The sequence below is a fragment of the Ylistrum balloti genome, unplaced genomic scaffold (genome assembly GCF_031769215.1).
Source record: "Ylistrum balloti isolate Yb309-2 unplaced genomic scaffold, AGI_CSIRO_Ybal_v1 Utg370766, whole genome shotgun sequence".
In the NCBI taxonomy this organism is placed as follows: domain Eukaryota; kingdom Metazoa; phylum Mollusca; class Bivalvia; order Pectinida; family Pectinidae; genus Ylistrum; species Ylistrum balloti.
Genome location: NW_026782449.1, coordinates 552,126 through 624,214, shown reverse-complemented (window position 1 = coordinate 624,214; position 72,089 = coordinate 552,126). Strand labels below are relative to the sequence as shown.

The 72,089-nt window shown below is 37.2% G+C and overlaps 3 protein-coding genes across 3 annotated transcripts; 2 read left to right on the top strand and 1 right to left on the bottom strand.

The window, feature by feature from the left end:
* Window positions 1-9,496: 9,496 nt before the first annotated feature.
* On the top strand, window positions 9,497-20,609 carry LOC132558182 (DNA ligase 1-like). Its single transcript, XM_060222714.1, has 3 exons — window positions 9,497-9,662; window positions 19,718-19,825; window positions 20,098-20,609. Exons 1-3 carry the CDS (start codon window positions 9,497-9,499, stop codon window positions 20,607-20,609), a joined length of 786 nt encoding a protein of 261 aa, XP_060078697.1.
* A 19,913-nt stretch (window positions 20,610-40,522) lies between these two features.
* LOC132558181 (aspartate and glycine-rich protein-like) lies at window positions 40,523-41,594 on the top strand. The gene is made up of 2 exons (XM_060222713.1): window positions 40,523-40,655; window positions 40,801-41,594. The coding sequence occupies exons 1-2, from the start codon at window positions 40,523-40,525 to the stop codon at window positions 41,592-41,594; spliced, it is 927 nt and encodes a 308-aa protein (XP_060078696.1).
* An 11,411-nt stretch (window positions 41,595-53,005) lies between these two features.
* On the bottom strand, window positions 53,006-53,617 carry LOC132558180 (uncharacterized). The gene has a single exon (XM_060222712.1). The coding sequence runs from the start codon at window positions 53,615-53,617 to the stop codon at window positions 53,006-53,008; it is 612 nt and encodes a 203-aa protein (XP_060078695.1).
* Between the last annotated feature and the right edge of the window lie 18,472 nt (window positions 53,618-72,089).

The following is a 72,089-nucleotide window of genomic DNA, read 5'->3' as shown; positions in this document are numbered from 1 at the left end:
ATACCTAGTAAGTAATGTCACATTCACAAATGAGAATAAGGTATACAACGACGGAACCAACAGGCAAAGTAACGAACATCAAACACGTCCAGCTTTATATCAACGAGCATCAAACACGTCCAGCTTTATATCGTACAACGGAACCAACAGGCAAACTAACGAGTATCAAACACATCCAGCTTCATATCACAACGGAACACAATATCAACGAGCAAAACACGTAACGAGCATCAAACACGTCCAGCTTTATATCGTATAACGGAACCAACAGGCAAACTAACGAGTATCAACCACGTCCAGCTTCATATCGGAACCAACAGGCAAACTAACGAGCATCAAACACGTCCAGCTTTATATCGTACAACGGAACCAACAGGCAAACTAACGAGCATCAAACACGTCCAGCTTTATATCGTACAACGGAACCAACAGGCAAACTAACGAGCATCAAACACGTCCAGCTTTATATCGTACAACGGAACCAACAGGCAAACTAACGAACATCAAACACGTCCAGCTTTATATCGTACAACGGAACCAACAGGCAAACTAACGAGCATCAAACACGTCCAGCTTTATATCGTACAACGGAACAAAAACTACCTGCAAACTAACGAGCATCAAACACGTCCAGCTTGATATCGTACAACGGAACCAACAGGCAAACTAACGAGCATCAAACACGTCCAGCTTTATATCGTACAACGGAACCAACAGGCACACTCACCAGCATCAAACACGTCCAGCTTCATATCGTACAACGGAACCAACAGGTAAACTAACGAGCATCAAACACGTCCAGCTTTATATCGTACAACGAACCAACAGGTAAACTAACGAGCATCAAACACGTCCAGCTTTATATCGTACAACGGAACCAACAGGCAAACTAACGAGCATCAAACACGTCCAGCTTTATATCGTACAACGGAACCAACAGGCAAACTAACGAGCATCAAACACGTCCAGCTTTATATCGTACAACGGAACCAACAGGCACACTAACGAGCATCAAACACGTCCAGCTTTATATCGTACAACGGAACCAACAGGCACACTAACGAGCATCAAACACGTCCAGCTTTATATCGTACAACGGAACCAACAGGCACACTAACGAGCATCAAACACGTCCAGCTTTATATCGTACAACGGAACCAACAGGCAAACTAACGAGCATCAAACACGTCCAGCTTTATATCGTACAACGGAACCAACAGGCACACTAACGAGCATCAAACACGTCCAGCTTTATATCGTACAACGGAACCAACAGGTAAACTAACGAGCATCAAACACGTCCAGCTTTATATCGTACAACGGAACCAACATGTAAACTAACGAGCATCAAACACGTCCAGCTTTATATCGTACAACGGAACCAACAGGCAAACTAACGAGCATCAAACACGTCCAGCTTCATATCGTACAACGGAACCAACAGGCAAACTAACGAGCATCAAACACGTCCAGCTTTATATCGTACAACGGAACCAACAGGCAAACTAACGAGCATCAAACACGTCCAGCTTTATATCGTACAACGGAACCAACAGGCACACTAACGAGCATCAAACACGTCCAGCTTTATATATTACAACGGAACCAACAGGCAAACTAACGAGCATCAAACACGTCCAGCTTTATATCGTACAACGGAACCAACAGGCAAACTAACTCAAACACGTCCAGCTTCATATCAAACACGTCCAAACACGCTTTATATCAAACACGTACATATCGGAACCAACAGGCAAACTAACGAGCATCAAACACGTCCAGCTTCATATCGTACAACGGAACCAACAGGCAAACTAACGAGCATCAAACACGTCCAGCTTTATATCGTACAACGGAACCAACAGGCAAACTAACGAGCATCAAACACGTCCAGCTTCATATCGTACAACGGAACCAACAGGCAAACTAACGAGCATCAAACACGTCCAGCTTCATATCGTACAACGGAACCAACAGGCAAACTAACGAGCATCAAACACGTCCAGCTTTATATCGTACAACGGAACCAACAGGCAAACTAACGAGCATCAAACACGTCCAGCTTTATATCGTACAACGGAACCAACAGGCAAACTAACGAGCATCAAACACGTCCAGCTTTATATCGTACAACGGAACCAACAGGCAAACTAACGAGCATCAAACACGTCCAGCTTTATATCGTACAACGGAACCAACAGGCAGCTTTATACAACGGAACGAGCATCAAACACGTCCAGCTTATATATCGGAACAACAGGAACTAACAATCAAACACGTCCAGCTTCATATCAAACTAACGAGCATCAAACACGTCCAGCTTTATATCGTACAACGGAACCAACAGGCACACTAACGAGCATCAAACACGTCCAGCTTTATATCGTACAACGGAACCAACAGGCAAACTAACGAGCTTCAAACACGTCCAGCTTTATATCGTACATCGGAACCAACAGGCAAACTAACCAGCATCAAACACGTCCAGCTTTATATCGTACAACGGAACCAACAGGCAAACTAACGAGCATCAAACACGTCCAGCTTTATATCGTACAACGGAACCAACAGGCAAACTAACGAGCATCAAACACGTCCAGCTTTATATCGTACAACGGAACCAACAGGCAAACTAACGAGCATCAAACACGTCCAGCTTTATATCGTACAACGGAACCAACAGGCAAACTAACGAGCATCAAACACGTCCAGCTTTATATCGTACAACGGAACCAACAGGCACACTAACGAGCAGGGGCACAGTATAGTGTGCCAAAAACCTGTTGGACCTCCAAATTCAACGAAGATGTTGTCAATCAGAAACTAGATAATACAAAGTAATGCCATGTCCTGAATATAAGGGCTGGATTGACCAAAATTTACATGTCTGGTGTTGTTGGTACGGAGGAAGAGACTTAGGGAACAATTGATGTCAGTCTGGTCATACGATCGCAAAAGTCTTCGTGAGAAAACGTTTTTAATGACACGTCTTGTCTAGAAATATTACACAAGAAAAGTACTCTGGAAAGGATGTCACCTGTGGTCTGTTGTATACTCTCTATAAAGTACTCTGGAAAGGATGTCACCTGTGGTCTGTTGTATACTCTCTATAAAGTACCCTGGAAACGATGTCACCTGTTGTCTGTTGTATACTCTCTATAAAGTACTCTGGAAAGGATGTCACCTGTTGTCTGTTGTATACTCTCTATAAAGTACCCTGGAAAGGATGTCACCTGTGGTCTGTTGTATACTCTCTATAAAGTATTCTGGAAAGGATGTCACCTGTGGTCTGTTGTATACTCTCTATAAAGTACTCTGGAAAGGATGTCACCTGTTGTCTGTTGTATACTCTCTATAAAGTACTCTGGAAAGGATGTCACCTGTTGTCTGTTGTATACTCTCTATAAAGTACTCTGGAAAGGATGTCACCTGTGGTCTGTTGTATACTCTCTATAAAGTACCCTGGAAAGAATGTCACCTGTGGTCTGTTGTATACTCTCTATAAAGTACCCTGGAAAGGATGTCACCTGTTGTCTGTTGTATACTCTCTATAAAGTACCCTGGAAAGGATGTCACCTGTGGTCTGTTGTATACTCTCTATAAAGTACTCTGAAAGGATGTCACCTGTGGTCTGTTGTATACTCTCTATAAAGTACCCTGGAAACGATGTTACCTGTCGTCTGTTGTATACTCTCTATAAAGTACCCTGGAAAGAATGTCACCTGTGGTCTGTTGTATACTCTCTATAAAGTACTCTGGAAAGGATGTCACCTGTGGTCTGTTGTATACTCTCTATAAAGTACTCTGGAAAGGATGTCACCTGTGGTCTGTTGTATACTCTCTATAAAGTACTCTGGAAAGGATGTCACCTGTGGTCTGTTGAATACTCTCTATAAAGTATTCTGGAAAGGATGTCACCTGTGGTCTGTTGTATACTCTCTATAAAGTACTCTGGAAAGGATGTCACCTGTTGTCTGTTGTATACTCTCTATAAAGTACTCTGGAAAGGATGTCACCTGTTGTCTGTTGTATACTCTCTATAAAGTACTCTGGAAAGGATGTCACCTGTGGTCTGTTGTATACTCTCTATAAAGTACCCTGGAAAGAATGTCACCTGTGGTCTGTTGTATACTCTCTATAAAGTACCCTGGAAAGGATGTCACCTGTGGTCTGTTGTATACTCTCTATAAAGTACCCTGGAAAGGATGTCACCTGTGGTCTGTTGTATACTCTCTATAAAGTACCCTGGAAAGAATGTCACCTGTGGTCTGTTGTATACTCTCTATAAAGTACCCTGGAAAAGATGTCACCTGTGGTCTGTTGTATACTCTCTATAAAGTACCCTGGAAAGGATGTCACCTGTGGTCTGTTGTATACTCTCTATAAAGTACTCTGGAAAGGATGTCACCTGTGGTCTGTTGTATACTCTCTATAAAGTACCCTGGAAAGGATGTCACCTGTGGTCTGTTGTATACTCTCTATAAAGTACTCTGGAAAGGATGTCACCTGTGGTCTGTTGTATACTCTCTATAAAGTACTCTGGAAAGAATGCCACCTGTGGTCTGTTGTATACTCTCTATAAAGTACTCTGGAAAGGATGTCACCTGTGGTCTGTTGTATACTCTCTATAAAGTACCCTGGAAAGGATGTCACCTGTGGTCTGTTGTATACTCTCTATAAAGTACCCTGGAAAGGATGTCACCTGTGGTCTGTTGTATACTCTCTATAAAGTACTCTGGAAAGGATGTCACCTGTGGTCTGTTGTATACTCTCTATAAAGTACCCTGGAAAGGATGTCACCTGTGGTCTGTTGTATACTCTCTATAAAGTACTCTGGAAAGGATGTCACCTGTGGTCTGTTGTATACTCTCTATAAAGTACTCTGGAAAGGATGTCACCTGTGGTCTGTTGTATACTCTCTATAAAGTACTCTGGAAAGGATGTCACCTGTGGTCTGTTGTATACTCTCTATAAAGTACTCTGGAAAGGATGTCACCTGTGGTCTGTTGTATACTCTCTATAAAGTACCCTGGAAAGGATGTCACCTGTTGTCTGTTGTATACTCTCTATAAAGTACTCTGGAAAGGATGTCACCTGTGGTCTGTTGTATACTCTCTATAAAGTACCCTGGAAACGATGTTACCTGTGGTCTGTTGTATACTCTCTATAAAGTACTCTGGAAAGGATGTCACCTGTGGTCTGTTGTATACTCTCTATAAAGTACTCTGGAAAGGATGTCACCTGTGGTCTGTTGTATACTCTCTATAAAGTACTCTGGAAAGGATGTCACCTGTGGTCTGTTGTATACTCTCTATAAAGTACCCTGGAAAGGATGTCACCTGTGGTCTGTTGTATACTCTCTATAAAGTACTCTGGAAAGGATGTCACCTGTGGTCTGTTGTATACTCTCTATAAAGTACTCTGGAAAGGATGTCACCTGTGGTCTGTTGTATACTCTCTATAAAGTACTCTGGAAAGGATGTCACCTGTGGTCTGTTGTATACTCTCTATAAAGTACTCTGGAAAGGATGTCACCTGTGGTCTGTTGTATACTCTCTATAAAGTACCCTGGAAAGGATGTCACCTGTGGTCTGTTGTATACTCTCTATAAAGTACTCTGGAAAGGATGTCACCTGTGGTCTGTTGTATACTCTCTATAAAGTACCCTGGAAAGGATGTCACCTGTGGTCTGTTGTATACTCTCTATAAAGTACTCTGGAAAGGATGTCACCTGTGGTCTGTTGTATACTCTCTATAAAGTACTCTGGAAAGGATGTCACCTGTGGTCTGTTGTATACTCTCTATAAAGTACTCTGGAAAGGATGTCACCTGTGGTCTGTTGTATACTCTCTATAAAGTACCCTGGAAACGATGTCACCTGTGGTCTGTTGTATACTCTCTATAAAGTACTCTGGAAAGGATGTCACCTGTGGTCTGTTGTATACTCTCTATAAAGTACTCTGGAAAGGATGTCACCTGTGGTCTGTTGTATACTCTCTATAAAGTACTCTGGAAAGGATGTCACCTGTGGTCTGTTGTATACTCTCTATAAAGTACCCTGGAAAGGATGTCACCTGTGGTCTGTTGTATACTCTCTATAAAGTACCCTGGAAAGGATGTCACCTGTGGTCTGTTGTATACTCTCTATAAAGTACCCTGAAAAGGATGTCACCTGTGGTCTGTTGTATACTCTCTATAAAGTACCCTGGAAAGGATGTCACCTGTGGTCTGTTGTATACTCTCTATAAAGTACCCTGAAAAGGATGTCACCTGTGGTCTGTTGTATACTCTCTATAAAGTACCCTGGAAAGGATGTCACCTGTGGTCTGTTGTATACTCTCTATAAAGTACTCTGGAAAGGATGTCACCTGTGGTCTGTTGTATACTCTCTATAAAGTACTCTGGTATTAAATTCCAGTTCTGTACTTATTATTGCTGTTTTTTGTCGACGATCTTGTAAATGTTATTCACCTCACCAACGCGAAATGTCTTTTAGTACATTCAGGAGTCATTTGATAGTCTTTTTACAAGTAAAATATGTAAATTGTATTGCGTGGTTTGTTAACTTTTTATTTCTTACATTCTACGTGTACGCGGTAAGATGGAGTTTGACGACATAAGGTGCTGTCAGTGATTAATCCCTTGTTTCCAATACCATACAATGGATTGTTCACCTCGACGCCTTTTTAGTGCGTTTTTCCTGGCATGTCCCCAAGAGGACGATGCGTCCTGGGTTTTAGCCCACGTTAACTTATCGTGTTTACAAACCTAAGCGATAAAGTGAGTTGTCAACGACCTTGGAATCCCAGATCTGAATCTGTCACCTTGATCTGACATGAAATTGACACCTCGTTATATAAAACCTTTTCTTCACGTTAGTTTTCGATATTCTAATTAAAAAAAACCCAACAACAACAGAATTAGACACGAGGGATAGTGAGACTATAATAAGTCTCTATTAACACTATAATTGTGTATTTTTTACGCACTTTCCAGACAGGCCCAGAGGTCGGCTAAACAACAAATGATTTACTGTTTCTCTTCCATTTTTTTTTCCGTTTCGTTTGTTTACAGTGTGTAACGCAGGCGCAAACCTGTTGTGACGTCCCAAGGGTAGCGTGAATTTCCTCAAATAAATAGCGACAGTTGAATGTTTTGGGGAAATCGAGTCCATAAAGATATAAGTAAATGCTTTTGTACAATTTGCTTAAAAAGCATCTAATGAAATCATGAGTTGGACGGAAAATCCAATTAATTTCATGATATAAATGCTACACAAATAAAAAGACTTTAAACTTCAAAATAAAACGAAAGAAAATGTATGATTTACAGAGGTGATTGTGTCCGAGATGAAAGCTCAAGTATTTCCTATGAGGTATGATAATCTTACATCTCTCACTACATAACAAATTAAACACAAGATGTTGATATAGTGACACTTGCTTAGAATCTAACGATGTGGTAAAGTAGAGATAAAATATAAGGGCCACCTGATTTGATCCAAGAACACTGAGTACAGCTTTTATGAAGTGTATGGACCACAATTTATAAAGTAGTGTCAAATGTCCATAACATGGAGAAAAGATCAGGATCACAGAATAATGTTGTCACCGTATCGTCTTCATCATTTCATTCTAGATACTATTTCAGAGCACCCTAAAACACAACTAGGGAGGAAAGGTACGCGAACTACATGTAACATCTAGGAGGATCTCAATAGAACTGTTCTTTGGATTGTGGGCAGGGATACATTTAAATCTACATTTTTTTCTGTAAAAATAAATTGAAATCTTTATGGGAGATGAAGATTTAGCATTAAAAGAAAATGAAATCTTTATGGGGGGTGAAAATCTCGTCTTAAAAGAAATTGAAAAAAACTTTTAGGAGGATGAAAATTTAATGCTAAAAGAAAAGTGGTTTTATACAATATAACATCCATTTCACGAGACCAACAATGTGTAAATACACTCAACTAGATACGTGTTATTCAAAAATAAAACAAGTGATTACGGTTTGAGGGGTCCCGTGAGTGTACTTTGTGTATTACTAATACAGGAAAATAGATTAAGGAATCTGCAGAGCTTTCAGAAATAATAATAAAAAAAACTTTTGATCCATTTAGCTGTCATTAAAAATGGCCTTTTTAAATCACATGAATTTAGTGTCTGTACACTGCTGTGAGACGGCTATAACTCAAATTTGAATTAAGTTTGTGTCATCTACAGGTCAACTGAATTCCTTAATTCATAGTGGAATCACGTAATATGGATGACTATAATCGGGAAATATCAATGTTAGCGCAGAGACATTTTAATCAATAAAACCATGCTACATGTTGGAACACTGTACACCATTTAAACAGATCGGCTACATGTTGGAACACTGTACATCATTTAAACAGATCGGCTACATGTTGGGACACTGTACACCTTTTAAACAGATCGGCTACATGTTGGAACACTGTACATCATTTAAACAGATCGGCTACATGTTGGAACAATGTACACCATTTAAACAGATCGGCTACATGTTGGAACACTGTGCACCATTTAAACAGATCGGCTATATGTTGGGACACTGTACACCATTTAAACAGATCGACTACATGTTGAAACATTGTGCACCTTTTAAACAGATCGGCTACATGTTGGAACATTGTGCACCTTTTAAACAGATCGGCTACATGTTGGAACACTGTGCACCATTTAAACAGATCGGCTACATGTTGGAACACTGTACATCATTTAAACAGATCGGCTACATGTTGGAACATTGTACACCATTTAAACAGATCGGCTACATGTTGGAACAATGCACACCATTTAAACAGATCGGCTACATGTTGGAACACTGTGAACCATTTAAACAGATCGGCTACATGTTGGGACACTGTACACCTTTTAAACAGATCGGCTACATGTTGGAACACTGTACACCATTTAAACAGATCGGCTACATGTTGGAACACTGTACACCATTTAAACAGATCGGCTACATGTTGGGACACTGTACACCTTTTAAACAGATCGGCTACATGTTGGAACACTGTACACCATTTAAACAGATCGGCTACATGTGGAACACTGTACACCATTTAAACAGATCGACTACATGTTGAAAAATTGTGCACCTTTTAAACAGATCGGCTACATGTTGGAACACTGTACACCATTTAAACAGATCGGCTACATGTTGGAACATTGACACCATTAAACAGATCGGCTACATGTTGGAACACTGTACATCATTTAAACAGATCGGCTGCATGGTGGAACATTGTACACCATTTAAACAGATCGGCTGCATGTTGGATCACTGTACACCTTTTAAACAGACCTAGAATATCGAGGATGGTCCCGGGGGGTGAGGACAGTGATTGTAATCCCTGGAGTATCGAGGATGGTCTCGGGGATGCAGATAGTGTTTGTAACCCCTGGAGTATCGAGGATGGTTCAAGGGGACGCAGAGTGTGACCGTAACCCCTGGAGTATCGAGGATGGTTCCAGGGGACGCAGAGTGTGACCGTAACCCCTGGAGTATCGAGGATGGTTCTGGGGGTGCAGATAGTGAACGTAACCCCTGGAGAATCGAGGATTCTTCTGGGGTTGCAGAGAGAGAGATCGTAATCCCTGGAGTATCGAAGATGGTCCCGGGGATGCAGAGTGTGACCGAGGATGGTTCCGGGGGACTCAGATAGTGACCGTAACCCCTGGAGTATCGAGGATGGTTCCATGGGTACAGAGTGTGATCGTAACCCCTAGAGTATCGAGGATGGTTCCAGGGGACGCAGATAGTGACCGTAAGCCCTGGAGTATCGAGGATGGTTCCACAGGATGTAGATTGTGAACGTAACCCCTGGAGTATCGAGGATGGTTCCAGTGGATGCAGAGTGTGACCATAAACCCTGGAGTATCGAGGTTGGTTACGGGGATGCAGATAGTGACCGTAACCCCTGGAGTATCGAGGATGGTTCCAAAGGACGCAGATTGTGAATGTAACCCCTTGAGTATCGAGGATGTTTCTTGGGATGCAGATAGTGTTTGTAACCCCTGGAGTGTCGAGGATGGTTCTGGGGTTGCAAAGAAGCAGATAGTGTTTGTAACCCCTGGAGTGTCGAGGATGGTTCTGGGGTTGCAAAGAGAGAGAGATCGTAACCCCTGGAGTATCGAGGATGGTTCTGGGGGTGCAGAGAGTGATTGTAACCCCTGGAGTATCGAGGATGGTTCTGGGGGTGCAGAGAGTGATTGTAACCCCTGGAGCATCGAGGATGGTTCTGGGGGTGCAGAGAGTGATTGTAACCCCTGGAGTATCGAGGATAGCTTGGAATCACCTGTTGGTCATACTCCATTAACAGCCTTCTGGAGACATCGATTACTGTATAGGTGAACTCTCTGTCACACTGAGAATGAATCGGATAATTCCGACAGTCTCAGGACAAATAAAATAACTTTAGAATGTAATTTGATAATATACATATTTGCTCTTCTTTTCATGAAAACTTTCGAATTTTGCTCTCCGACATCCAACAGTGCAAACATGATTGCTTGTTGGAACATATTGACCCCGTTGTGGCGCCGTGAAGTGATCTAATTCCAAACACATAACGAGAATGAAGTATTGAGACTTACAGTTGTCACTGATAGTATCATTTGCTGTTATAGAAATGTACTGCAAAGCATACCGATTTCTAGGGAATCGGATAAAACAGTCTGGTCAGAGCATCACACTCCATTTCTATCTTTTCTGCTAAAGAAACACACAGAGATTACAAATGGTGTCTTATTGGACGTCTGTCTGTAAATCTGGTTTATATATAACGTTTCTTTTATTGTGTTAAACATTATTATCGGCAGTTCAGTCTCCTGTAGCATGCCTGCTGTGCCAACAAGAATAAAACCGTCTAACAAGCCAAGAAAATAGAGTTGTCGTCATGTGTCCCCGGTGACACGGTCAGAGTACGTAGATTGCAGGCCTTGTCAGTTGTGGCATTCCAGAGACAAATAACTTTTTGTTATTTCGGAGTATTAGAGAATATATAGCACCAACAACTAGTAAAATAGACAAAGCACCTGCGATCACGTGAGTACATGTTAAAGTCATGTCATTGGTATTCTGTTTCAATGTTCTATAAAAAGTATACACACCCCATCTGCTGTAAAGTTGCCGTCGCACAAACAGGTAAAAACAAGTAAAAACAGGTAGAGATATGCCAGTGGTGCTTTGTCTTATAAAATATACTGACACCCCACCTACTGTAAGGTTAGCTGCAAATAATGTACTTTATAAAACAAATTATGTTTGTATCAGAGTCAGTTGATATACAACAATCGACAAACTATAAAAAATCTTCATGGAATAGTTATTGGTCTTTGTTACACAATAGTGATATGTTAATTCTGAATATCAAACATACTCAACGACCCTTTTCGGCCAAAATAGTTTAACCATACACCTAAGGTTTTGTAATAACGACTGAATCAGAGAAAGGTCCTTGGTGCTAAAATCTATAGGTGGGTGTAACCTGTAATTACACGTCTCTCGGTCAAACCAGTGCATCCAACAAGGGATACAGAACAGATTTATATATATATAATATAGTAAGTAATATCGACGGTATGGTCCAATATTGGTACTGGATCTTCTATATATAGAATCTAGTAAGTAATATCGACGGTATGGTCCAATATTGGTACTGGATCTTCTATATAGAGAATCTAGTAAGTAATATCGACGGTATGGTCCAATATTGGTACTGGATCTTCTATATATAGAATCTAGTAAGTAATATCGGCGGTATGGTCCAATATTGGTACTGGATCTTCTATATATAGAATCTAGTAAGTAATATCGGCGGTATGGTCCAATATTGGTACTGGATCTTCTATATATAGAATCTAGTATCGACGGTATGGTAGGTACTGGATATATATAGTAATATATCGGCGGTATGGTCCAGTATTGGTACTGGATCTTCTATATATAGAATCTAGTAAGTAATATCGACGGTATGGTCCAATATTGGTACTGGATCTTCTATATATAGAATCTAGTACGTAATATTGACGGTATGGTCCAATATTGCTACTGGATCTTCTATATATAGAATATAGTAAGTAATATCGACGGTATGGTCCAATATTGGTACTGGATCTTCTATATATAGAATATAGTAAGTAATATCGACGGTATGGTCCAATATTGGTACTGGATCTTCTATATATAGAATCTAGTAAGTAATATCGGCGGTATGGTCCAATATTGGTACTGGATCTTCTATATATAGAATCTAGTAAGTAATATCGACGGTATGGTCCAGTATTGGTACTGGATCTTCTATATATAGAATCTAGTAAGTAATGTCGACGGTATGGTCCAATATTGGTACTGGATCTTCTATATATAGAATCTAGTAAGTAATGTCGACGGTATGGTCCAATATTGGTACTGGATCTTCTATATATAGAATCTAGTAAGTAATGTCGACGGTATGGTCCAATATTGGTACTGGATCTTCTATATATAGAATCTAGTAAGTAATATCGACGGTATGGTCCAGTATTGGTACTGGACCTTCTATATATAGAATATAGTAAGTAATACCGACGGTATGGTCCAGTATTGGTACTGGATCTTCTATATATAGAATATAGTAAGTAATACCGACGGTATGGTCCAGTATTGGTACTGGACCTTCTATATATAGAATATAGTAAGTAATACCGACGGTATGGTCCAGTATTGGTACTGGACCTTCTATATATAGAATATAGTAAGTAATACCGACGGTATGGTCCAGTATTGGTACTTGATCTTCTATATATAGAATATAGTAAGTAATACCGACGGTATGGTCCAGTATTGGTACTGGATCTTCTATATATAGAATATAGTAAGTAATACCGACGGTATGGTCCAGTATTGGTACTGGACCTTCTATATATAGAATCTAGTAAGTAATATCGACGGTATGGTCCAATATTGGTACTGGATCCCAACAAACAAATGTTCGTTGGAGACAAATTACTGGACTAGATAATAAATGGAGTAATAGCGTCAGTACGGACAGGCGCATCATCAAATATTCGAGGCAATCTGTCCCTTTAACAAGACACAAAAAATACATAAATTACATCACATACATAGATCATAAAACATCTAAATCGAGAGTGGTGGTGTAAATTAAGGTGTCTCGATAATCCCTCCGGCCGATGGACGCCAGAGGCCCTTCATAACGAAAAAAAAAAAACATCTCAAGTTGTGGAAGTTATGGAAGATGGTGATTAAAATATCAAAAATGTTTTACATCAATCTCGGTATGTTTTGCACTCTAGACACCGAGCGTATATGTGATCGCAACGAAAAACAATTGCACGTCACACTCCGAGGAAAGTAGTCTACCGGTACATATCGGCCACACTCTAAATGAGAAATTGTTTGGTTAAAAACAAGAAATTTATTGTAAAAAAAAGACATACGTGTAGCCATAATAAAAGTAATTTGATAAAAAAACACCATAAAAATATTCTTTATATATATATATATGTAAATATAAATCTGTTTTGTATCAATATTGTGTATGTATACTTTCTGATGCCCAATACACAAAATAATAAGATCACGAGTTCTGGAAATAAATCATAAAGTTATTTTCTCAAAATCCAAAATCTATTTGCGTTGAGTATTGTTATTATTATTATTCTCTTTATTTCCTCCTTTAAGAAGATTTCACAAAAAGAACAACATTAATTTAGTGAAAGAGAACGCTGAATTGGCATGCAAATCAAAATTATTACCAAGATATTATAACATTAGGATAATTATAGTAATTAAGTCGTTCCAAAATCACATCGGAACATTGAGGTACATCATTTTTGCAATAGTGATTATTATAACATAAGCATAATAATGATTAAATAGTTACAAAATACCAAAGTAACATATAAGATGTATCATAATTACATTACTCATATATATATATATTGCACTTAATGATAATTCTTTAGATGTAATTTGTATCATATACATTTTAGCCATAATATGCTTTAAGCATTTTTGAAATATAATGGACTGAATTAAGGTAAAACTGTGATATTTCTTTTAAATTCAATTCATACATTACTTGTCCACCAATCAAGATATGGAATAGGTCAAAATCTGAGTGATTATGTAAATATACGCTAAACTCATGATCACTGATATTGATCATTTGACACCATAATTGATCTCGAATTTCTTCAGTAAAATTGCACTGTAAGACTATATGAGTATACACATCTTCATACGTTTGGCCACATCTGTGACATAATTCAACTGTGTTTACATTTCTGATGGACACAATAAGTTTCATAATACTACCTATGGATTCCTTATTCTGAGGAAACTTAATTAATAGCTTCCACAATATGTGTGGAGCTAGTTTATTATGAATTAATTTAAATCTATAGAACTCGCGGTCATCATCCATTCTTTCTTTCCACGAGTTTTCTTCGTATGAATGAACTGTACATTTTACTTTGTTCTTCCATTTACTCTTTGAAGGGAAAGATCCGCGTGCTAAACATTCTTTTACCATTTCATACAGATCATATTTTCTCAAAACTCGAACAACATCATTCATGAATACTTTGCCTTGTTTGTATATATTAACTGTATATAAAATAAATGTTACACTTTTAAGGCTAAAACAATAAGAGTTAGTGCATTGTCGTCATCCTGTTGATCGTTACACTGATATCCCGGAGATAAACTATTATTTTGTATCCGGCTTTAAAACACTATTACAAATGTGACTGTTACAAGTTTGTAAATAAGGTTTATCGGATTACCTTGCCCGAAAACGAGTCAGTATGTCGTACATTTTACCAGATCGTTCGATCTTGAAATGTGGCGGTGCTTTGGAGATCGATATAGATGGAAAAGGGAGATTCAAAAAGCGACATCTGCAGTATAATATGCAATTTTGTTTGTCCCATCCTCTCTTATTAACTCTGTGTTACTAGTTACTTCCCTATAAAACGGAACAACTCTCTTGGATCAAAAACAAATCGGAAGGGCTATTGAAACAAACTATTTAACATGCAGTGAATGTTTGTCGCCCTCCAGTGCATGGTCGCCATTATTGTGTCGTTATCGTTTTGTGTGATCATGTATATGTTGTGATGTCACGATATTGGTAGGTGTAAAAGAACTCGGAAAAATGAAGGACATTTTTATTCCTCTAAACAAAGAGAAAAGTATTACCTCAAGTCAAGTAGTTAGATAAAACAGAGAGGTAGATATAAATATTTTACGGCATTCTGGAGAGAATTTCAATTTTATAAAATGCCTCTCTGAACAGAATATTGTTTTTTTTTTACTGAAATTTGACAATCGCTGAAAAAAATCCGAATTGTTACCTGCTTAGTTTTACATCGTCTGCTTCGAGCAGTGGAGAGAAATTCTGATTTAATTTGTGTGAAATCACCTTTATGGTAAGAAAAATGAGAAGTAAGTCAAACGAATCCAAGACATCGAAATTGTTATCATATTGTCGGAATGATCAGGCAACTGGCAACAAAACTTCCATCCAAATAAACTCAATGTTTTCCATGTAAAGTCATCATCTCGTGGACCAGAAGGTGGAGAAAGCATAGGTTTAGGTATAACGGCGGATAACTAGCTGAGAAAGCATAGGTTTAGGTATAACGGCGGATAACTAGCTGAGAAAGCATAGGTTTAGGTATAACTGCGGATAACAGGCTGAGAAAGCATAGGTTTAGGTATAACTGCGGATAACAGGCTGAGAAAGCATAGGTTTAGGTATAACTGCGGATAACAAGCTGAGAAAGCATAGGTTTAGGTATAACTGCGGATAACAGGCTGAGAAAGCATAGGTTTAGGTATAACGGCGGATAACAAGCTGAGAAAGCACAGGTTTAGGTATAACGGCGGATAACAGGCTGAGAAAGCATAGGTTTAGGTATAACGGCGGATAACAAGCTAAGAAAGCATAGGTTTAGATATAACGACGGATAACAAGCTGAGAAAGCATAGGTTTAGGTATAACGGCGGATAACAGGCTGAGAAAGCATAGGCTTAGGTATAACGGCGGATAACAAGCTTAGAAAACATAGGTTTAGGTATAACGGCGGATAACAGGCTGAGAAAGCATAGGCTTAGGTATACCGGCGGATAACAAGCTGAGAAAGCACAGGTTTAGGTATAACGGCGGATAACAAGCTGAGAAAGCATAGGTTTAGGTATAACGGCGGATAACAGGCTGAGAAAGCATAGGCTTAGGTATAACGGCGGATAACAAGCTAAGAAAGCATAGGTTTAGGTATAACGGCGGATAACAGGCTGAGAAAGCATAGGTTTAGGTATAACGGCGGATAACAAGCTGAGAAAGCACAGGTTTAGGTATAACGGCGGATAACAAGCTGATAATGCATAGGTTTAGATATAACGGCGGATAACAAGGTAAGAAAGCATAGGTTTGGGTATTACGGCGGATAACGAACTGAGAAAGCATACGTTTATGTATAACGGCGGATAAGCTGACAAAGGAAAGGTTTAGATATACCGGCGGATAACAAGCTGAGAAAGCATAGGTTTAGGTATAACGGCAGATAACAAGCTGAGAAAGCATAGGTTTAGGTATAACGGCGGATAACAAGGTAAGAAAGCATAGGTTTGGGTATTACGGCGGATAACGAACTGAGAAAGCATACGTTTATGTATAACGGCGGATAAGCTGACAAAGGAAAGGTTTAGATATACCGGCGGATAACAAGCTGAGAAAGCATAGGTTTAGGTATAACGGCAGATAACAAGCTGAGAAAGCATAGGTTTAGGTATAACGGCGGATAACAAGCTTAGAAAGCATAAGTTTAGGTATAACAGGGGATAGCGACCTGAGAAAGCATATGTTTATGTATAACGGCAGATAAGGAGCTAGGCTTAATGACTCTTGTACAAACTTGTGAAGATAAAACCAGTTTAGTACTGGACATTGTAAAGTCCTTCAGATATATATACATGAATCCATATCTAAACATTTGAACAAGACATGAGTTAGACAACACTAAAATCATACAGCAAGCACGTGGAACCTGTACACTGCTAAATGAGAGTATTTAGTGGATGGTGATTAACTTGTACCAGGATTAAAAAAAAACAATAAAAAATCCAATATTAAAGTACCGTAGCATGGGATGGGACATAACAGTTTTGTAAAATAATTATTAATTAAAGAATCTATGTCCAATCTATTTACCATTGATAAAGACCTACATAACACGAGTACACGATTTAAAATAATGTACAAACATCGATAAAACACAGAGTTACGGAGAACCTCATTCTTATACAGAGTGATGTGTGGAATAACCTACCTATCTGTGTTGTTAATGCTAAAACAATGAGGGAGTTTGAAGATACAATGCATGATACGTAAAGGTTATCAAGTCTACGTTACATCTTATTTGTTCATGTGGAGCTAAGAGATTTTCAGCCTTAGTTCATTATCATTCAATTAAAATTTTTCATTTATATTAGCTTAGAATTATGTGCGGAGCACCTGTGCTCCACTTCCTTAAGAATTTTTCTCGGGACGTGCACGTGTTGTGTAGGCGAAATGTCATACACATATGAACGGTGTAGAGTTGGGCGCCTAAGAAATTTGCTCCTATTTTAGAAACTCCAATGAACATGAGCGATTTTACTGGAGGCACCTAATTAGTGCTTGGTACAGTGTACGACAGTATAGTATATTGTAGAATGTTTTCTAGTAAGAATAAAAATAATTTACTTTTCAACAAACTAAACACCCGCACTTACCCGACCTCGCAGATCACACTAGACGCGTCACAGTTGACGTCATTGATAGTTGACGGTAACTTGGCAACCAGAAGTTCCAACCCACCATCTAGAACAGAGAAAACATTTCATCGTTTTAAAATAACGTCAATCTCAATGTTTAAAAATTATTGATCAATGACATTCTAGCCTCACTTTCAAGTGTGTCTAAAAATAACTAAAAACCATCCATATCTAATGTGATGTGACCTTGAATTAGGATATGGAAAAATCATCACTGTTGATCAATTACACACCAATCAGTGTGTTGTTTTATGGTCGCTTAAACCTCACAATTTCGCTTTGTTTTCCGCGGAAAGACGCATGATGAAAAAAACGAAAAGACGAAACCCGCCAAAGCCAAATAACGAAAAGACGAAACCCGCCAAAGCCAAATAACGAAAAGACGAAACCCGCCAAAGCCAAATAACGAAAAGACGAAACTCGCCAAAGCCAAATAACGAAAAGACGAAAAACTTGCCAAAGAAAAATAACGAAAAGACGAAAAACTTGCCAAAGCAAAATAACGAAAAGACGAAAACCCGCCAAAGAAAAATAACGAAAAGACGAAAATCTGCGAAAGCGAAATAAAGAAACGACATAAAAGCGAGGTGTAAAAGACGCCAAAGCGTGAAGTCTAAATAGCGTCTTTTTACCTTTTTTGGCGTGTTCTCGCTTTGGCAGATTAGTTATTTTTATTTTTTTCCTGGTGTCTTTTCGCGGAAATCAAAGCGAAAAGACGAAATGTCAGGTATGAGCCACCACACATTTGTAAACATTTTGTAGGGTTAGTTGGACTGGATAGTCTCAGTCTCTCTTCAGCAGTTTCATCCAAATATCTCTTACTCGATACAGATTACCTCCCAACCATTGCTAACAAAATTTATTTTATCCCAACATTGGCTTCTCTCTTCAGCCTTTAGCTATCATCTATTGAGTGACATGACCCCTTAATGCTAAAACGTATTTCGTGAAAGTAGTGATAGAGCCTCATACATCGTCAGTCCAATTTGGAATTCCATCTCTATTACGATAGTTCCTATAACTACCCACGGCATGTCACATACAGCATGTACTTTTTTGGGCATGTAATACAAATATGTCACTGGAGTTTGGAGCCCCATAAACACAGCCTTATGACGGTGCGTTGAAGCACCATTAACACGACCTGCCAAGACACGAGATGGGGCCCCATTAACAATGTCTATTGAAGCTCGACTGTGTTTGTAGGACACGAGATATATACCGTGTAGACAGATATAAAGTTAATCACTTTAATGTTTCGTGTCCTGTGATACTCCATTTTTATATAAATATGATTTACAATTAAGTGTAGGGTACGTGGTAAATTATATTACCAGTCAAGTCAATGTCCACAGTTTTCGTAAGGTAGATAATTAACGGAGGAAAATGAGCTCTCGCCGCGGCGGAGGGGAAATGCTTTATTGATATTTATGAAAAGGGACATTTATTTGGTGATCTTGTGTAATTTGTCAAGTGTTTGAATTAGCCTCCTTTCAATGTGTTCTTTACGTTTATCCCACTGTATGCTATCAGACAATACTGTCTTGATCGATCGTACGGATTCTAGAAATGTTAAAACGATCGAGAGACACAACCGACTGAGAAGTACTCTTAAAGACAAGGATGGTACCGTGTTCTCCGTCGACTTTCATAATTAACTGATATTTAACTTTATTTGTTGCTCAAACAAGCTTACACTTAAAACAGGATTACAGTCGGCCCTTGTCACTGTTACACGTAAAACAGAGCTACAGTCGGCCCTTGTTAATGTTACACGTAAAACAGGGTTACAAACAGGCCCTTTCACTGTTACACGTAGAGTTAAAGTTGACATCTGTCATTGTTTCACGTAAAACAGGGTTACAGTCTGCCCTTGTTACTGTTCGACGTAAAACAGAGCTACAGCCGGCCCTTGTCGCTGTAACTCGTAAAACAGGGTTACAGACGGCCCTTGTCAATGTTACACGTAAAACAGAATTACAAACAGGCCCTTTCACTGTTACACGTAGAGTTAAATTTGACATCTGTCATTGTTTCACGTAAAACAGGGTTACAGTCTGCCCTTGTTACTGTTCGACGTAAAACAGAGCTACAGCCGGCCCTTGTCGCTGTAACTCGTAAAACAGGGTTACAGGCGGCCCTTGTCAATGTTACACGTAAAACAGAATTACAAACAGGCCCTTTCACTGTTACACGTAGAGTTAAATTTGACATCTGTCATTGTCTCACGTAAAACAGAGCAACGGAGCAAAGACAAACGGAGCAAAGACAGACGAAGCAAAGATAAACCGAGAAAAGACAGACGGAACAAAGACAAACGGAGCAAAGACAAACCGAGAAAAGACAGACGGAACAAAGACAAACGGAGCAAAGACAAACGGAGCAAAGACAGACGGAGCAAAGATAAACCGAGAAAAGACCGACGAAACAAAGACAAACGGAGAAAAGACAGACGAAGCAAAGACAAACGGAGCAAAGAAAACGAAGCAAAGACAAACGGAGCAAAGATCAACCGAGAAAAGACAGACGGAACAAAGACAAACGGAGCAAAGACAAACCGAGAACAGACAGACGGAACAAAGACAAACGGAGCAAAGACAAACGGAGCAAAGACAGACGGAGCAAAGATAAACCGAGAAAAGACCGACGAAACAAAGACAAACGGAGAAAAGACAGACGAAGCAAAGACAAACGGAGCAAAGAAAACGAAGCAAAGACAAACGGAGCAAAGATCAACCGAGAAAAGATAAACCGAGAAAAGACAGACGGAACAAAGACAAACGGAGAAAAGACAGACGAAGCAAAGACAAAGGAGCAAAGAAAACGAAGCAAAGACAAACGGAGCAAAGATAAACCGAGAAAAGATCAACCGAGAAAAGACAGACGGGGCAAAGACAAACGGAGAAAAGACAGACGGAGCAAAGACAGACGGAGCAAAGACAAACGCACAGAAGCGCTTTATACAAACTTGCTTATTGTGATGTGTATATATAATGTACTACATAACATTCCTTCCTTAAATGAAATGACAGGTTTTGCTTGATCCGAGACGTTTGCTCCGGTCGCAGTGATATGCGAGAGAATTATCAACATACTTATAAATTAGATAAAATTATTACAAATATAATAGTAGGATGGTCGGATGGCGCAGTGGTAACGCACTCGCCTTTCAACTAGCCTCCGGAGATTCCCGGAACGGACGAGAAAAGGTATGGGTTCACCTGCCTGACCACGTGGGTTTTCCCCGGGTACTCAAGTTTACCCCACAATAAGACCCCTCGCGCGCCTACATCCGACCCTACAAAAGTGATAAGTATGAGTCGAGAAAAAAATTGTTTCGCAATTATTGTAAAATAAATAAAGTTAAAAAAAATACATACATACATACATACATACATACATACATACAAACATACATACATACATACATACATACATACATACATACATACATACATACATACATACATACATACATACATACATACATGCATACATGCATACCTACCTACCTACCTACCTACCTACCTACCTACCTACATACATACCTACCTACCTACCTACCTACCTACCTATATACATACAACCTACATACATACATACATACATACACATACATACATACATACATACATACATACATACATACATACATAATGTCATTTGCAGAGACGTATGTGTAATTGCTTATCTCCTTGGTTAGTTAGGTCTCTGATTTAAATTCTTAAAATCAATCACAGTCAATTAAACCATTATATCATTGTAGATATCAGAGATGTAAAACATCCGACACACACTCATATATATATACTGTAATTTACAATTACTGAATACTATAATATATACATATATACTAGTGTAACTTACAATTACTGATAAATCTTACCGTTCTATCATATCAGTGTGTATTACTTAGACTATCAAAGGTAGAAATGTCCATCGTCATATATACTAATACAACTTACAGATACTGATAAATCTTACCGTTCTATCATATCAGTGTGTATTACTTAGACTATCAAAGGTAGAAATATCCATCGTCATATATACTAATACAACTTACAGTTACTGATAAATCTTACCGTTCTATCATATCAGTGTGTATTACTTAGACTATCAAAGGTAGAAATGTCCATCGTCATATATACTAATACAACTTACAGTTACTGATAAATCTTACCGTTCTATCATATCAGTGTGTATTACTTAGACTATCAAAGGTAGAAATGTCCATCGTCATATATACTAATACAACTTACAGTTACTGATAAATCTTACCGTTCTATCATATCAGTGTGTATTACTTAGACTATCAAAGGTAGAAATGTCCATCGTCATATATACTAATACAACTTACAGTTACTGATAAATCTTACCGTTCTATCATATCAGTGTGTATTACTTAGACTATCAAAGGTAGAAATGTCCATCGTCATATATACTAATACAACTTACAGTTACTGATAAATCTTACCGTTCTATCATATCAGTGTGTATTACTTAGACTATCAAAGGTAGAAATGTCCATCGTCATATATACTAATACAACTTACAGTTACTGATAAATCTTACCGTTCTATCATATCAGTGTGTATTACTTAGACTATCAAAGGTAGAAATGTCCATCGTCATATATACTACAACTTACAGTTACTGATAAATCTTATCAGTGTGTATACTGATTAATAAAATGTCCATCGTCATATATACTAGTGTAACTTACAGTTACTGATTAATAACTAAGTTCTATGAAAATAAATATCTTCTATTGAAGAACATTGTAACAAAGCTTGTAATTGTTGGCTGGAGATCACCACTTTTCATTATGTTAATGAGTTAAGTATCCTTGTCCGTGTTACAGAAACCGCCAACGACAGAAAACCATTTTTCAAAAAGACTGCTTCTTATGTCATCATATAAATTGCATTCTATTAGAAAATGTTTTTCATCCTCCATTTTATGGTGGTCACATTTGGAACAAAGTCTGTCCATTAGTTGATAGGGCGGTCTGGCGTATCGTCCCGTCCAGAGGAAGTGAGCCTGCACATCTAGATATGTCCACTCTGACGTAACGTTCGACAATAACGTCATTCGTGAACTGTCTTTATGTACGAAGCTTGTTTCCGTGCATATTACTACAATCGTCAGAAAGCTAAGCTTGCCACTCACGACTATCGTCTACTGATAATTTCGGTAAGAATTCTTTCACTGCAGATTTTGATGAAAGGTTTATGTTAGATATGCGGTTATCTGTGTCTATATCGTCACACAGACTTTTGTACTGTGTAGCATTCTGTAGCACAGTCGGGATTTAGGGTTTTCTTCTACAACAAACCGAACGAGACGATGTCATTCCACATTTGTTTAATTCACAGTACATGCATAGCTTTCGAAATTCCTAAAATAATACAAATATCATATTACTTTACATGGTAAAACTCGTATTAGAACGAACCCTAAAGCAAACACACTTACGAAACAACACACAGTAACATTCCCACTCACGTTACTGACAATACATAGTTTCTCTGTAGTACAAAAAACTGAACAATTACTCTTATACGTAGCTTATTACAAATATGCTGCACACTACTTTAATTTACATGGGACATAAATGACTTATACCAAGACCTAAACAGAAATAGTGGATTACATATCGTACTCTAAAAAAGATGTTGATCTCATCCTGATAGATCAGCTGAAAATATAGATTAATCTAAAATAATTGAATTGCTGCCTTGAAATAGATAAACAAATGATCTTTATGAATAATTTGTATAGGTATAAACAATTTGCAATATAAATGGAAGACTTACTCTGTATATGACACGACGGACATCAAAGTAATGTAAGACGAAGAAAACATGTCTTTCCAGTTCGAGCCCAAAATCAGAAGTAATAAAGGAAGGAACGGTTAGGCGGGAAAAGGAAGATAGAATTGAACAGCGCATGTCACAGGTCAAGTGGTCAGTCAGTGTCCAGCACATGTACAGTATGCAACCAACAACACAGTATGCCTGTTCCAGGCCTACTAGATATAAACATTTGACAAAACGAAAGTAACCGACGCTTGCGCCAATGAACACGAATAAAAGACAAATATAATAACTAAAACAAGCACATGTATTACAGGGTGCCACATTCTTGTCGTTGTTGAGATGAACACTCTGTAACTGATGCTCTTCGAGCCTAGGGATGTTACACAACAGTTTCACACACGAGACATTCTGTTTATATAGACACGAACGCCGCCCCATATCACCTCTATCAGAGACATATATAACACATGTGATATATACGTCTCTGTCTCTAGTAGTGACATTAGAAGTATATATTCCAACCCCTAGGTAGAAGCAACATGCTTTGTTTTGCAGTGTATTTATAACCAAATGCATCTCCGTTCCCCATAAAGCACTACCGTACATAAGTACTGGTTCTACAACGTAATTGTACAGCCGTGTAAAAACTCCTTAGGCCATTCCAGGCTCCTAACGACTAGCCGACTAATTATGTCAGTCTTTTGGTAAATCAGGAGGGAAGACGAAAAAACCCAGATTAACAGAAGACAGGTGTTAAACCGGAAGTAAAATCAGCACCAATATAAAACCCTGTTATATATATAGTCACATACACAACAGTGTCACATATTGATATCGAGGCCCGTCCTATAACTTATAAAATACAGATAATTTCAGTTATGTTCTGTCTGTAAATACAATATATTTCACCGGACGTGACGTTTAGTAAACTCACTGCTAGAGTGTCATGGGACTAGTGTATAGGTAAATAACACTTTACATAATAACAATGATAAAATAATTCATTCAAGTTTCACAATATTAATTCACGATTAAAACATCTTTTACCTAAAACATAGCAGAGATATCCTGGTACTGAGCCTTTGTTAGGATGGTATATGTAAGTACCAGCATATCATGCTTTAAAATTCACCTCAACAGCATCAATCTAAAACCAGCATAAGAGAGGTTTTGTGGACGTGATGTAAACGTCTGTGGTAAACAATTACCTTCTATGTACTGTTTGCTTGAGGTAATTAACATACACGTACATAGACAGAAGATGTAGATGATTTTCTCTCCTTCCTGGCTCCTGTACCTATCATTGGTGTTCGAATCACGTGTACTGTTGCATGTGCGCGTGTTAATGTTGTCCCTGTCGTACCGATCTAATCGCTGGATATATTTTTAGTTCCGTTTTTATTTTTACTAATATGTGCTTTGTTATGCTTGCTGTTACTTATCAAACCTTTCTTTTTGTTATTAACAAGCGTGTCCTTGCTATGTCATGTAACATGTACTGCAGCTACCCTGACCACGCTTGGTGAACTGGTGTCCATTTTATTCTTTCTTTTGTTAAAAATCTTCTAGGTTCTTTATTACAATATCTTATTGTCTGTTTGTTTCACTTTGATCCTCCCCACTTTCTGAACAGATCTCCTTGTATCGATCCGATCACGGAGCACATTTAACCGTTTGAGTTTCCTTTCCATTTCTACTCTCAGCTTGCCCATATCACTGTTCATATCTGTTATAAATTTCAATTCAATCCTTTATCATCATGAGCCTTGCGGCACATCCGTTCAGAAACAACGTATACAGGTAGGAACAACACTGAAACACAAGCTTTCTCATCCAACACTGAAACACAAGCTTTCTCATCCAACAATGAAACACAAGCTTTCTCATCCAACACTGAAACACAAACTTTCTCATCCAACACTGAAACACAAGCTTTCTCATCCAACACTGAAACACAAGCTTTCTCATCCAACACTGAAACACAAGCTTTCTCATCCAACACTGAAACACAAGCTTTCTCATCCAACACTGAAACACAAGCTTTCTCATCCAATACATACACCATCAATTAACACTGAAACACAAACTTTCTCATCCAACACTGAAACACAAGCTTTCTCATCCAACACTGAAACACAAACTTTCTCATCCAACACTGAAACACAAGCTTTCTCATCCAACACTGAAACACAAACTTTCTCATCCAACACTGAAACACAAGCTTTCTCATCCAACACTGAAACACAAACTTTCTCATCCAATACATACACCATCAATTAACACTGAAACACAAACTTTCTCATCCAACACTGAAACACAAGCTTTCTCATCCAACACTGAAACACAAACTTTCTCATCCAACACTGAAACACAAGCTTTCTCATCCAACACTGAAACACAAACTTTCTCATCCAATACATACACCATCAATTAACACTGAAACACAAACTTTCTCATCCAACACTGAAACACAAGCTTTCTCATCCAACACTGAAACACAAACTTTCTCATCCAACACTGAAACACAAACTTTCTCATCCAACACTGAAACACAAACTTTCTCATCCAACACTGAAACACAAGCTTTCTCATCCAACACTGAAACACAAACTTTCTCATCCAATACATACACCATCAATTAACACTGAAACACAAACTTTCTCATCCAACACTGAAACACAAGCTTTCTCATCCAACACTGAAACACAAACTTTCTCATCCAACACTGAAACACAAGCTTTCTCATCCAACACTGAAACACAAACTTTCTCATCCAATACACGCAACATCAATTAACATAGTGTAGAGGAATTCAACATATTACGTATGTACAATTAAATCTTTTCTTGGTACTCATTATCATATCAAACATACTGGGTCCACAATAATATAAACGTTTTCTTTAATCCGCATATCGTTCACATTCCACTATAATATGAAAACTTCTATGTCACCACTGTTACACAACATGCAGATTATATTTATATTGTTGTACCTTCTAATTCAATATCTGTGAGATGTAGACATAATGGTTTTTGCTATTTTCCTTCAAATTAGAATTTTCTATAGATTTTGTAAGATAATTATGAAAACCACAATGCCTCACCTTTGTGACTTTATTTATACAGCGAACATTCGGAGGATGAGTTTATCTTTTCAGGACACTCTTGTTTAAGGATATCAAAGTATCTAGTTTTAATGTTTATGATATAATCAGATGTAACACTATCTTTATATTGCCATATGTACCCCACACCCAGTCTAAAAAGTTCATCTCTCATTCCAAACAACCATTCGCTTCCGTTTTCTAACATATCTTAGTAACAGGCTTCTTAAACATACTTATCAGAATGCTTTAATTTTATCCAATACTTACAGATACGAAATTTTCGGATCATTTAAAGGCGGACTGTGCCTTGTCCTTGGTAGACCATTTGAGGTCGATTTCTTCTCCCCTAATAACCTTTTACGATAACGTACATGTAGTTTCTCAGTGTCTAGTAACCTTTTACGATAACGTACATGTAGTTTCTCAGTGTCTAGTAACCTTTTACGATAACGTACATGTTGTTTCTCAGTGTCTAGTGTTTTGTGTAAACCCCAGATTCCAGCGACATAATTTTGTATACTAAAAACATGCGTGTCAAAAACGTGAAGTTGTGTTTCGAAACTAAAGTAATTTTCTTTACAGACAATAGATAGAGAGAACAATACTTTTCTGCCTTACATAGCTATTTTCAGTTGGGTTCTATTAAATTTACCGTTAAAATGAAGTAACACTCCCACGTAATTAAATTCGTCTACATTTTCTAAAACAAATCCATTAAAATACCATTTATCTTCCTCTCGTAACCTACCACCATTTCGAAATATCATCACTTTTGACACGTTTACTCCAAGATTCCATTTATTTGTAAACAATAATGAATCTAACATTTTCTGTAATTCCTCAGCTGTTTCCGCCAGAAATACCATGTCGGATGTATGCACCAATAAAAATAAATTTATAGCTATTAGTTCAACAGATGTACACGAATCTGTTAAGAAACGGATGTCACAATTATTTACATGTAAAGAAAACAATAGAGGTGAACCTTGGAACAATCCATTGTTACAAGCGAACAAATCGGACAAATTATCTTTATACTTTACACAACATTTAACATTATTTTTTTTATTATTATTATTAATTTACATCTAGATGGATAAAACACAAAGTCATACTCACTCACTCACTCACTCACTCACTCACTCACTCACTCACTCACTCACTCACTCACTCACTCACTCACTCACTCACTCACTCACTCACTCACTCACTCACTCACTCACTCACTCACTCACTCACTCACTCACTCACTCACTCACTCACTCACTCACTCACTCACTCACTCACTCACTCACTCACTCACTCACTCACTCACTCACTCACTCACTCACTCACTCACTCACTCACTCACTCACTCACTCACTCACTCACTCACTCACTCACTCACTCACTCACTCACTCACTCACTCACTCACTCACTCACTCACTCACTCACTCACTCACTCACCTTTCAGCTAAGCATTAGCTTCCTCATCAAAAATGTTATCATCATCATCATCATCGTGATCATCATCATCATCATCATCATGATCATCATCATCATCATCATCATCATCATCATCATCATCATCGTCATCATCATCATCATCATGATCATCATCATCATCATCATGATCATCATCATCATCATCATCATCATCATCATCATCATCATCATCATGATCATCATCATCATGATCATCATCATCATCATCATCATCATGATCATCATCATCATCATCATCATCATCATCGTGATCATCATCATCATCATCATCATCATCATCATCATCATCATCATCATCATCATCATGATCATCATCATCATCATCATCATCATCATCATCATCATCATCATCATAGACATTTTACATTATTATATAAAGAACGTGTTATATTTAGCACCCACAATGCCCCTCTATATCAGATTGTATAAAATATTCTATCTCTGTTAATAAAGTTAAACGCCTTTTTATTATCAATAAAGCAACAGAATAATTTAAGAAGGGCGTATTATATTTATCATCTTACCCACAATGCCCTCCTTTACCTGATTGTACCATTCTGTCTGTTAATGAAGTAAAACACCTTTTTTCATCAATAAAGCAGCAGTTTAATTTATTTTTTTAAATATTTTACTAATTAGTGTATATAATACAAATATAGAGCTATGGTTGACTACTGCTTCCTAAATCCAAACCTAGCATTTGTTATTTTAGAGTAAGTTGAGTCAAAATTAACAAGTCGCTCCTTTAATATAGAAGTGAACATGGTCCCCCTGTAATATAGAAGTGAACATGGTCCCCCTGTAATATAGAAGTGAACATGGTCCCCCTTTAATATAGAAGTGAACATGGTCCCCCTGTAATATAGAAGTGAACATGGTCCCCCTGTAATATAGAAGTGAACATGGTCCCCCTGTAATATGGAAGTGAACATGGTCCCCCTGTAATATAGAAGTGAACATGGTCCCCCTGTAATATAGAAGTGAACATGGTCCCCCTTTAATATAGAAGTGAACATGGTCCCCCTGTAATATAGAAGTGAACATGGTCCTGGTCCCCCTGTAATATAGAAGTGAACATGGTCCCCCTGTAATATAGAAGTGAACATGGTCCCCCTGTAATATAGAAGTGAACATGGTCCCCCTGTAATATAGAAGTGAACATGGTCCCCCTTTAATATAGAAGTGAACATGGTCCCCCTTTAATATAGAAGTGAACATGGTCCCCCTTTAATATAGAAGTGAACATGGTCCCCCTTTAATATAGAAGTGAACATGGTCCCCCTTTAATATAGAAGTGAACATGGTCCCCCTTTAATATAGAACATGGTCCCCCTTTAATATGGAAGTGAACATGGTCCCCCTGTAATATGAAAGTGAACATGGTCCCCCTGTAATATAGAAGTGAACATGGTCCCCCTTTAATATAGAAGTGAACATGGTCCCCCTTTAATATAGAAGTGAACATGGTCCCCCTTTAATATAGAAGTGAACATGGTCCCCCTGTAATATAGAAGTGAACATGGTCCCCCTGTAATATAGAAGTGAACATGGTCCCCCTTTAATATAGAAGTGAACATGGTCCCCCTGTAATATAGAAGTGAACATGGTCCCCCTTTAATATAGAAGTGAACATGGTCCCCCTTTAATATAGAAGTGAACATGGTCCCCCTTTAATATAGAAGTGAACATGGTCCCCCTTTAATATATAAGTGAACATGGTCCCCCTTTAATATAGAAGTGAACATGGTCCCCCCCCCTTTAATATAGAAGTGAACATGGTCCCCCTGTAATATAGAAGTGAACATGGTCCCCCTTTAATATAGAAGTGAACATGGTCCCCCTTTAATATAGAAGTGAACATGGTCCCCCTTTAATATAGAAGTGAACATGGTCCCCCTTTAATATAGAAGTGAACATGGTCCCCCTTTAATATAGAAGTGAACATGGTCCCCCTTTAATATAGAAGTGAACATGGTCCCCCTTTAATATAGAAGTGAACATGGTCCCCCTTTAATATAGAAGTGAACATGGTCCCCCTTTAATATAGAAGTGAACATGGTCCCCCTTTAATATAGAAGTGAACATGGTCCCCCTTTAATATAGAAGTGAACATGGTCCCCCTGTAATATGGAAGTGAACATGGTCCCCCTTTAATATAGAAGTGAACATGGTCCCCCTTTAATATAGAAGTGAACATGGTCCCCCTTTAATATAGAAGTGAACATGGTCCCCCTTTAATATAGAAGTGAACATGGTCCCCCTTTAATATAGAAGTGAACATGGTCCCCCTGTAATATAGAAGTGAACATGGTCCCCCTTTAATATAGAAGTGAACATGGTCCCCCTTTAATATAGAAGTGAACATGGTCCCCCTGTAATATGGAAGTGAACATGGTCCCCCTGTAATATGGAAGTGAACATGGTCCCCCTGTAATATAGAAGTGAACATGGTCCCCCTGTAATATAGAAGTGAACATGGTCCCCCTTTAATATAAAAGTGAACATGGTCCCCCTGTAATATAGAAGTGAACATGGTCCCCCTGTAATATAGAAGTGAACATGGTCCCCCTGTAATATAGAAGTGAACATGGTCCCCCTGTAATATAGAAGTGAACATGGTCCCCCTGTAATATAGAAGTGAACATGGTCCCCCTGTAATATAGGAAGTGAACATGGTCAATATAGGTGAACATGGTCCCCCTGTAATATAGAAGTGAACATGGTCCCCCTTTAATATAGAAGTGAACATGGTCCCCCTGTAATATAGAAGTGAACATGGTCCCCCTGTAATATAGAAGTGAACATGGTCCCCCTTTAATATAGAAGTGAACATGGTCCCCCTTTAATATAGAAGTGAACATGGTCCCCCTTTAATATAGAAGTGAACATGGTCCCCCTTTAATATAGAAGTGAACATGGTCCCCCTTTAATATAGAAGTGAACATGGTCCCCCTTTAATATAGAAGTGAACATGGTCCCCCTTTAATATAGAAGTGAACATGGTCCCCCTTTAATATAGAAGTGAACATGGTCCCCCTGTAATATAGAAGTGAACATGGTCCCCCTTTAATATGGAAGTGAACATGGTCCCCCTTTAATATAGAAGTGAACATGGTCCCCCTTTAATATAGAAGTGAACATGGTCCCCCTGTAATATAGAAGTGAACATGGTCCCCCTTTAATATAGAAGTGAACATGGTCCCCCTTTAATATAGAAGTGAACATGGTCCCCCTTTAATATAGAAGTGAACATGGTCCCCCTTTAATATAGAAGTGAACATGGTCCCCCTTTAATATAAAAGTGAACATGGTCCCCCTTAATAATATGGTAATATGGAAGTGAACATGGTCCCCCTGTAATATAGAAGTGAACATGGTCCCCCTTTAATATAGAAGTGAACATGGTCCCCCTTTAATATGGAAGTGAACATGGTCCCCCTTTAATATAGAAGTGAACATGGTCCCCCTTTAATATAGAAGTGAACATGGTCCCCCTTTAATATGGAAGTGAACATGGTCCCCCTTTAATATAGAAGTGAACATGGTCCCCCTGTAACATGGAAGTGAACATGGTCCCCCTTTAATATAGAAGTGAACATGGTCCCCCTTTAATATAGAAGTGAACATGGTCCCCCTTTAATATAGAAGTGAACATGGTCCCCCTTTAATGAACATGGTCCCCCTGTATATAGAAGTGAACATGGTCCCCCTTTAATATAGAAGTGAACATGGTCCCCCTGTAATATGGAAGTGAACATGGTCCCCCTTTAATATAGAAGTGAACATGGTCCCCCTGTAATATAGAAGTGAACATGGTCCCCCTTTAATATAGAAGTGAACATGGTTCCCCTTTAATATAAAAGTGAACATGGTCCCCCTTTAATATAAAAGTGAACATGGTCCCCCTTTAATATAAAAGTGAACATGGTCCCCCTTTAATATAGAAGTGAACATGGTCCCCCTGTAATATAGAAGTGAACATGGTCCCCCTTTAATATAGAAGTGAACATGGTCCCCCTGTAATATAGAAGTGAACATGGTCCCCCTTTAATATAAAAGTGAACATGGTCCCCCTTTAATATAGAAGTGAACATGGTCCCCCTTTAATATAGAAGTGAACATGGTCCCCCTTTAATATAAAAGTGAACATGGTCCCCCTTTAATATAGAAGTGAACATGGTCCCCCTTTAATATAGAAGTGAACATGGTCCCCCTTTAATATAGAAGTGAACATGGTCCCCCTTTAATATAAAAGTGAACATGGTCCCCCTTTAATATAGAAGTGAACATGGTCCCCCTTTAATATATAAGTGAACATGGTCCCCCTTTAATATAGAAGTGAACATGGTCCCCCTTTAATATAGAAGTGAACATGGTCCCCCTTTAATATAGAAGTGAACATGGTCCCCCTTTAATATAGAAGTGAACATGGTCCCCCTTTAATATAGAAGTGAACATGGTCCCCCTTTAATATAGAAGTGAACATGGTCCCCCTTTAATATAGTGAACATGGTCCCCCTTTAATATAGAAGTGAACATGGTCCCCCTTTAATATAGAAGTGAACATGGTCCCACTTTAATATAGAAGTGAACATGGTCCCCCTTTAATATAGAAGTGAACATGGTCCCCCTTTAATATAGAAGTGAACATGGTCCCCCTTTAATATAGAAGTGAACATGGTCCCCCTTTAATATAGAAGTGAACATGGTCCCCCTTTAATATGGAAGTGAACATGGTCCCCCTTTAATATAGAAGTGAACATGGTCCCCCTGTAATATGGAAGTGAACATGGTCCCCCTGTAATATAGAAGTGAACATGGTCCCCCTTTAATATAGAAGTGAACATGGTCCCCCTTTAATATAGAAGTGAACATGGTCCCCCTGTAATATAGAAGTGAACATGGTCCCCCTGTAATATGGAAGTGAACATGGTCCCCCTTTAATATAGAAGTGAACATGGTCCCCCTTTAATATGGAAGTGAACATGGTCCCCCTGTAATATGGAAGTGAACATGGTCCCCCTGTAACATGGAAGTGAACATGGTCCCCAAACAGCTGACTAACGTTATACCTCTGTTATTGTTGGTGCTTTTTCTATCACTTTTCTTAAAAAATTGGAACTATGACGTAGGAATACAGCCAGAATTAAAAACATCATTAAACAACACTACAAGACAGGGTACAAGTGTGTCTTTTCCCTTAATTAAATTGTCGTGTATTAGCATATCCTGGCCACACGCTTTCGATGTATTTTGTTTATTGATTAAATAACCTCACCATCAGATATGTTTTTATTTCATTCTTAGGAAAGAGAATTTCAACATCCTGATTCTTTTTTAAAAAATCAATTACTATTCCATTACATATTGCATTATGCTTCCTTTTTCTCAACTTACTGTAGAAAGCTTTCGGATTACTTTTTCTCTTATAATTCAACATATTATCTTGTTGTGGTATAGTTCCTTGTTGTGATTTATATCCTCGCTCAAATTTCAATTCCAGCTTTTTTTAAGTTACGCTTTTTATGTACAAGGACATCCCTGCTTGCATAAGACTGAATAATACATTTTTATAATCAGCGTCTCTGTTTTTACAAACTTCATTAAACCATGGCTTATCATCAACAACAAAAATCCTTAAATTGGTATTTACGGTTTTCAAAGGCATCAATAATTAATTCATTTTATTTGTTAACTCCGTCACACTATCTATACCATCCTGATTATTCTCTAAAACAGAACAGGCTCCCAATAACCTTAGAACTCTCTCAGCATCATCTTCATTACTTTATACATTGGTAAATCTCTTCTTCTTGTTACTATCTAAACCTTGTTACTATCATTACTTTGGTACTATCATTACCTTGTTACTACCATTACCTTGTTACTATCATAACATTCTTACTACTATAACATTGTTACTAGCATAACCTTGTAACTATCATTACATTGTTAATACCATTACCTTGTTACTATCATAACATTCCTACTACCATAACCTTGTTACTACCATAACCTTGTTACTATCATTACCTGAATACCCGTTCTACCGATAAAATCTCCAAACACAATCACCGTCATCCTGAATACCCGTTCTACCGATAAAATCTCCAAACACAATCACCGTCATCCTGAATACCCGTTCTACTGATAAAATCTCCAAACACAATCACCGTTATCCTGAATACCCGTTCTACTGATAAAATCTCCAAACACAATCACCGTTATCCTGAATACCCGTTCTACCGATAAAATCTCCAAACACAATCACCGTCATCCTGAATACCCGTTTTACTGATAAAATCTCCAAACACAATCACCGTTATCCTGAATACCCGTTTTACTGATAAAATCTCCAAACACAATCACCGTTATCCTGAATACCCGTTCTACCGATAAAATCTCCAAACACAATCACCGTTATCCTGAATACCCGTTCTACTGATAAAATCTCCAAACACAATCACCGTCATCCTGAATACCCGTTCTACTGATAAAATCTCCAAACACAATCACCGTTATCCTGAATACCCGTTCTACCGATAAAATCTCCAAACACAATCACCGTCATCCTGAATACCCGTTCTACTGATAAAATCTCCAAACACAATCACCGTTATCCTGAATACCCGTTCTACCGATAAAATCTCCAAACACAATCACCATCATCCTGAATACCCGTTCTACTGATAAAATCTCCAAACACAATCACCGTTATCCTGAATACCCGTTCTACTGATAAAATCTCCAAACACAATCACCGTCATCCTGAATACCCGTTCTACTGATAAAATCTCCAAACACAATCACCATCATCCTGAATACCCGTTCTACTGATAAAATCTCCAAACACAATCACCGTTATCCTGAATACCCGTTCTACTGATAAAATCTCCAAACACAATCACCGTCATCCTGAATACCCGTTCTACTGATAAAATCTCCAAACACAATCACCATCATCCTGAATACCCGTTCTACTGATAAAATCTCCAAACACAATCACCGTTATCCTGAATACCCGTTCTACTGATAAAATCTCCAAACACAATCACCGTCATCCTGAATACCCGTTCTACTGATAAAATCTCCAAACACAATCACCGTTATCCTGAATACCCGTTCTACCGATAAAATCTCCAAACACAATCACCGTCATCCTGAATACCCGTTCTACTGATAAAATCTCCAAACACAATCACCATCATCCTGAATACCCGTTCTACCGATAAAATCTCCAAACACAATCACCGTTATCCTGAATACCCGTTCTACCGATAAAATCTCCAAACACAATCACCATCATCCTGAATACCCGTTCTACCGATAAAATCTCCAAACACAATCACCATCCCTTTATAATGACTTACCAACACTTCTGGACTAGATATGTCGTCATTGTATACTCGGTAAACAGTACTATCAATAGGTGGGAAATAACAAACTAAAATATATATCACTAGATCTTCAGTTAAATTACTGGATATTTTCAACAATACAATGTTACTATTTCCATTATCACATTATAAAAATGACAAATCACTGATTCAATAAGGAGAACAATTCCTCTGCCTCTACCAAGTACTCCAGGAAACACACAACGTAATATCCTTCCTATTCTTCTCCCTCATCTTTGTCAACCCAAGTTGCTTACAAACACAACGCCGTGCTTATCTATAGTATTTCTGTTCAGTACCTGGTTTATCCTTAATGGCCCTACAGATATTCCATAATATTATGGAAAGTTCCTCCACACAACCCTAATATGATAAGTCGAGGTTAGGCCCAGGCATATTACTCCTGTCCATTTCACTACTCTCGAAGCGCGTGTCTAAATTCGGTCGCGAAAGAGGTCCCTTCTATCTCTATTGTGGAGACGTCCAATATCCCCCAGGCGATCTTGGCGAGAAAACAGGTCGAGCTGTATGTCCCTCATGTGGCCAGGAACCTGGCTGACATTGGATCTTTCAGCGAACCAGTGCGCGCGCGGCTGATGTCGTTCATGTCCATCAGACGGAGTTACGTCCCCTTTTGTCGTCCTCTGTTTGGTGTTCAGGTATCAACAGAAGGATGCTGCTGGGAGGATGAAGAATTCTGTATCTCAATAAAACCGCTGGTTACCTGATGTGTGTTCATTGTCTTCAACACACAGTTCTCCATCCATTGGTAGTCGATTTCGGACGAGTTAAGTATGGTCACCAGTGCGTTTGTAGTGCCTTGATACCTGGTATTGCCTTTCCCTTCGTTCTTCCACTGCGCCAGAAAACTGCTCATTGATATCAAATCTAGTACCTCTGAGCCGGCACCCATGATCTTTGTCCTTTCGCTTATCGTAGGTAGTAAAGGAAACGGACCACCACTGGTCAGCATTTACCGCGCACGTATCTCTGGTAACGGCGCACGTTCGCGATTTCCATACGACGTGTGATCCCTGACTGGCTCTAGTTTCTACCGATACTTTCGGCTTCATTCATTAAGCCTTGAATTTCACCCTGTGTTTTTGATAATGCTGTCTCATTTTCTCAATTTTACTTTTCTCTTGTGTTGCTTTTATTTTGTCATATAATTCCCTAATAGTTCCCGTACTGCTTTTCTAGTTTCCTGTTTATCCTTACAACTTCCTTGTTCTGTTGCTACAGCGTTACAACTTTTGCGTTCAGTGACGTCAATGCAGCGCCTATACGATCGATCTTGTGTTCAAACGTGTAAGTTTTCCCTAACCGATCAATTATATTTACCATAAGATCAAAAAGCTGTCTCAAAGAATTGACCAAATCTGATTCGGTGTCCCCATCTAGAACCCCATGCACATTTTTTTCAATAAGTAAGATGTAGTGGTCATCGTTGTCTAATGTCTCGCCGATTGATTGATTGACAGGTTTTCCGTTTCCGTGACTCCTCCCGTGTCCGGGTATCGTCTCACCGACAAACGTCAGTGTCCTGGAGACGTGAGGGGGTGACCTGTATCTCCCTCAGTGGGATGGAACCGTCTGTAGCTGTGATCGTTTGATTATACTAAATTTGGAAGACGGCTCCGGGGCGTAATAATGCCTAATCCTAACTCTAGCAGTTGGCACATGTCCAGAAAATGAAAGGAGTTGGGGCCATTCTAGATTTGGTTTGTGTTAGGGTAATTTTGAAGTCCGTCTAATGCCTTAAAAATAATTGTATAGTATGACACTGTCCCTAGACCCCTGGACCGGCGTTATCACGGTTACTCTTTTTCGCGGGATTTTTCGCGTGCGATATTGGACAACCTCACACGGGCCAATGTCTTGTTACATGTGAGGATGCCAATGTGACACGCAGAACACGTGCACATGTAATGTTCCAGAGCTAGTAGAGCGTGACGAAAAAATCTGAGCAAGGAAACGGCCTGCAATACAAGCTTCAAAAGTTCAAAGTTCATGTTTAAGGTTTTATCCAATCACTCTGACACACTTACGTGTGTAACACACATATAGTCAACATGATACATGGCGTTTGATCATAAGTACAAAATTACAACAATTTCTGTAAATAATGATAATCTACTTTTGCATAATTACATTGAGAAAGAGCACAACGGGGTATAGAAATGAACTCAATAATTTATCAAGTCTTTCTATAAATCTACAAACTTTTGTGAAGATTTTTACATTGAATATATTAAACAAATCTTCATTATAGTTTCACTTGGAGAAGTTAATAAAGCTAGATAGGTGTATCCAAGTATTTCTAATTCTATGTTGCATGTGTAAAATGGGGAGTTCTTGTACATTTACGTTTGGAGAAAATAACTATTTTTTTAATGAATCGTCAAATTCCAAGTATAACAGTACTGTTCAAATTCGTCTAAATGCTGATTGTAAACCACCTGTTGTTTCTGATAACAGTACGGTGTCATCACCATATAAGATAATGAACAGTTCGAGGTACTGTCTACTGTTCCAGGACAAGTTATAGTTTTCCCATCAAGATACTTCTCTTAATCATTGAAAGAAATTGCAAACAAAAATGACGATGAATTTTCGCTCTGTTTAACTCTTATTTCACAATCGAATAAATCCGACTTTTCACATCCATTTTTAACATATGATTTGGTATTATCGCATAACTTAATAATAACTTTGGAAATTTTTCCAGTAACTATGTTTTTGAAGCTTTTTCCACAGACCAACTCTCCATATAGAATCGAATGCCTTTGTAAAATCGATGAACGTACAATAAAGTTGTTTTTCCTAGTGAAAAATATATTGAGAATAGGGAATACAAAACAAAAATATTGTTTGTTGTAGAATTACCTTTTCTAAACCAAGCTTGAGCACAACTTATCAGATCAAAATCATCAGAAATTAGATTTAAACACTTGTTATTAACCGAGGTGAACGCTTTACCAAGACACGACAACAAAGTGATCGCTCTATAATTATCCGGATTTTTAGGATCGCCTTTGTTTTTTATACTAGTTTTATAATGTCAATTTTCCGTGCATCTGGTATACATGCAGTATTCAAAATAAGATTAAATATTTTTGGATAAATTGGTAAAACAATATCCATGGCACTTTTAAGATATTTGTTTAGGATTTGATCTATACCAGATGCTTTATTGATTTTCGAGCTGTGTAAAGAGAATTCGATTTCATCGGAAGTAATTTCACAATTCAAGATATCATCAAAATACTATTATCAGGGTTTTCCAGTTCAAGGTCGTCAACATCGCGAGTAGACTTGTTTAGGTCTTTAAAGTATTGTATAATTCATTAATACATATATATCAGCATTACTTTACAGAGCCATCACATCTATTCATAATATTCTAGATTTTTTAAATCCATTCTAGCAGTATTTCTCAATTCATGAAATAATTTGTCTATAATTTCTGTAACTTTTATTTAAAATTTTCCCATACGTTTACTAGCTCTATTGAGGTGAGTTTAATTCATAGAATTATTCACTTTGTGGATTCTAGCCTTGGTTTTTAAAATTCTACTCGAAGTAAGTGACATTCCAAGGCTTATTCTCACATCTCGAATTTCGTTTTCCATAAATATTATTGCTACCAAAAACCTGTTCAGCAGAGCCCTTGAGCAATTCACTAATTAAATTTACAGTGACATTAATTTGTTACGTTGTCGTGTTGTTTATCTAATAATTCATTTAATTTATCGTTCATTCTATGTAGGTTACCTGCCTCATCATCAAATACGTGTTTTACAAAATCTTCCTCCCTACAATATCTCCATTTGGTCTATACAAGACAATTCTCGTGACATTTACTATCATAATTATATATAACATTAAATGTACAAAAGCTAAATGCTACTCTACAATAGACACCAGATATTAACGGATCAAAATCCATGATTTCAGTCAGTCAGTTGTATACCGGAACATATCCGACGACAGCGATAGATAATCACTAAAGCTGACGTCACTACATGTAGTTCTATCTATTAGCACATCCCGTCCGACCCGATCATTAGCAATAGACCTAATATCTTGTTTACAAAAACCAAGCAGTTTACTGCCGTAGTTATCAACTTTCGCTTTACATTAGCTGGCCCTACGTATAAAACAGTACATAGTTTCAAGTTTTCAACATCATAGCGAGACGAGTTTAACTCTTCATTTTCAACCAGATGTAATGAGTAAATAAAGTTGTCATCTGGTATTACAAAATCATCTCTAATTTGTGTTTTATCACTAAAATCTCCAACTTTGTTACCATTCTGGGAGAACCTATCACATCCTTTTCAGTTTCTTTGGAAGCTTCGGGAGATGCATACTTATTACTTTCCGGAGGTATATAAACGCATCCCAGTAACAGTCTTCATTACACATCATAAAACTTTTAGAAATTTTTATCCATAAAACATATTCTAACACAACTTTAGGAGAGATCAGCAATGACTTGAGAGGGTTTTTTTTTTTAGATATAATTACTATACCACGAGAGTTTTTGTCAGCATTAGGTCTACATTCAGTATAATAGTCAGAAGGCAAATGATCCAGATATCAATCTTACTCTCAGCAAAAACAAATATATCACGTGCTAATATTTACTTTTCTAACTCGGGTAAAAGTATTTTAGACTTAATACCGGTGACATTTAAAAAAGGTCAACTTGAAAGTGTGTTTTGACCATGATGGAGTATCGTGGTCACGGAGTTGACCTCTTACCGAGGCTTCCTATAAGGGGCAACTGTCACTGCGGGGGGATGGTGACTAGGATGTGACTGTGATGGTGACTGGGATGGTGACTAGGATGGTGACTGTGATGGTGACTGGGATGATGACGGGTGGTGACTGGGATGATGACTGGGGTGGTGACTGGGATGGTTACTGGGATGATGACTGTGATGATGACTGGGATGGTGACTGTGATGGTGACTGGGATGGTGACTGGGATGATGACGGGGTGGTGACTGGGATGGTGACTGGGATGGTGACTAGGATGATGACTGGGATGGTAACTGGGATGCTGACTGTAATGCTGACTGGGATGATGACGGGGTGGTGACTGGGATGGTGACTGGGATGAAGACTGGGATGGTGACTGGGATGAAGACTGGGATGGTGACTATGATGATGACTGGGATGATGACTGGGATGGTTACTATGATGATGACTGGGATGATGACTGGGATGGTGACTGGGATGATGACTGGGATGGTGACTGGGATGGTGACTGGGATGATGACTGGGATGGTGACTATGATGATGACTGGTATGAAGATTTGGATGGTGACTGTGATGGTAACTGGGATGGTGACTGTGATGGTGACTGGGATGGTTACTGTGATGGTGACTGTGATGGTGACTGGGATGGTGACTGGGGTGCTGACTGGGATGCTGACTGGGACGATGACTGGGACGGTGACTGGAATGGTGACTGGGATGGTTACTGGGATGGTGACTGGGATGGTGACTATGATGGTGACTGGGATGGTGACTGGGATGGTGATTGGGATGATGAATGGGATGGTGACTGGGATGGTGACTGGGATGGTGACTATGATGATGACTGGGATGGTGACTGGGATGATGACTGGGACGGTGACTGGAATGGTGACTGGGATGGTTACTGGGATGGTGACTGGGATGGTGACTATGATGGTGACTGGGATGGTGACTGGGATGGTGATTGGGATGATGAATGGGATGGTGACTGGGATGGTGACTATGATGATGACTGGGATGGTGACTGGGATGATGACTGGGATGATGACTCGGATGATGATGATGATGATGATGTGGGACATAAAGACTACAGTCAATGTACGAATTATTCTGTACAAAGACAAATCGCTAATTGTTCAAGAAATCCCCGTGGATAGTCCGAGAGTTATTGGAAGTGAGATTCAAACTCAGAATGGGGAGCATATATATTGTTTTCTGGCTTATATGCCAGCCTCCTCGAAACCTATTGAAATGTTCACTGACCACATAGACCTGTTAGAATCGCTTGTCTCTGTTTATTCGGAACAAGGACTAGTGATAGTTATAGGTGACTTAAATGTTAAAATTAAGGGTCCCCGGTACCAATTTAAAGATGACGAGAGATCCACAATTTTCTGATCATTTTTAGATAGAATGAACCTACTGTCTGCCAACGTACAATCAGACTGCAAGGGACCTGGTTATACATTTTGGCCTCAGACGGGTAACTGTACTTGTATTGACCATGTTTTTGTCCAGTCAAATAAGATTGACTTAGTTGATTCATGTGAAGTACTAGATGATGAAGCTATGAATGTGTCTGAGCACAGCCCTATTGTATGTTCTATAATGGTCTCACCGTTGCTATATCGGTGTAATGCATCAAATACATCAAATTTTGTGAAATATAACTGGAAAAAAGTCCTGCATAACGGTAATATTAATAATTATATGCTGGAGTTGGGAAATAATTTAAAGTTAATAGAATTGCCTGCCGGACAAATGTCTAACGAATGCATAGACCAGTTCTCCAAAGATATTGTTTCAGCTATATTGCAATCCTTCAACTCTACCTTGCCTATAACAAAGTACAAAAGCTATTTAAAACCATATTGGTCTAAAGAATTGTCAGAAATGCACACTTCGGTGCAAATTAAAAGGTAAAAATGGCTAAATGAAGGAAAACCTAGAAATTTCGCTCATAGTTTTCTGCAGTATAAAGAGAGCAAAACTTCTTTCAGAAGAAAACTTCGTGATGCATTTAATAGGTATATGTCTGAACAATTTAATGAAATAGAAAAATCCAGTGAACTTGACAAGAATTTATTCTGGCATTTATACAAAGCAAAACACTTCAGACTGAAATGAAATACAAAAATGTAATTTTACGAGACCCCAAAAATATCGTCGAAGCGTGGGCGACACATTTCGAAAATTTGTTCCATGATAAACCGAATGAAGAATTGGACAACACGTTCCAAAGAGAAATCATAAACCGCGTGAACGAAATTGAAAAGAAAGTTCATAATGAGGTAGACATATACCTGAACGAATGCATTACCACTTCAGAAATTGCCTTGGTGTCTAGAGGTCTCAAATCTAAAAAAGCAGGAGGGTGGGACGGTATAGTATACGAACACATAAAACATGGTGGAACAGTATTTTTTGAATATATCGCCACCTTATTTAATAATGTCATAAAAAACGAATACATTCCAAAAGACTGGAAAAAAGGCATTATTATAACATTGTATAAAGGTCAAGGTAAAAAGAAAGAAGACCCCAACAGCTACAGGGGGATCACATTATTACCTGTATTTTTAAAATGTTTGAAATGGTTTTAGCACAAAGAATCTAATGAGTTTTAAATTCCCGTGTATTTCCAAATAGACAACAGTCTGCCTATCAAAATGATTTGTGTAGTCTATGCACATCATTCAGTCTTCAAGAATGTATAAGTCACAATATTGAATATGGTTCCAACGTTCATGTTGCTTTCTTAGATAGTAACAAAGCGTTCGACACTGTGTGGCACGCTGGACTATTGTACAAAATTTATGAATTAGGATTAAATGCGAAGACGTGGATTTTACTAAAATGTATGTATACAAATGTTGAAAGTTGTGTTTTATTCAATGGGTTAAAACCCTCCTTGCTCAAAATGGAACGTGGAATATTACAGGGAGGGGCATTGTCTGCCAAAATGTACCTAGTATTTATTAACGATTTACTAAATTGAATAGAGAATTCTGGCCTAGGAGCAGTAATTGTTGATTTAAATGTTAATGTTCCTACTCAAGCAGACGACATCTGTTTGGTCAGTACGAGTCTTAGAAGTCTTCAGAAAATGATATCAATAAGTGAAAATTATAGTAAAAGATGGCGTTTTTCATTCTCTGCTGTAAAAAGCAAAATTGTTACCTTCACAAACCCAAATAGTAGAACTTGCACTGTGTATAATGAGCTTTATCTGTACAATTGTATTATACCACAGACTGATGGCATTACACATGTTGGTATCTTATTAAACTGTAAACAGAACTCATTCGAGAGAACAGCACGTGCTTGTAATAAGTTAAGATCGGGTACGATGTCCCTTGTTCGTTCTGGTGCACATCCTTGTGATCTAAACCCTTTAACAGTGGCGAAGCTTATCAAAATTAAAGTTTATCCATCAGCCTTATACGGATGTGAGCTTTGGCAATTGACAAAAACCGAAATAATAATGCTAGAAAGGGCGCAACATTTTATTGTTAAATCTATTCAAGGGTTTGAAAAGAGAACCAGAACAGATATGTGTACATCTTTACTTGGTTGGACCTCTATCGAAGCATATATAGACATTAGAAAGTTGTTATTTTTTGGAAGATTGTGTAGATTGAAAACAATGTCTTTTGTTTATAAAGTTTTCATTACCAGACTATTTTTGTTTCGACTAGGTAGACCATACCAGATCGGTTTCATCCCAGACATAGTCAAAATATTAAAAAAGTATTCACTACTTCAAAATCTAGATACTTTTGTAGAAACTGGAATTTTTCGAAAGAAAAGCCATTGGAAAACAACAGTATATAATGCTGTAATGAAATATGAAGAGTACAATCTAAAGGAACGTATGAAGTTTGATGATGATTTTACAAGGTTTAGAGAAATACATAACCAACCCAAACCTAGTATTTTATGGAAGTTATCACTTCGATTTCCTCAATACAGAAAATATATACATCACATAATGAAAATAGTGGTAACCATTCGTAGCTTGACTACCATGGAATTATGTCACAAATGTGGGTTTCTATATCAAGACCCTATGACACATCTAGTGCTACAGTGTATTTATACTTCCGAGTTGAGGGACCAACTGTGGTGCTGTATAATTAATACCACTGATATACTGTTTAGTGTTTATTTACACTCTCTCCCAGACCTTCAGTTATTACATATATTGATTGGAGGAAATGTAAACTATCAAATTAGTGCAGAAGAGCTGAATGAATTCAGGATAAAATCCTGTATTTGTGTGTTCAAGATGAGTAAACTATATTATAATTAATATATATAATGATAAGGATAACAAATAGTCCATGTACATTTTGTAGGAGTCATGTGACTTAACAATTCATTATAATTTACCTGATTTGTGACAGAAAATTGTATTTTGAAACTCTTTGGGTATACCTTAAAATACCCCCTTTCGCTTAATTTGCACTTGATATGCCTACTCCTAAAGCATGAAGTGTGTATCTAAGTTATTCATATTCTGTAATCATTTATATATGTATCGTATGCTTTGTATATATGTTCAACATTCTTCGGTAATCTTCATCTCTGGAGGCAATAAAGAGAATAATACATCGTGCGCACACACGCACAATTTTATTACTAAACAGTGATTACATGAACATTAAAATTGATCGATGCTTATAAAAGTCATACTTAATTGGAAAGTTTTCGAAATAACACTGGACCTGCTTAAAGCAGTCTGATCGTAAATAGTTTACCTGTATACGTGTATATATGTGACATATCTGTACAGACTGGATCACCCGAGTAACAAACACAACACTTATTTACTTGAACATATACTTTTTGTTTACAAAATGAATGAAAAATGAGATTAATACAGAAGTATTAGAAAATAAATTTCCTATCTGACGGTACAAGATTTTAAATGATTCATTGCTGTGACATAAAGAGACGTCCATTTAATGTTAATATATATATATTGTATATATGATGTGTGTCCGCGCACTAAGGCTGGTCACTTGTGGCTGTATCTAACTACTCAGTGTACATCTAACGTATGTACAAGTGTCCAACCTATATGTTAATGGCTTAATTAGGAAATATACTTTATACTTATGTAATAGGAGGGAGTAATGAAAAATACCCTGCCATCGCCATTCGGTCTCTAGCCGGACACTCTACCGCTCGACTAAAGAGAAATTCCCACTAGCTCTATCAACCACTTATTTATGATATTCCTATCGTGCGCACATCGTGTAACGTTGTGTCACTGCAACACGTGAAATAGTGTTACAGTCGACCCCTGTCACTGTAACACGTGAAATAGGGTTACAGTCGGTCCCTGTCACTGTAACATGTGAAATAGGGTTACAGTCGGTCCCTGTCACTGTTACACGTGAAATAGGGTTATAGTCGGTTCCTGTCACTGTAACATGTGAAGTAGGTTTACAGTTGGTTCCTGTCACTGTTACACGTGAAATAGGGTTACAGTCGGTCCCTGTCACTGTGACACGTGAAATAGGGTTACAGTCGGTTCCTGTCACTGTTACACGTGAAATAGGGTTACAGTCGGTTCCTGTCACTGTTACACGTGAAATAGGGTTACAGTCGGTCGCTGTCACTGTTACACGTGAAATAGGGTTACAGTCGGTTCCTGTCACTGTTACACGTGAAATAGGGTTACAGTCGGTCGCTGTCACTGTAACACGTGAAATAGGGTTACAGTCGGTCCCTGTCACTGTAACACGTGAAATAGGGTTATAGTCGGTCCCTGTCACTGTAACACGTGAAATAGGCTTACAGTCGGTCCCTGTCACTGTAACACTTGAAATAGGGTTACAGTCGGTCGCTGTCACTGTAACACTTGAAATAGGGTTACAGTCGGTTCCTGTCACTGTAACACGTGAAATAGGGTTACAATCGGTCGCTGTCACTGTAACACGTGAAATAGGGTTACAGTCGGTCCCTGTCACTGTAACACGTGAAATAGGGTTATAGTCGGATCCTGTCACTTTTACACTTGAAATAGGGTTACAGTCGGTCCCTGTCACTGTTACACGTGAAATAGGGTTACAGTCGGTCCCTGTCACTGTTACACGTGAAATAGGGTTACAGTCGGTTCCTGTCACTGTTACACGTGAAATAGGGTTACAGTCGGTCCCTGTCACTGTTACACGTGAAATAGGGTTATAATCGGTTCCTGTCACTGTAACATGTGAAAAAGTGTTACAGTCGGTCCCTGTCACTGTTACACTTGGAATAGGGTTACAGTCAGTCCCTGTCACTGTGACACGTGAAATAGGGTTACAGTCGGTCCCTGTCACTGTTACACTTGAAAAAGGGTTACAGTCGGTCCCTGTCACTGTAACACTTGAAATAGGGTTACAGTAGGCCTCTGTCACTGTAACACGTGGAATAGAGTTACAGTAGGTCCCTGTCACTGTAACACGTGGAATAGAGTTACAGTAGGCCTCTGTCACTGTAACACGTGGAATAGAGTTACAGTAGGTCCCTGTCACTGTGACACGTGGACTAGAGTTACAATAGGCCTCTGTCACTGTGACACGTGGAATAGAGTTACAGTAGGCCTCTGTCACTGTGACACGTGGAATAGAGTTACAGTAGGTCCCTGTCACTGTGACACGTGGAATAGAGTTACAGTAGGTCCCTGTCACTGTGACACGTGGAATAGAGTTACAGTAGGCCTCTGTCACTGTGACACGTGGAATAGAGTTACAGTAGGTCCCTGTCACTGTAACACGTGTAATAGAGTTACAGTAGGTCCCTGTCACTGTGACACGTGGAATAGAGTTACAGTAGGTCCTTGTCACTGTGACACGTGGAATAGAGTTACAGTAGGTCCCTGTCACTGTGACACGTGGAATAGAGTTACAGTAGGTCCCTGTCACTGTGACACGTGGAATAGAGTTACAGTAGGTCCCTGTCACTGTGACACGTGGAATAGAGTTACAGTAGGTCCCTGTCACTGTGACACGTGGAATAGAGTTACAGTAGGCCTCTGTCACTGCGACACGTGGAATAGAGTTACAGTAGGTAACTGACACTGTCACACGTGTACTAGAGTTACAGTAGGTCCCTGTCACTGTAACACGTGTGAGTTACAGTAGGTCCCTGTCACTGTGACACGTGGAATAGAGTTACAGTAGGTCCTTGTCACTGTGACACGTGGAATAGAGTTACAGTAGGTCCCTGTCACTGTGACACGTGGAATAAAGTTACAGTAGGTCCCTGTCACTGTGACACGTGGAATAGAGTTACAGTAGGTCCCTGTCACTGTGACACGTGGAATAGAGTTACAGTAGGTCCCTGTCACTGTGACACGTGGAATAGAGTTACAGTAGGTTCCTGTCACTGTTACACTTGGAATAGGGTTACAGTCAGTCCCTGTCACTGTGACACGTGAAATAGGGTTACAGTCGGTCCCTGTCACTGTTACACTTGAAAAAGGGTTACAGTCGGTTCCTGTCACTGTTACACTTGGAATAGGGTTACAGTCAGTCCCTGTCACTGTAACACGTGAAATAGGGTTACAGTCGGTCCCTGTCACTGTAACACGTGAAATAGGGTTACAGTCGGTCCCTGTCACTGTAACACTTGAAATAGGGTTACAGTAGGCCTCTGTCACTGTAACACGTGGAATAGAGTTACAGTAGGTCCCTGTCACTGTAACACGTGAAATAGGGTTACAGTCGGTCCCTGTCACTGTAACACTTGAAGTAGGGTTACAGTAGGCCTCTGTCACTGTAACACGTGGAATAGAGTTACAGTAGGTCCCTGTCACTGTAACACGTGGAATAGAGTTACAGTAGGCCTCTGTCACTGTAACACGTGGAATAGAGTTACAGTAGGTCCCTGTCACTGTGACACGTGGAATAGAGTTACAATAGGCCTCTGTCACTGTGACACGTGGAATAGAGTTACAGTAGGCCTCTGTCACTGCGACACGTGGAATAGAGTTACAGTAGGTCCCTGTCACTGTGACACGTGGAATAGAGTTACAGTAGGTCCTTGTCACTGTCACACGTGGAATAGAGTTACAGTAGGTCCCTGTCACTGTGACACGTGGAATAAAGTTACAGTAGGTCCCTGTCACTGTGACACGTGGAATAGAGTTACAGTAGGTCCCTGTCACTGTGACACGTGGAATAGAGTTACAGTAGGTCCCTGTCACTGTGACACGTGGAATAGAGTTACAGTAGGTTCCTGTCACTGTTACACTTGGAATAGGGTTACAGTCAGTCCCTGTCACTGTGACACGTGAAATAGGGTCCCTGTCACTGTAACACGTGAAATAGAGTTACAGTCGGTCCCTGTCACTGTAACACTTGAAATAGGGTAACAGTAGGCCCTGTCACTGTGACACGTGGAATAGAGTTACAGTAGGTCCCTGTCACTGTGACACGTGGAATAGAGTTACAGTAGGTCCCTGTCACTGTGACACGTGTAATAGAGTTACAGTAGGTCCCTTTCACTGTGACACGTGGAATAGAGTTACAGTAGGTCCCTGTCACTGTAACACGTGTAATAGAGTTACAGTAGGCCCTGTCACTGTGACACGTGGAATAGAGTTACAGTAGGTCCCTGTCACTGTGACACGTGGAATAGAGTTACAGTAGGTCCCTGTCACTGTGACACGTGGAATAGAGTTACAGTAGGTCCCTGTCACTGTGACACGTGGAATAGAGTTACAGTAGGTCCCTGTCACTGTGACACGTGGAATAGAGTTACAGTAGGTCCCTGTCACTGTAACACGTGTAATAGAGTTACAGTAGGTCCCTGTCACTGTGACACGTGAAATATCTCCATTACTTTTTCGATCAGTATTGATGTTTACCCATTCGCATCCTAGGTTTTATTTTTTAGCCGTTAGGATCACTATCGAGTACTATTCAACTGTGTGTCTCTTGTGCAATCTCTCTAAACTTGATCAATTTTACAAAGTTCCAAAGTTAAAACACGTCCTCGTTGTTTCATCATCGAACATACTGAAGGGTAAAGCAAATATTTTGTTGGAGATAATCTGAGAGTGTCTTCAGTAAAACCACAAGACAGTGCCTGATAAATGTCTACATTGATGGATTGCCAGGTAAAAAATGCATGTATCTTATTCATTTTGGAAGGCGATGTTTTCCCGCTGTCAGAATCCCTATACAACACATTTTATCACTGACAAAGCCAACGACATGTATTACAATTTCGGAACCCGCCAGGCATCCGATTAGTTGAAAAACGCCAGCTCTTTATTCATATATAGTATCCGTATTAAATCTGAATTCAAGAGTCTATAGAAACGTTTTCTGTCAGCTGCTTCTCGTTTAAATTAAATGGGTGCCAGCTATATATAACATAACTTTCAGTAGAAACAGACTCTCTTGATAATTTCCATTTTCTTAACAGTAACGTCACGTCAACACATTTAGACCAAAAAGACATACAAGAACTGATACTAAAGGGATAGTACACTGTGTACAAAACGATTACTCAGAAATGATACACAAGATCAAAATAGAAAAAAAAGTTAACACATCAGCTGATTTTACTCAAACTTCCGCGCATGAGGACAAACTACAGCGCTAACACATACGGACACATTAGACTGCACACTTCTTGTATGATTAATGTATACATCAAATTTCATTATCCTTGTTTAAATGAAAGCAAAGTTATTCTCTGGACAAGACTTTTTAAAACAAAGAGCAATTACTCTGAAATTGAGGGGTCAATGACACTAAATTTGGTACACAGCACATTGCGTTAGTATGATCAATGTATTCACCAAGTTGCATGATCCTTCCTTAACTATGGGTAAAGTTATGCTTCGAACGGACGGACATGGCGACGACTAAAAAAAATCGAGAAACAAAAATAGTAACTGAGACGATTTTCTTTTTTTATAGTTAGCAACAGTGCGACATCTTCTGTTTGTGCAAAACAAAATAATGTCATTTTTAAAGAAAAGCGACATGACGTCATCTTCTCTTGATGGAAAAAACCAGCATGATATGTACACTTTATGAAAAAGGGACATGACGTCATCTTCTCTTCACGGAAAACAACAGCATGACATGTCCATTTAATGGAACAGGGACATGATGTCACCTTCTCTTCATTGAAAAAAAACCGCATGACATGTCCACTGAATGAAAAAGGGACATGACGTCATCTTCTCGTCACGGAAAACAACAGCATGACATGTCCACTTAATGAAATAGGGACATGACGGCACTTTCTCTTCACGGAAAACAACAGCATGACATGACATGTCCTGTCCACTGAATGAAAAAGGGACATGACGGCACTTTCTCTTCACGGAAAACAACAGCATGACATGTCCACTGAATGAAAAAGGGACATGACGGCACTTTCTCTTCACGGAAAATAACAGCATGACCTGTCCACTTAATGAAAAAGGGACATGACGTCACCTTCTCTTCACGGAAAACAACAGCATGACATGACATGTCCTGTCCACTGAATGAAAAAGGGACATGACGGCACCTTCTCTTCACGGAAAACAACAGCATGACATGACTGTCCACTGAATGAAAAAGGGACATGACGGCACTTTCTCTTCACGGAAAACAACAGCATGACATGTCCACTTAATGAAAAAGGGACATGACGGCACCTTTTCTTCACGGAAAACAACAGCATGACATGACCTGTCCACTTAATGAAAAAGGGACATGACGTCACCTTCTCTTCACGGAAAACAACAGCATGACATGACTGTCCACTGAATGAAAAAGGGACATGACGGCACTTTCTCTTCACGGAAAACAACAGCATGACATGTCCACTTAATGGAAAAGGGACATGACGTCACCTTCTCTTCATGAAAAAAAAGCATGACATGTCCACTGAATGAAAAAGGGACATGACGTCATCTTCTCTTCACGGAAAACAACAGCATGACATGTCCACTGAATGAAAAAGGGACATGACGTCACCTTCTCTTCATGGAAAACAACAGCATGACATGACTGTCCACTGAATGAAAAAGGGACATGACGGCACCTTCTCTTCACGGAAAATAACAGCATGACATGTCCACTGAATGAAAAAGGAACATGACATCTTCTCTTCATGGAAAACATCAGCATGACATGTCCACTGAATGAAAAAGGGACATGACGTCACCTTCTCTTCATGGAAAACAACAGCATGACATGACTGTCCACTGAATGAAAAAGGGACATGACGGCACCTTCTCTTCACGGAAAATAACAGCATGACATGTCCACTGAATGAAAAAGGAACATGACGACATCTTCTCTTCATGGAAAACATCAGCATGACATGTCCACTGAATGAAAAAGGGACATGACGTCACCTTCTCTTCATGGAAAACAACAGCATGACATGACTGTCCACTGAATGAAAAAGGGACATGACGGCACTTTCTCTTCACGGAAAACAACAGCATGACATGTCCACTTAATGGAAAAGGGACATGACGTCACCTTCTCTTCATGAAAAAAAAAGCATGACATGTCCACTGAATGAAAAAGGGACATGACGTCATCTTCTCTTCACGGAAAACAACAGCATGACATATCCACTGAATGAAAAAGGGACATGACGTCACCTTCTCTTCATGGAAAACAACAGCATGACATGACTGTCCACTGAATGAAAAAGGGACATGACGGCACCTTCTCTTCACGGAAAATAACAGCATGACATGTCCACTGAATGAAAAAGGAACATGACGACATCTTCTCTTCATGGAAAACATCAGCATGACATATTCACTTAATGAAAAAGGGACATGACGGCATCTTCTCTTCATGGAAAACATCAGCATGACATATTCACTTAATGAAAAAGGGACATAACGGCACCTTCTCTTTACATAAAACAACAAGACGATATCCCCTGCTTACGACATCTTCTCTTTATGTAAAACAAAAGCAAGAACATTTCTTTATAGTAACCCAATTTACGACATTTGATAATGTTTCTACTTACCATCTAACGTAATGGCATACCCAGTACCTCGACATAGCCTATCCCTGTGAACCTTCACAAATTGTTACAATGAAATGTATCCACCAGTGGTACTAAATCTTAATAATGGAACGTCTTTAATCATAATAACAATATTTCTTCACTTGTTACGTTTTCGTTTTGCGTGATTAATGTTTGAAGCTAATCTTAAAGACTCCATACTGCCGTGGTTTATTGCGTCACATCCACATCAAACGAACAATTAGCCGCCATGTTAGCCTCGAAGCCATATTACGATGGTAACGAGTATGTATCTATACAGTAAATTGTATATTCACACGTCCGTTCAACGATTCGTTAATAATTCGTGTCGTCTCAGACAAATTGCACAATATGATGGCTAATTTCACAGACTGGCACATCTTGCGGGTTTCCATCAACACAATAAAATAAGAATATTTCACAAAATAAATTTAAAGTTTAAAAGAAACAGTATCGGGTGTGTTTTATGAGCTGTGACAGTGTTCTACCTCGAGATGCTAGGTGTCATAGCTGTATCCATTACAACAGTGTGGTCAATTCAGGCTTACTATCAGGTGAATGTATAGAAAGTATTGGTGGGTGGTTGGTGGGTTGGTGAAACGGTCGGTGGTTGGTGGGTTGGTGAATCGGTCAGTGGTTGGTGGAATGGTGAATCGGTTGGTGGTTGGTGGAATTGTGAATCGGTGGGTCGGTTGGTAGGTTGGTGAATAGGTCGGTTGGTGGGTTGGTGAATCGGTTGGTCGGTTGGTGGGTTGGTGAATCGGTCGGTGGTCGGTGGGTTGGTGAATCGGTGGGTGGTCGGTGGGTTGGTGAATCGGTGGGTCGGTTGGTGGGTTGGTGAATCGGTGGGTCGGTTGGTGGGTGGGTCAGTGGGTTGGTGAATCGGTCGGTGGTTAGTGTGATGGTGAATCGGTTGGTGGTTGGTGGGATGGTGAATCGGTGGGTCGGTTGGTTGTTGAATCGATGGGTCGGTTGGTGGGTGGGTCAGTGGGTTGGTGAATCGGTCGGTGGTTGGTGGGTTGGTGAATGGGTTGGTCAGTTGGTGGGTTGGTGAATCGGTGGGTCGGTTGGTAGGTTGGTGAATCGGTGGGTCAGTTGGTGGGTGGGTCAGTGGGTTGGTGAATCGCTCGGTGGTTTGTGGGTTGGTGAATCGGTGGGTCATTGGGTTGGTCGGTTTGTGGGTGGTGGAGTGGGTTGGTGAATCGGTAGGTCGGTTGGTGGGTTGGTGAATCGGTTGGTCGGTGGATCGGTGGGTCGGTTGGTGGGTTGGTGAATCGGTGGGTCGGTGGGTGGGTGAGTCGGTTGGTGGGTTGATGAATCTGTTGATGGTCGGTAAGTTGTGAATCGGTGGGTCAGTGGGTGGGCGGGTCGGTTGGTCGGTGAATCGGTGGGTGGGTCAATGGGTCGGGTTCGATGGGTCGGTTGGTAGGTTGAGTGGGTTGGTGAATCGGTCGGTGGGTCGGTGAATCGCCGGGTGAGTGAATGGGTCGGGGTCGATGGATCGGTTGGTGGGTTGTGTGGGTTGGTGAATCGGTCGGTGATGGGTCGGTGAGTCGTTGGGTGGGTATGTTGATGGGTCGGTGGCGTGTTTTGCGAGTTTGTCAGTTGCTGACATATCTTGCACGAAAATAGCGATGATGGGAACAGACCTTAGAATATCGCATCAAGTCTAGCTGTTAATATCCTACATGTAGGATGGGGATGCAGGAATGTTGTTATCTGAATATGGATCATTCACAATATCGATATCACCACACTTAGTGTAAATAGTCATTGCAAACCTGGGTACAAAAGACACTAGAGAATACTTTCTTTCACCACAAAATCGGACACAGTATAGCCGAATAATGAATCAAATTGTATCATACAGCTGTTTCATCCTTCTAGGACTCGTCAGTGATGCTACATCATACAGCTGTTTCGTCCTTCTAGGACTCGTCAGTGATGCTACAGCATACAGCTGTTTCGTCCTTATAGGATTCGTCAGTGATGCTACATCATACAGCTGTTTCGTCCTTCCAGGACTCGTCAGTGATGCTACAGCATACAGCTGTTTCGTCCTTCTAGGACTCGTCGGTGATGCTACAGCATACAGCTGTTTCGTCCTTCTAGGACTCGTCAGTGATGCTACATCATACAGCTGTTTCGTCCTTCTAGGACATGTCAGTGATGCTACAGCATACAGCTGTTTCGTCCTTCTAGGACTTGTCAGTGATGCTACAGCATACAGCTGTTTCATCCTTCTAAGACTCGTCAGTGATATTACAACATACAGCTATATCACGGAAATGTTTCAGTGACTTCTCACGATCAACCCCGACGTCGTACTTACTGCTGACTCAACTGAACAACAGTCAGGTCAGTCTCTGGGAGTTCATTCCAACTGCTTTATAATGATTTTGATAGTTCTGTCTGGTTCTCGTCGAACAATGTCGACAGTTCGAGGAATTCGACCTTTGCAGCAGATTTACTTCCAAGTGTTTGAAGGTCACGTGCTTGTAAAATTGGAACGATCTGTTAATTGCGCTCAATTGATTCCAAAGCACTTTTGTAGATACCTTCTGTTGTTCTCTATCTGCATCGGTTACTGACACCGCCTTAACTTGGAGGAACATCCTCGTCATTAATCCCGCATGTAGTATTTAAACAGCCAGTGGGTGTTAGGGAGACCGACTGTCGGTAGTAGGGTGGTTATCACGGTAAGAGCCAATAAGTTAGGTTCGATTACTCTTCTTTTATAACATTGATCTTTTATTAGGTAGCGGCGAGATATTACTGAAACCAACAGGTCTTTAGTTACACGAGACATACTTACCGACTGATGACGACAAACGTGTGTTTATCGGAACATCCAAGGCTGATGTGAACCCAGTGATTTTACTATATAGACGTTTATTTCAAGCTGATGACAAAATTCGTCTGCCTTAGAATCTGAATCTGAGTGGGCACACCAGTCAAAGATACAAAATATTAGACACAGTAGTTAAATGTATTTGTTATTACTGAACACATGGTTAAATATTCTATTTATCACAATCTTTAACAACAAATAGCCAAATTACTGGCATGTTTAGGACAAACATAAGACGAGGAAGCTGGCCAGGCTTTCCGTGAACACTACTCATTATAACATGTAAACACAAAAATACAATTCAATGTTGATTAATTTTTAACATATTCACATAGAAAATGTTACTTATTCATGTCACTCAGAGATTTCCAATAAAACGCTGAAACATAGTTTAGCTTGTCACAAGTTCCTTCGCAGCTGAAAATATGGCGGCGACCTACATCTGTCGCTGTTGATGACACGAATCATTTTGAAATGTCTAACGTGTAAGTTCCACATCCAAGACGTTTGTTTAGGGATTGGATGTGATCTCTAAAACTAGAATATGATATTCTGTCTGTCTGCTCTAGAATGTGATATTCTGTCTGTCTACTCTAGAATGTGATATTCGGTCTGTCTACACTAGAATATGATATTCTGTCTGTCTACTCTAGAATGTGATATTCTGTCTGTCTGCTCTAGAATGTGATATTCTGTCTGTCTACTCTAGAATGTGATATTCTGTCTGTCTACTCTAGAATGTGATATTCTGTCTGTCTACACTAGAATGTGATATTCTGTCTGTCTACACTAGAATGTGATATTCGGTCTGTCTACACTAGAATATGATATTCTGTCTGTCTACTCTAGAATGTGATATTCTGTCTGTCTACTCTAGAATGTGATATTCTGTCTGTCTACTCTAGAATGTGATATTCTGTCTGTCTACTCTAGAATGTGATATTCTGTCTGTCTACTCTAGAATGTGATATTCTGTCTGCCTACTCTAGAATGTGATATTCTGTCTGTCTACTCTAGAATGTGATATTCTGTCTGTCTACTCTAGAATGTGATATTCTGTCTGTCTACTCTAGAATGTGATATTCTGTCTGTCTACTCTAAAATGTCATATTCTGTCTGTCTACTCTAGAATGTGATATTCTGTCTGTCTACTCTAGAATGTGATATTCTGTCTGTCTACTCTAGAATGTGATATTCGGTCTGTCTACACTAGAATGTGATATTCGGTCTGTCTACTCTAAAATGTGATATTCGGTAAGTCTACTCTAGAATGTCATATTCGGTCTGTCTACTCTAGAATGTGATATTCTGTCTGTCTACACTAGAATGTCATATTCTGTCTATCTACTCTAGAATGTGATATTCTGTCTGTCTACTCTAGAATGTGATATTCGGTCTGTCTACACTAGAATGTGATATTCGGTCTGTCTACTCTTGAATGTGATATTCTGTCTGTCTACTCTAGAATATGATATTCTGTCTGTCTACACTAGAATGTGATATTCTGTCTGTCTACACTAGAATGGGATATTCTGTCTGTCTACACTAGAATATGATATTCTGTCTGTCTACTCTAGAATATGATATTCTGTCTGTCTACTCTAGAATATGATATTCTGTCTGTCTACACTAGAATATGATATTCTGTCTGTCTACACTAGAATGTGATATTCTGTCTGTCTACACTAGAATGTGATATTCTTTCTGTCTACTCTAGAATGGGATATTCGGTCTGTTCTATCAGTTGTTTCCTTTCTTCAAACTTGAGATCAAATAATTTCCTTAAAATTCAAAGTAATGTCGTTGGTGTTTTTTTATTCAATTCCATTTGCAGACTAAAGAAAACAAATACGACAGAAAATTTGATTAGATTATCCAGTGAATAGCAACGAATACGAAGGAACTAATCTACCTTTTTACTTGATTTAGTAAGTTTCACGTTCGCCAATATCATTATCAAAACATCATGTCCATGTTCCTAATGTTGATATAGGGTTCCCGTTTTTAAAGCAACAGAAGTGGTTAACTGGCCGGGCACGTTACCCTGACAGACAGTGTTGGGATTACTATAGTAATGGCGACGGTGAATCTGGTTCTGTAAGTGATAAATGGCTCTGTAGTAAAATCTCTGATTAACAGAACAATAAAAATATTTCCTGTGTGACATCGAGATTCTTCAAATTCCTATCGTATTGTGGCTATTAACGTACTTCTATTGATACATCTAAAACATGGATGTATTTAAAATCAGCAGATTTAATCCTTTCACTTACAGGGATAAATCTGTTATCATCCAATCAAATCGTTTTACTTGCAGAGATAAATCTGTTATCATCCAACCAAATCGTTTTACTTGCCGAGATAAATCTGTTATCATCCAACCAAATCGTTTTACTTGCCGAGATAAATCTGTTATCATCCAACCAAATCGTTTTACTTGCCGAGATAAATCTGTTATCATCCAACCAAATCGTTTTACTTGCCGAAATAAATCTGTTATCATCCAATCAAATCGTTTTACTTGCCGGGATCAATCTGTTATCATCCAACCAAATCGTTTTACTTGCCGGGATCAATCTGTTATCATCCAACCAAATCATTTTACTTGCCGGGATCAATCTGTTATCATCCAATCAAATCGTTTTACTTGCCGAGATAAATCTGTTATCATCCAATCAAATCGTTTTACTTGCAGAGATAAATCTGTTATCATCCAACCAAATCGTTTTACTTGCCGAGATAAATCTGTTATCATCCAATCAAATCGTTTTACTTGCTGGAATAAATCTGTTATCATCCAATCAAATCGTTTTACTTGCCGAGATAAATCTGTTATCATCCAATCAAATCGTTTTACTTGCTGGAATAAATCTGTTATCATCCAACCAAATCGTTTTACTTGCCGAGATAAATCTGTTATCATCCAATCAAATCGTTTTACTTGCCGAGATAAATCTGTTATCATCCAACCAAATCGTTTTACTTGCCGAGATAAATCTGTTATCATCCAACCAAATCGTTTTACATGCCGAGATAAATCTGTTATCATCCAATCAAATCGTTTTACTTGCCGAGATAAATCTGTTATCATCCAACCAAATCGTTTTACTTGCTGGAATAAATCTGTTATCATCCAATCAAATCGTTTTACTTGCCGAGATAAATCTGTTATCATCCAACCAAATCGTTTTACTTGCCGAGATAAATCTGTTATCATCCAACCAAATCGTTTTACTTGCCGAGATAAATCTGTTATCATCCAATCAAATCGTTTTACTTGCCGAGATAAATCTGTTATCATCCAACCAAATCGTTTTACTTGCTGGAATAAATCTGTTATCATCCAACCAAATCGTTTTACTTGCTGGAATAAATCTGTTATCATCCAACCAAATCGTTTTACTTGCCGAGATAAATCTGTTATCATCCAACCAAATCGTTTTACTTGCTGGAATAAATCTGTTATCATCCAATCAAATCGTTTTACTTGCCGAGATAAATCTGTTATCATCCAACCAAATCGTTTTACTTGCAGAGATAAATCTGTTATCATCCAATCAAATCGTTTTACTTGCAGAGATAAATCTGTTATCATCCAATCAAATCGTTTTACTTGCAGAGATAAATCTGTTATCATCCAACCAAATCGTTTTACTTGCAGAGATAAATCTGTTATCATCCAACCAAATCGTTTTACTTGCAGAGATAAATCTGTTATCATCCAACCAAATCGTTTTACTTGCCGGGATCAATCTGTTATCATCCAACCAAATCATTTTACTTGCCGGGATCAATCTGTTATCATCCAACCAAATCATTTTACTTGCCGGGATCAATCTGTTATCAGGCTCTACTGTACCTCGTTCTATTATATCTATACTGAAAGGTGTTTTTTCACTTTTGTGTCTTTTTACTGTTTTAAATTTTCAAGATTTAATGATGTGTTTCAACCTTCCCAATATCTCCCGCGAGCATGCCTGATTGTATTTTCCTGAAATTCTCATGTCAGAAAAACCACTTAAACACGACTTTCCATCAACATAAACACTACTTTAGCAGGAGCTGGCAGACGAATTGTTCAGTTCTATGTGGTATGCACGATACAAAGGAGTGGGAATATAAAACGGAAGGGGAGGGGGAGGAGGGAGGGGGAGGGAGGAGGGGGTTATTACACTTATGTTCAATTATAAATATGTTATATCAACATTACTTGTAAAGGAAGTATATTAACACCAGATATAAATGTGATATATTAACGCCAGATATAAATGTGTAACATTAACACCAGATATAAATGTGGTATATTAACGCCAGATATAAATGTGTAACATTAACACCAGATATAAATGTGATATATTAACACCAGATATAAATATGTAACATTAACACCAGATATAAATGTGATATATTAACTCCAGATATAAATGTATTATATAAACACCAGATATAAATGTGGTATATTAACACAAGATATAAATTTGGTATATTAACACAAGATATAAATTTGGTATATTAACACCAGATATAAATGTGTAACATTAACACCAGATATAAATGTGTAACATTAACACCAGATATAAATGTGTTATATTAACACCAGATATAAATGTGTAACATTAACACCAGATATAAATGTGATATATTAACACCAGATATAAATGTGTAACATTAACACCAGATATAAATGTTTTATATTAACACCAGATATAAATGTGGTATATTAACACAAGATATAAATGTGGTATATTAACACAAAATATAAATTTGGCATATTAACACCAGATATAAATGTGTAACATCAACACCAGATATAAATGTATTATATAAACACCAGATATAAATGTGTAACATTGACACCAGATATAAATGTGGTATATTAACACTAGATATAAATGTGTTATATTAACACAAGATATAAATTTGGTATATTAACACCAGATATAAATGTTTTATATTAACACCAGATATAAATGTGTAACATTAACACCAGATATAAATGTGGTATATCAACACCAGATATAAATGTATTATATTGACACCAGATATAAATGTGGTATATTAACACTAGATATAAATGTGGTATATTGACACCAGATATAAATGTGGTATATTAACACTAGATATAAATGTGTTATATTAACACAAGATATAAATTTGGTATATTAACACCAGATATAAATGTTTTATATTAACACCAGATATAAATGTGTAACATTAACACCAGATATAAATGTGGTATATTGACACCAGATATAAATGTGTAACATTAACACCAGATATAAATGTGGTATATCAACACCAGATATAAATGTGTAACATTAACACCAGATATAAATGTGGTATATTAACACCAGATATAAATGTGTAACATTAACATCAGATATAAATGTGGTATATTGACACAAGATATAAATTTGGTATATTAACACCAGATATAAATGTTTTATATTAACACCAGATATAAATGTGTAACATTAACACCAGATATAAATGTGTAACTTTAACACCAGATATAAATGTGGTATATTAACACCAGATATAAATGTGGTATATTAACACCAGATATAAATGTGGTATATTAACACCAGATATAAATGTGGTATATTAACGCCAGATATAAATGTGTAACATTAACACCAGATATAAATGTGGTATATCAACACCAGATATAAATGTATTATATAAACACCAGATATAAATGTGTAACATTAACATCAGATATAAATGTGGTATATTGACACCAGATATAAATGTGTAACATTAACACCAGATATAAATGTGGTATATCAACACCAGATATAAATGTATTATATAAACACCAGATATAAATGTGTAACATTAACATCAGATATAAATGTGGTATATTGACACCAGATATAAATGTGGTATATTAACACAAGATATAAATGTGGTATATTAACACAAAATATAAATTTGGCATATTAACACCAGATATAAATGTGTAACATTAACACCAGATATAAATGTGGTATATTAACGCCAGATATAAATGTGTAACATTAACACCAGATATAAATGTATATAACACCAGATATAAATGTATTATATAAACACCAGATATAAATGTGTAACATTAACATCAGATATAAATGTGGTATATTGACACCAGATATAAATGTGGTATATTAACGCCAGATATAAATGTGTAACATTAACACCAGATATAAATGTATTATATCAACACCAGATATAAATGTGTAACATTAACGCCAGATATAAATGTGGTATATTAACACCAGATATAAATGTATTATATAAACACCAGATATAAATGTGTAACATTAACACCAGATATAAATGTGGTATATTAACGCCAGATATAAATGTGTAACATTAACACCAGATATAAATGTGGTATATTAACACTAGATATAAATGTGTTATATTAACACAAGATATATGTCTAGGTTAACTCCAGTTAAATTTTTAGTGGATGTCTACGTTAACTCCGGTTAAACATTTATTTGATGTCTACTCAAATTAAATGTTTAGTTGATGTCTAGGTTAACTTAGGTTAAATTTTTGGTGGATGTCTAGGTTAAATGCGGTAAAATGTTTAGTGGATGTTTTGGTTAACTCCGGTTAATCATTTGATGGATGTTAACTGTGATAAAACAGTAAGTTGATATTTATGTTAAATCTGTTGAAATATTCAGTTGATATCAATGTTAACTTTGAGTGAATTTTGAGACCTGCATTATCGTTAGTTACGAAATAAAGCTGATTTCATGTCAATTCATTAAAGACTACAGGTCTGTACTTTCACGTCTCTATATACGACTGACACGTCACTGTTTGCTAGGCAGTTTATCGTTCTTCTGTAAATATCTCTCGCCATTACTTACCAGAGTGCGTGTCCCCTGTCACTATGTCACACCGGAAGTGCCATAAAGTCCTAGTTTGATTACGTTAATGGGTAACGATGTCTCGGTTAATAAACAGGCGCTGTTTAGATTAAGAGACTTAAATTCACATCAACCGGATAAAACATAATTGCTGGAGGAGCGATTCAGATATGACTCTTTGTGATACCAACCTGAGACAACAAGCATATCTCCAACATATTGCAGTACTAATCATAGATACTCGCTTTCTAAAAATACACTCTTGTGAGTACTTTGTGCAGTAAAACAAATGAACGATATTTCGATGTGAAATACCTCAGTACCTGGGCTATCTGATAGATCTGTGGCGGTGGACGATCGATATCACGTCATTGTCTCATCCTCTCAACTATTCAATATTATAACTGTTTAAAGATGGTTTTGTCATCTCGAAGAGTGAAAATTCACAAAAGTTCCACGAGTAATATCGGTGGAACAACAGTTAACCGCGACCAGGCCTGGGCAGTTATAGGCATCGAAAAGTGTCATTAAGTTCAGTAGTCCTCCATCGCCTAAAATAACATCAGGATATCTGTCTCCGTGTACTTTAGTCCTATCGTCTTAAAATAACATCTGGATATCTGTCTCCGTGTACTTTAGTCCTATCGTCTTAAAATGACATCTGGATATCTGTCTCCGTGTACTTTAGTTCTATCGCCCTAGCATAACATCTGGATATCTGTCTCCTTGTACTTTAGTCCTATCGTCCTAACGTAACATCTGGATATCTGTCTCCGTGTACTTTAGTCCTATCGCCCTTGCATAACATCTGGATATCTGTCTCTGTGTACTTTAGTCCTATCGCCCTAGCATACCATCTATATATCTCCATGTATTTCGTCCTATCGCCCTAGCATAACATCTGGATATCTGTCTCCATGTACTTTCGTCCTATCGTCCTAGCATAACATCTTGATATCTGTCTCCGTGTACTTTGGTCCTATCGTCCTAACATAACATCTGGATATCTGTCTCCGTGTACTTTGGTCCTATCGCCCAACCATAACATCTGGATATCTGTCTCCTTGTACTTTAGTCCTATCGCCCTTGCATAACATCTGGATATCTGTCTCCATGTACTTTCGTCCTATCGTCCTATCGTCCTAACATAACATCTGGATATCTGTCTCCTTGTACTTTAGTCCTATCGCCAAACCATAACATCTGGATATCTGTCTCCTTGTACTTTAGTCCTATCGCCCTTGCATAATATCTGGATATCTGTCTCCGTGTACTTTCGTCCTATTGCCCTAGCATACCATCTATATATCTCCGTGTATTTCGTCCTATCGTCCTATCGCCCTAGCATAACATCTGTATATCTGTCTCCGTGTACTTTAGTCCTATTGCCCAACCATAACATCTGGATATCTGTCTCCGTGTACTTTCGTCCTATCGCCCAACCATAACATCTGGATATCTGTAACTATCGTCTTAAAATGACATCTGGATATCTGTCTCCGTGTACTTTCGTCCTATCGCCCAACCACAACATCTGGATATCTGTCTCCTTGTACTTTAGTCCTATCGTCATAAAATAACATCTGGATATCTGTCTCCGTGTACTTTGGTCCTATCGCCCAACCATAACATCTGGATATCTGTCTCCGTGTACTTTAGTCCTATCGTTTTCAAATAACATCTGGATATCTGTCTCCGTGTACTTTCGTCCTATCGTCCTAACATAACATCTGGATATCTGTCACCGTGTACTGTTGTCCTATCGTCCTGGAATTACTCCAAAATGTCTGCCTTCTTCGTCCATTCGTATCAATAGAGATATATACCATTCTGTCCTATAGACCTATAAGGACATGTCGGGTATACTTTGGAATAGACATACATGATTGTACGGAACATATCGGGTATACTTTGGAATAGACATACATGATTGTACGGAACATATCGGGTATACTTTGGAATAGACATACATGATTGTACGGAACATATCGGGTATACTTTGGAATAGACATACATGATTGTACGGAACATATCGGGTATACTTTGGAATAGACATACATTAATGTACGGAACATATCGGGTATACTTTGGAATTGTCATACATTATTGTACGGAACATATCGGGTATACTTTGGAATAATCAGACATGATTGTACGGAACATATCGGGTATACTTTGGAATAATCAGACATGATTGTACGGAACATATCGGGTATACTTTGGAATAATCAGACTTGATTGTACGGAACATATCGGGTATACTTTGGAATAATCAGACATGATTGTACGGAACATATCGGGTATACTTTGGAAAGTCATACATTAATGTACGGAACATATCGGGTATACTTTGGAATAGACATACATTATTGAACGGAACATATCGGGTATACTTTGGAATAATCAGACATGATTGTACGGAACATATCGGGTATATTTTGGAATAGACATACATTAATGTACGGAACATATCGGGAATACTTTGGAATAGATATACATTATTGTGGTATAGTGTTAGTGTATGTATTGGTAACGAGTGAAATCGTTTTCCAAACAACCACTTCCACTGGGTACAGAAAGAATATTGTTTATCAAACAAGGTTTATGTAGCAGTTTTTATACACACTATTGTTATAATAGTTGTCAGACTACAGCGATAAAACAGACACAATCATTGCGAACAAGTTTATCGATAACAAGTCTTTACGTATATATTGTAACTGTGTGTTAATGGGGTCCTGTGATATATGATACGGTGAAACATTTTACAAATATTAAGTTCTTTTAAAAATCTTTGTGCCTGGAAATAATCTTGGGTGTAAGATTTATGTTTTCTCCACTTTATACGAAAACAATGTTAATAATAAAAATAAATAAATAAATAAAACAAAAGAAAAGAAAAAATCCCGGAGAAAACTGTAGAATTATCGCAGCTGAACTTTGAACCCTGTAGTCCTAACCAGTCACCTCGTCCAACCTATGTACAGGTTACCACTTCCGTCTGAGTTATGCCTGTTTGCGATAACCTAACCTTGTCATTGCGGCCCCCATAGGGATCATAAAACATACTGATAAGTTCTTCGAACTGAAAACACCCCTGATCAAGAAACATTTGTTGCCGTTATACTATTCTACATGATACGGGCGACGTCATCTTATGTATGAAAATGACCGCGAGCCAGGGAAACAGTCAACGTTTTAACATGATTTCGGAATGTTATCTCCCCAAAAATATATTTTCGTATTAAAACGAAAATTATCAAAACAACTATATATGAATGAAATCAAGTGATAAAGAGAAAAAGCAGGAAACAATCGGTATTCAATTTATGCTTAGGAAGTTGATCTTTTGGGCATGATCGCTTTGCAATTTGACTATTTCAAACGTGCATGCAGTTGTGTAAATTTGATGGCGACGAATGAATTGACAGACGTCTTGCATTGGAATTCTATAGTGTATACTTAAGGCAATGAAACCATGTAAATTCTCCTGTGTGGTCAGATCATCTAACTTATACAAAAGATATCTATATCGCTTGTTATATAGTCGCTACGTCACCATTTATGTATAACTAACATCATCATTTGATTATTACTGACATCATTTGATTATTACTGACATCATTTGATTATTACTGACATCATTTGATTATTACTGACATCATTTGATTATTACTGACATCATTTGACATCATTTGATTATTACTGACATCATTTGATTATTACTGACATCATTTGATTATTACTGATCATTTGATTATTACTGACATCATTTGAGTATTACTGACATCATTTGATTATTACTGACACCATTTGATTATTACTGACATCATTTGATTATTACTGACATCATTTGATTATTACTGACATCATTTGATTATTACTGACATCATTTGAGTATTACTGACATCATTTGATTATTACTGACATCATTTGATTATTACTGACATCATTTGATTATTACTGACATCATTTGAGTATTACTGACATCATTTGAGTATTACTGACATCATTTGATTATTACTGACATCATTTGATTATTACTGACATCATTTGAGTATTACTGACATCATTTGATTATTACTGACATCATTTGATTATTACTGACATCATCATTTGAGTATTACTGACATCATTTGATTATTACTGATATCATCATTTGAGTATTACTGACATCATCATTTGATTATTACTGATATCATTTGATTATTACTGACATCATTTGAGTATTACTGACATCATCATGTGAGTATTACTGACATCATTTGATTTACTGACATCATTTGATTATTACTGATCATTTGATTATTACTGACATCATTTGATTATTACTGACATCATTTGATTATTACTGACATCATTTGATTATTACTGATCATTTGATTATTACTGACATCATTTGATTATTACTGACATCATTTGATTATTACTGACATCATTTGATTATTACTGACATCATTTGATTATTACTGACATCATTTGATTATTACTGACATCATCATTTGATTATTACTGACATCATTTGATTATTACTGACATCAACATTTGATTATTACTGACATCATTTGATTATTACTGATCATTGATTATTACTGACATCATTTGATTATTACTGACATCATTTGACTGATTACTTTGATATCATTATTATTACTGACATCATTTGATTATTACTGACATCATTTGAGTATTACTGACATCATTTGATTATTACTGACATCATTTGATTATTACTGATATCATTTGATTATTACTGACATCATTTGATTATTACTGATATCATTTGATTATTACTGACATCATCATTTGATTATTACTGACATCATTTGGTTATTACTGACAACATCATTTGATTATTACTGACATCATTTGATTATTACTGATATCATTTGATTATTACTGACATCATCATTTGAGTATTACTGACATCATTTGAGTATTACTGACATCATTTGATTATTACTGACATCATTTGATTATTACTGACATCATTTGAGTATTACTGACATCATTTGATTATTACTGACATCATTTGATTATTACTGACATCATTTGATTATTACTGATATCATTTGATTATTACTGATATCTTCATTTGATTATTACTGACATCATCATTTGATTATTACTGACATCATTTGATTATTACTGACATCATTTGATTATTACTGACATCATTTGATTATTACTGACATCATTTGATTATTACTGACATCATTTGATTATTACTGACATCATTTGATTATTACTGACATCATTTGATTATTACTGACATCATTTGATTATTACTGACATCATTTGATTATTACTGACATCATTTGATTATTACTGACATCATTTGATTATTACTGACATCATTTGATTATTACTGAAATCATTTGATTATTACTGATATCATTTGATTATTACTGACATCATTTGATTATTACTGACATCATTTGATTATTACTGACATGATTATTACTGACATCATTTGATTATTACTGACATCATTTGATTATTACTGACATCATTTGATTATTACTGACATCATTTGATTATTACTGATCATCATTTGATTATTACTGACATCATTTGATTATTACTGACATCATTTGATTATTACTGACATCATTTGATTATTACTGACATCATTTGATTATTACTGACATCATTTGATTATTACTGACATTTCATTTGATTATTACTGACATCATTTGATTATTACTGACATCATTTGATTATTACTGACATCATTTGATTATTACTGACATCAACATTTGATTATTACTGACATCATCATTTGAATATTACTGACATCATTTGATTATTACTGACATCATTTGATTATTACTGACATCATCATTTGATTATTACTGATATCTTCATTTGAGTATTACTGACATCATTTGATTATTACTGACATTTGATTATTACTGACATCATTTGATTATTACTGACATCATTTTTGATTATTACTGACATCATCATTTGATTATTACTGACATCATTTGATTATTACTGACATCATTTGATTATTACTGATATCATCATTTGATTATTACTGACATCATTTGATTATTACTGACATCATTTGATTATTACTGACATCATTTGATTATTACTGATATCATTTGATTATTACTGACATCATTTGATTATTACTGACATCATTTGATTATTACTGATATCATCATTTGAGTATTACTGACATCATTTGATTATTACTGACATCATTTGATTATTACTGACATCATTTGATTATTACTGACATCATTTGATTATTACTGACATCATCATTTGATTATTACTGACATCATTTGATTATTACTGACATCATTTGATTATTACTGACATCATCTGATCATTTGATTATTACTGACATCATTTGATTATTACTGACATCATTTGATTATTACTGACATCATTTGATTATTACTGACATCATTTGATTATTACTGATATCATTTGATTATTACTGACATCATTTGATTATTACTGACATCATCATTTGATTATTACTGACATCATTTGAGTATTACTGATATCATTTGATTATTACTGACATCATTTGAGTATTACTGATATCATTTGATTATTACTGACATTACTGACATCATTTGAGTATTACTGACATCATCATTTGAGTATTACTGACATCATTTGATTATTACTGACATCATTTGAGTATTACTGACATCATCATTTGAGTATTACTGACATCATTTGATTATTACTGACACCATTTGATTATTACTGACATCATTTGATTCATTTGATTATTACTGACATCATTTGATTATTACTGACATCATTTGATTATTACTGACATCATTTGATTATTACTGACATCATTTGATTATTACTGACATCATTTGATTATTACTGATATCATCATTTGAGTATTACTGATATCATTTGATTATTACTGACATCATCATTTGAATATTACTGACATCATTTGATTATTACTGACATCATCATTTGATTATTACTGACATCATTTGAATATTACTGACATCATTTGATTATTACTGATATCATCATTATTACTGATTCATTTGACTGACATCATTTGAGTATTACTGACATCATCATTTGATTATTACTGATATCATTTGATTATTACTGATATCATCATTTGAATATTACTGACATCATTTGATTATTACTGATATCATCATTTGAGTATTACTGATATCATTTGATTATTACTGACATCATTTGATTATTACTGATCATTTGATCATTTGATTATTACTGACATCATTTGATTATTACTGACATCATTTTGATTATTACTGACATCATTTGATTATTACTGACATCATTTGATTATTACATTTTTGATTATTACTGACATCATTTGATTATTACTGACATCATCATTTGATTATTACTGACATCATTTGATTATTACTGACATCATTTGATTATTACTGACATCATTTGATTATTACTGACATCATCATTTGATTATTAATGACATCATTTGATTATTACTGACATCATTTGATTATTACTGACATCATTTGATTATTACTGACATCATTTATTACTGATTATTACTGACACATCATTTGATTATTACTGACATCATCATTTGATTATTACTGACATCATTTGATTATTACTGATTATTACATCATTTGATTATTACTGACATCATTTGATTATTACTGACATCATTTGATTATTACTGACATCATTTGATTATTACTGACATCATTTGATTATTACTGACATCATTTGATTATTACTGACATCATTTGATTATTACTGACATCATCATTTGATTATTACTGACATCATTTGATTATTACTGACATCATCATTTGATTATTACTGACATCATTTGATTATTACTGACATCATTTGAGTATTACTGACATCATTTGATTATTACTGACATCATTTGATTATTACTGACATCATTTGATTTTACTGATTATTATTACTGACATCATTTGATTATTACTGACATCATTTGATTATTACTGACATCATTTGATTATTACTGACATCATTTTGATTATTACTGACATCATTTGATTATTACTGACATCATTTGATTATTACTGATTATTACTGACATCATTTGATTATTACTGACATCATTTGATTATTACTGACATCATTTGATTATTACTGACATCATTTGATTATTACTGACATCATTTGATTATTACTGACATCATCATTTGATTATTACTGACATCATTTGATTATTACTGACATCATTTGAGTATTACTGACATCATCATTTGAGTATTACTGACATCATCATTTGATTATTACTGACATCATTTGATTATTACTGACATCATTTGATTATTACTGACATCATTTGAGTATTACTGACATCATTTGATTATTACTGACATCATTTGATTATTACTGACATCATTTGATTATTACTGACATCATTTGATTATTACTGACATCATCATTTGATTATTACTGACATCATTTGAGTATTACTGACACCATTTGATTATTACTGACATCATTTGATTATTACTGACATCATTTGATTATTACTGATATCATTTGAGTATTACTGACATCATTTGACATCATTTGATTATTACTGACATCATTTGATTATTACTGACATCATTTGATTATTACTGACATCATTTGATTATTACTGACATCATTTGATTATTACTGACATCATTTGATTATTACTGATCATTTGATTATTACTGACATCATTTGATTATTACTGATATCATTTGATTATTACTGATATCATCATTTGAGTATTACTGATATCATTTGATTATTACTGACATCATTTGAGTATTACTGACATCATTTGAGTATTACTGACATCATTTGATTATTACTGATTATTACTGACATCATTTGATTATTACTGACATCATTTGATTATTACTGACATCATTTGATTATTACTGACATCATTTGATTATTACTGACATCATTTGAGTATTACTGACATCATTTGATTATTACTGACACCATTTGATTATTACTGACATCATTTGATTATTACTGACATCATCATTTGATTATTACTGACATCATCATTTGATTATTACTGACATCATTTGATTATTACTGACATCAACATTTGATTATTACTGACATCATCATTTGAATATTACTGACATCATTTGATTATTACTGACATCATTTGATTATTACTGACATCATTTGATTATTACTGACATCATTTGATTATTACTGACATCATTTGATTATTACTGACATCATTTGAGTATTACTGACATCATTTGAGTATTACTGACATCATTTGAGTATTACTGACATCATCATTTGAGTATTACTGACATCATCATTTGAGTATTACTGACATCATCATTTGAGTATTACTGACATCATCATTTGAGTATTACTGACATCCTTTGAGTATTACTGACATCATTTGAGTATTACTGACATCATTTGAGTATTACTGACATCATTTGATTATTACTGACATCCTTTGATTATTACTGATATCATTTGATTATTACATCATTTGATTATTACTGACATATTATTACTGACATCATTTGATTATTACTGACATCATTTGATTATTACTGATCATTTGATATCATTTGATTATTACTGACATCATTTGATTATTACTGACATCATTTGATTATTACTGACATCATTTGATTATTACTGACATCATTTGATTATTACTGACATCATTTGATTATTACTGACATTTTGATTATTACTGACATCATTTGATTATTACTGATCATCATTTGATTATTACTGACATCATTTGATTTACTGACATCATTTGATTATTACTGACATCATTTGATTATTACTGATCATCATTTGATTATTACTGACATCATTTGATTATTACTGACATCATTTGATTATTACTGACATCATTTGATTATTACTGACATCATTTGATTATTACTGACATCATTTGAGTA

Coding starts and splice junctions, on each gene's coding strand:
- LOC132558182 (XM_060222714.1), top strand. CDS start 9,497: ATGGTTCCAGGGGACGCAGAGTGTGACCGTAACCCCTGGAGTATCGAG. Junction 9,663..19,717: donor GATGGTCCCGGGGATGCAGA/GTGTGACCGAGG, acceptor CACGTAAAACAG/GGTTACAGTCTGCCCTTGTT. Junction 19,826..20,097: donor GGCCCTTGTCAATGTTACAC/GTAAAACAGAAT, acceptor CACGTAAAACAG/AGCAACGGAGCAAAGACAAA.
- LOC132558181 (XM_060222713.1), top strand. CDS start 40,523: ATGGTGACTGTGATGGTGACTGGGATGATGACGGGTGGTGACTGGGAT. Junction 40,656..40,800: donor CTGTGATGGTGACTGGGATG/GTGACTGGGATG, acceptor ACTGGGATGAAG/ACTGGGATGGTGACTGGGAT.
- LOC132558180 (XM_060222712.1), bottom strand. CDS start 53,617: ATGACCCACCGATTCACCAACCCACAAACCACCGAGCGATTCACCAAC.